General features: G+C 34.5%; 9 protein-coding genes and 2 pseudogenes across 12 annotated transcripts in view; 4 read left to right on the forward strand and 7 right to left on the reverse strand.

Moving 5' to 3' along the window:
* The first annotated feature begins 7696 nt into the window (after nt 1-7696).
* LOC143625426 (UDP-galactose/UDP-glucose transporter 4-like) lies at nt 7697-15486 on the forward strand. The gene is made up of 7 exons (XM_077095753.1): nt 7697-7962; nt 12723-12751; nt 12841-13042; nt 13868-14110; nt 14219-14320; nt 14857-14964; nt 15057-15486. The coding sequence occupies exons 1-7, from the start codon at nt 7834-7836 to the stop codon at nt 15282-15284; spliced, it is 1041 nt and encodes a 346-aa protein (XP_076951868.1). The 5' UTR covers nt 7697-7833; the 3' UTR covers nt 15285-15486.
* Nucleotides 15487-17046: 1560 nt separating this feature from the next.
* LOC143625427 (uncharacterized) lies at nt 17047-20162 on the reverse strand (annotated as a pseudogene). The gene is made up of 2 exons (XR_013152273.1): nt 17455-20162; nt 17047-17375 (listed from the first exon to the last, which is right to left on the reverse strand). The product of XR_013152273.1 is annotated as an uncharacterized LOC143625427 (transcript).
* Nucleotides 20163-26721: 6559 nt separating this feature from the next.
* Nucleotides 26722-28166, forward strand: LOC143625507 (uncharacterized; annotated as a pseudogene).
* On the reverse strand, nt 28058-31315 carry LOC143625508 (kihadalactone A synthase LFS-like). Its single transcript, XM_077095825.1, has 12 exons — nt 31203-31315; nt 30500-30692; nt 30332-30406; nt 30216-30267; nt 30033-30154; nt 29864-29964; nt 29712-29770; nt 29405-29461; nt 29262-29307; nt 28998-29077; nt 28699-28921; nt 28058-28168 (listed from the first exon to the last, which is right to left on the reverse strand). Exons 1-11 carry the CDS (start codon nt 31278-31280, stop codon nt 28849-28851), a joined length of 936 nt encoding a protein of 311 aa, XP_076951940.1. The 5' UTR covers nt 31281-31315; the 3' UTR covers nt 28058-28168; nt 28699-28848.
* Nucleotides 31316-39089: 7774 nt separating this feature from the next.
* LOC143625428 (phosphatidylglycerophosphate phosphatase PTPMT2-like) lies at nt 39090-41134 on the forward strand. The gene is made up of 6 exons (XM_077095754.1): nt 39090-39170; nt 39338-39627; nt 39728-39850; nt 40200-40293; nt 40410-40492; nt 40575-41134. The coding sequence occupies exons 2-6, from the start codon at nt 39421-39423 to the stop codon at nt 41058-41060; spliced, it is 993 nt and encodes a 330-aa protein (XP_076951869.1). The 5' UTR covers nt 39090-39170; nt 39338-39420; the 3' UTR covers nt 41061-41134.
* Nucleotides 41135-41206: 72 nt separating this feature from the next.
* On the reverse strand, nt 41207-44787 carry LOC143625429 (uncharacterized). 2 transcript variants are annotated; one of them, XM_077095756.1, is made up of 12 exons: nt 44650-44787; nt 43855-43939; nt 43458-43509; nt 43343-43363; nt 43188-43241; nt 43051-43101; nt 42883-42945; nt 42577-42642; nt 42323-42361; nt 42053-42175; nt 41753-41845; nt 41207-41622 (listed from the first exon to the last, which is right to left on the reverse strand). In XM_077095756.1, exons 2-12 carry the CDS (start codon nt 43878-43880, stop codon nt 41356-41358), a joined length of 855 nt encoding a protein of 284 aa, XP_076951871.1. In that variant the 5' UTR covers nt 43881-43939; nt 44650-44787; the 3' UTR covers nt 41207-41355. The 2 variants fall into 2 exon arrangements, with proteins under 2 accessions (XP_076951871.1, XP_076951870.1); XM_077095755.1 differs by lacking the exon at nt 44650-44787 and having other exon boundaries at nt 43855-43946.
* A 1009-nt stretch (nt 44788-45796) lies between these two features.
* Nucleotides 45797-47838, reverse strand: LOC143625431 (deSI-like protein At4g17486). Its single transcript, XM_077095759.1, has 4 exons — nt 47662-47838; nt 46395-46682; nt 46235-46315; nt 45797-46150 (listed from the first exon to the last, which is right to left on the reverse strand). The coding sequence occupies exons 1-4, from the start codon at nt 47819-47821 to the stop codon at nt 45996-45998; spliced, it is 684 nt and encodes a 227-aa protein (XP_076951874.1). The 5' UTR covers nt 47822-47838; the 3' UTR covers nt 45797-45995.
* A 1319-nt stretch (nt 47839-49157) lies between these two features.
* LOC143625430 (nudix hydrolase 8-like) lies at nt 49158-52209 on the reverse strand. 2 transcript variants are annotated; one of them, XM_077095758.1, is made up of 9 exons: nt 51999-52209; nt 51494-51798; nt 50656-50897; nt 50496-50561; nt 50275-50412; nt 50112-50189; nt 49655-49705; nt 49418-49561; nt 49158-49337 (listed from the first exon to the last, which is right to left on the reverse strand). In XM_077095758.1, exons 2-9 carry the CDS (start codon nt 51627-51629, stop codon nt 49158-49160), a joined length of 1035 nt encoding a protein of 344 aa, XP_076951873.1. In that variant the 5' UTR covers nt 51630-51798; nt 51999-52209. The 2 variants fall into 2 exon arrangements, with proteins under 2 accessions (XP_076951873.1, XP_076951872.1); XM_077095757.1 differs by having other exon boundaries at nt 50656-50927.
* A 6534-nt stretch (nt 52210-58743) lies between these two features.
* Nucleotides 58744-60592, reverse strand: LOC143625432 (large ribosomal subunit protein eL18y-like). Its single transcript, XM_077095760.1, has 4 exons — nt 60547-60592; nt 60312-60440; nt 59158-59340; nt 58744-59071 (listed from the first exon to the last, which is right to left on the reverse strand). Exons 2-4 carry the CDS (start codon nt 60372-60374, stop codon nt 58913-58915), a joined length of 405 nt encoding a protein of 134 aa, XP_076951875.1. The 5' UTR covers nt 60375-60440; nt 60547-60592; the 3' UTR covers nt 58744-58912.
* A 1327-nt stretch (nt 60593-61919) lies between these two features.
* LOC143625365 (uncharacterized protein At5g01610-like) lies at nt 61920-62366 on the forward strand. The gene has a single exon (XM_077095708.1). It carries the CDS (start codon nt 61920-61922, stop codon nt 62364-62366), a length of 447 nt encoding a protein of 148 aa, XP_076951823.1.
* A 6600-nt stretch (nt 62367-68966) lies between these two features.
* The window catches only part of LOC143625366 (cytochrome P450 76T24-like), a 1509-nt gene continuing 511 nt past the window's right edge, over nt 68967-69964 (reverse strand). The window contains exons 2-4 of the mRNA XM_077095709.1: nt 69874-69964; nt 69707-69785; nt 68967-69575 (exon numbers count right to left, since the gene is read on the reverse strand). The exon at nt 69874-69964 is cut by the window's right edge and continues 187 nt beyond it. Of these exons, the coding sequence (XP_076951824.1) occupies nt 68967-69575; nt 69707-69785; nt 69874-69964 (779 nt within the window). The remainder of the gene's footprint in view (nt 69576-69706; nt 69786-69873) is intronic.

The raw sequence follows: 69964 nt of genomic DNA on the forward strand, positions 1-69964 counted from the left end.
TTACCATAGAAAGAAAATTATGATTGGTTACTTGGATAAATAGAGCTATATTATCGAGCATTTAGGTTGGGTAGCCGGACCACGAATCCCAAACCAATCCTAAATCAACGGAAGTGTTCAAAAGTAATCTTAAGGCCCTGTTTGTTTTTGCCTCTTTTCTCTGAATAGAGGAAAACGTCTGATTCGGTCAGACGTAATCAGACGTGGGGCTGTTTGTTTTTTTCTGGCATTAAGAGGTTCAGCGTCTTAATAGCATCTGAACCAGTAAGAGCTTTAGGTGGGTCTGAAAACCTCTTAACCCAAAAAAAATATACGTTTGTCTCCGGCCTTCATTAACTTCTAACCCGGAGACTAGGCTCCATCTCCGACGACTAGAGGTTCGTCTCTAGCCTCCACCTCTTAATGATTCAGATTTCAGACATTTGAACCACCTCTTAACATTCAGATGTGGTATTCAGATTCAGACTTAAATCTCTAAAAAAACAAACGGGGCCTAAGTTTGTTTCATATTCTAATGAGATGGGTATTGCCTAGGGTAGTTCAACAAGCTCGAGGCTCAAAGCTCGGGCTCGTGGCTCGTTCGATAAAAGCTCGAATAAAACTAGCTAAGAAAACTTGATTTGAAACATCCTAAGCTGAGTCGGCTCATTTTTCTAACCGAGCCAAAAATCATGGCTCGACTTGTTGGCTCGATCTTAATTTCGTTTAACTTCAAAATCGAGCTAGAGCTTTAGTTGAGTTGCCTTGTTTAAATTTGAGCCCGAGCTCAAAACCACCCTGGCTCGACTCGGACTTGACTATTACCTATATATGGTTCGTGTTGCTATGCAAAATGAAAATCTTGAATTATAAATAAAGTCATTTTCATCCAATATTCATACAATTTTCTACCATCATCTTTAAATATTCAATATCTTATTCCATCATCTTTATTACTTATTCCTTCTATTTTTTCTTTGTTTTTAGTAATGTATATTATTTATTTCAACTTTTTTTTAGTAATGCATATTATTTATTCCTTATTTTTGTAATGTTATTCTTTTTTCTTTATAGGATATAATCTACCTGACCCAATTTTTAAAAACGTGTTTTAGAAAATTTTCACGACGCAATGGGACAGGGAGAATACCATAGCCCGACATGATCTCGTCAAAACGGAGAGACATTCGTCATGAGGTTGGAAAGTTTAACAACTACAACAAGAATTATAACAACCGATATAGTGGTACAGATAATTATAATACTTACCAAGATTCATTTGAATATATAAAACCGAGACTGATACAACATTCAATCTAAATAAAGTATAACAACCTTATTTTTTTGACTTGTTCTGACTTCTGACCCTAACTCATTTTAACCCTAATCCATTTCGACTCATGACCCGTTCGACCCAACCCAAGTACCCAACCATTTGCCACCCCAAGTAGACTGTTATTATAATGCTATACGAAATAACTCATAAAGACTTTTTAATGTTTTTTTAAATTAGTGATGGAGGCTCAAGCATTGAAGAACGTACTATGTTATATTTGAAGGCCCAAGATTGTGCTTCCAAAGGTGGCCCACGAAAATGTGCATAACTTGGCCCACGAAGCTCCATTTCAAGCCCATTACCAGTCAAATCGAAGCTTGAGACGAGGAGCACATTGTGGCCAACAGCCTACGGCGGTTTGGCCCCTGTCCGAAGCCCAAAAACGCCTCCTAAATAAAGTTTTGGGCCTTTTTATGTTTTTTTGTCAGTTTTGCATTTTTCATTTTGGGTTTGTGTTTGGCCCATGGCCTTTTCAGTGCCCATTTCGTATTTGAAAGTCTTTTTATATGATCTTGATGTAATCTGAAAAGTTATACTTGAATTTGATTAGTAATATTTTCTTTTCATTTTTCCTAGCCTTTTGGGTGAGATTTGGGGGTTTGGAAGTTCATCACAGGAATTCATATAATCAACGTGTTTTGATCTTCATTTTCATTTTACCGTTGCATCAATTAGTTATTATTAAGTTAATAATTAATAATCGTGTAAAAGAAGCAAGCAAGTGAAATGATAACTAAAATTTGTACATTTATGGTAAAGAACCTAAATTTAATAAAAAGTAGGTTTATTAAAAATGGCCGGTTGCTCTTTTCTTTAGGCTTCTATCAAACATGTGTCAACGTCTTTGTGTGAAAAATACGATTCATTGTTTGAAACTTTAGACAACTTAATAAAAATAGTTCAAATTGTATACGTTGCATGCAATATTATATATTTTTAACCTTTATTTATATGAAAAAATAACACTCAACTAGTTTTTTAAAAACGTTTCAAAAGCTTTAATTATGTCCCGATGAAAATATTGAATATATTTGTATAATTTACATTACTAAATAATATTTTTATATAATATTATATAACAAATGATCCTATATAACGTATGATGTACAATGTTCTTCAACCATGATTTAAGAAAATATGCAATTTTTGTATGTTTAAAGAGGAATATACGCAATTGCCCCAAATAACTTTTAATGTCGTTTAAAAAACTAATAAAATTTCTCACTTTATATTTTTCATTTCATTTAGTCACGCAAAATAAGCCAGCAAGACAAATTATATGATGCGTTTTTCCTGTAATTTAATTCGTACATTAATGGTAATGAACCTAAATTTAATATGATTCATGTTATGTTTGACACTTAAGATAAAAGTAGGTTTAGTAAAATGGCCGGTGTGTTAGTTTACTTTTATTTATCTTCTATTAAACAAGGACATAGTGTTATAAATATGATTCATGTTATGTTTGACACTTTAGATAGCTTATTAAAAATAGTTCAAATTGTATGAGATACAATATTGATATTTTACTTTCTATAAGAAAGAACTATATTTACTTTTAAGAAATGTTTTAAAAACTCATGTCCTGTTGAGATTTTTAAGCTTTTAGGGCATTGAATATTTTGGTTTAAAAAAGAAATCACTTTGTTGAAAATCATGTTTTGGTTTAAATTAGTGGTGTTCACGGTTCGGTGTGAAACCGTGAAATCGTTCAAACCGGTCATCGGTTTAGTTTCATGGTTGGTTTTTTTCATAACTATCGGTCGGTCGGTTTCAAAAGATTCAAACTGTAGCGAACGGTTTGGTTTATGGTTTACAACAAAAACCAACCGTGTATTAATTTATTTATATTTACCCAAACCATGAAACCAAACCAACGGTTCGGTTTAAGAGTCATACAGTTCGGTTTTGGTTTACAAAAATAAAAACCGTTACCAACGGTTTGGTTCATGGTTTGACTCAAAAACTGTGAAAACCGAACCGTGGACACCCCTAGTTTAAATAGCAAATCATTGTTTAGAGAAAATCATGATATTTATTTCTATAGTTGTTTTGCACAGTTGTATATGAGTGTATCTATTTTACTAGTTTGAGGCCCGTGTATTACACGGGAAATTGATGAAACTTTTAATATATAAATATTAAGCAAAATACAATCAATAACACAATTATTATCATGTATTGTTAATATGATTACAATTTACATTAAAATTACAGAAATTAAAAAAAAAACATTACACATGCACTACATTTGTTGTTGTATTAGTTAATATAACTTGTTTATTAAGAATCAAAATCTCTAGTTCATGCCGACTTGGAACTCTTGACAATGCAAAGTATAATTGTCCATGTGAGGTCTTTCATGTACAAACCAACCCTAGATAATGATTGACCTTGTCTTTTCTTTATGATCATCATGAAACATACTGCAATGAGAAACTGTCATCTTTGAATACTAACCCGTATGATTAGTTAATATCTTAGAAAGTTGTTACAATATATATGATATATTAGTAATTATTGAAATTGAGACAACTAATAAACCGCTATTGTAGCTTTCCAAATAAATAAATCATTTGGATTTATAGTTAATCGAATTTTGATATAAACTTCTGAACTATTGCCATAATAGCTAAATTGACTTATTGATCAGGACTTCAAATTTTGAATATTTAGATACATGTGATTATTATATATTTTGTGAATATTGGTAAATTTTAAAAAGATTGAGATAGGTGAGCATATCTTCAATTAATTTAAATAAATTGAAATTATGTGCTAATTTAACATGTTTAAAATATTTAATAATATACAAATTAGGTGTTAAATTATATATGCGTTAGCTAAAAAACTTCATGATTCGAGCTTTCAAAAATAAACAAAAAGAACAAATTAAATTGTTAGTATGTTGATTTATGGTAATGTAGTCAATATATATAATGAAAATTTTTAAGAAAGAAAGTATTTTAATTGACTTTTATTTTATATCTCTAAAAATACAACAAAAACTAAAATAAAGCAACGTTCCCACCACTTCAATCCCATTTCACATGTCTTCTTCCGTAGCTAAATTGTTTCATATTACTACATAAGGATAAACATAAAGTTAAAATATAAAAAGAAAAGCGAAGATATAATAAGCATTAAGACATTCCATGTATTAGACCAGAACCGATGCTTAAGACTCTGTTTTTTCCTTTTAGGCTTCTTAAAACATCTTGAATAAATCAAGATGTTTAAGAACGCCATAACAATAGAAAATACATGAACTTGCATTATGATAAGGAAGTCACATGTCTCCTACAAAATGTAACATAAACTAAAAGCTACATATTTCAAACAATTATAAAAACTAATAACTTCGATCATATACAACGAAAACTCACCATTTCAAAGTCATAGCTTCCATCAATGAACAACGGTGCAAGATCACCATATTTAGCTGCACCAATCATCCCATTAATATCTTTCTCCCACTCAACAAACTGCAGTCAAATTTGCTTGCCTAATGTGAAACAACAAAAGTTGTGTCTCAAACTTTATGAGTATTGTAAGGAAAAACTAAATACATTAAATTTGTAGCACGCTAGGTGTAATGCTTAATAAGTGACTTTATAAGCAGAGACTTTCAAACCTAACATACATATCTTACAGCTCAAGTTAATCATAGCCTAAAATTCATTACAACATTATTTTATTAATACTTCATCTACATTTTTGGTGCTTAAAGGTTTTGTTGATTGTTTGGCATATGAGAATTATCATCACTGTTTTGACTTTCTATGAAAGATAACACTAATCAACCTACGAATTAAGATAGTAATTTGCAAACATGATGTACCAATGAATTAATTTGCAAATTTAACTTTTACAATGAAGATGTTGAATTAATTTTGCTTTCAAATGTTGTGTTCTTCCTCAATATTAAAATATATAATAAGTGAGTTAGCAGGTGTTACAAATAAAAATTAGTTGATGCCTTATAATCATATAAGCAATGAACACGTCCTACAAATCCATGTGAATACACGATTTATTGAATATTGCATAATTAGTTATTTGATTTGTTGGCAAAGTCTAACAAAACTATGATAATTTCTTCCTCATTCACAATTAAGATCATTTTAAAACTAATAACACAATGCTAACATAGAAGCTTCTAGTACGGATGAGCGGAGTGTGTGTGTTAGACAATGTATAAGACTCAACATCGAAATAAAATCGATCTCAACTTATAAACCAAAGTACAAACCCTAATTTTTGTTTTAGGAAGAACGAACATACGCTGTGGAGGGAGTGAAGGGGCTACGGTAGACGGTGGGAGGAGCTGCGGTAGCGTTAGTGGCAGTGGTCCGATGGCGGAATGGTGTCATGGCGTTTGGGAGTTGGATCTACATCGGCAGTGACGAGGAGTTGGATCTAAATCTACAGTGGTGTTTGGGATATGGGGTTCTAAACTGAAAGAGATCTGACCTGTTGGGTCGGATAATAACCCATGTGGTATCCAATAAATCCAAGAAACAAACCATATATGAAAACGGGTTTAAAAAAGGTAGAAGAGCCGAGAGAGTGACAAGTGGCAAAAGTGGGTATTCTTTTATTATAGTAGTAGATTTTAATATTACTTTTATTACAAAAATACTAAATAAACCATGAGTTACATGATTATAAAAAGTAGATACTACGTATGACGATTTTTAAGGCAAAAGAAAAGACAATTTTGGAGATTCATGAGTACAAAAAGATGTATACTAGTCACTAGAACCATATTAACGTATTTATTTATTACTAGCATTAAATATATACTATTTTAGAGACATGCGAGTAAAAAAACCAGATAGTCAAATTCGATTTGCGTTTTATTATGAGTTGGCAAATATTTCATAAAGGATACACGTCTTTAAAAGATCTTGCTCGAATATAATTCACGTATCATTTATTGTTGGTGGAATAAACATATTTAGGACGTCTTAGTTAGTACAACAATCAAATACTATAACTAAACTCGTGTATCACTTAGATCATTCATTATGTTAGTCGTGAAAACTTTTATTACTTACAATATATAAAAAAATGTGACAGAAAATAAAAAAAAATCATTATTACTGCAAATTTATAATAAACAATCCTAGACATAACCTACTAGAATTAATCATAATCACACGTGCAAAACTTTTGTATGTACTCAATCAAATTCTTACAAGGGTTGTTTTGTGTTTCGTTGTCGTGTGTGTTTGATGATGAACTAGTTTCTATGCAACGTTGATCACGACAAAAGTCGTTGTACGTCACCTTCATACCTTTGACAAATCGATTTCCCTTTGTTCCCCAAGATCATATTATGTAAGATTAAGCAAACGTACATTACATTCCTTATGTTTTCTTTCGACTGCATTCGTTATTGATTGATGATAACCCACATTTTTCCTTTTATTTTTTTCTAGAACATTGAATTCTCATACAATATATTTTATTAACGATTCTTAGGATTTTTTTGAATAAAATTCTTTTATCCTCAAGTTAGCTTAAACACTCTCACGACAGTTGCGTAGTCTATATAAATATCATCAGAAATCCAAATGAATCCAAATGCTTGTTCAATATATTTTGAAATTTCAATGGTGGAGGGTGACTAGAGTGGTGAAAATGACATTTTACTCTAAATATAAAAAAAATATTATTTTAGTTTACTTTTTTTAACACAAAGCATCCCGACAACTTGACAAATAGATCATATTTTCGCCCGAAGAATAAAATACGGTGACCCAGCATGTCGGAAAACCCTTTAGCTTAATTAATAAAAGTAACAAAATTACAACTAGTCAACTAACAAATGTTAATAAGTAGTATTATTTTGTTTTTTTTTTTAAAATAAATAAATAATAATAATAAGATAAAAAATAAAATAATAAGTGGTAATACTTTTCTTGAGTAGCTGGTGAAAGAGTAATAAAGAAAGACTAATATTTCATGTGATTCGGGTTTGAATTATGTTTTCTCATAATATAATTTTAGCTGCATCAGGTGATGATGAGAGTCTAAGTAAGTATGTAACATTCATTAGTTAGATTCTTGAAATAAAAAAATATTATCTCACCGCACTGTCACGTTTTCAAGCGAGTATCATAAACGTCAGCCTTAGGTGAGGATTATCCCAGATCAAAAAACAAGCGTATTCAATTACGATAAATTTAACAAGTAGCCCGTTTAAAAATTGCTTTAAAGAAAAAGCAAAACCCCTAATATAATAATGATTAACTTTTACACCTCCTCTCTCCTTGTTCATGAGTTGGCGGCTTCTCACAAAACCAGACTCTGTATTTGCAAACTCCATCTCAACCTCTCTCCAAATTAAATGTTGTGTTCTCAACAACAACAACGTGATTGAACCGATACGCTCCCTCTAATCAATTCTTTTATTATCAATCTCTACATGCACAAATCTCACTTGATGATCAATTAATATATATATATATATACACACACACAACAAAAGTTATTAGCTTTTTACAGCAAGAATGAAGAACAACGAAGAACAAACTCGGTCTCTGTTTGGTATCTCTCTTTCTGATCGACCCAAATGGCAACAGTTTCTCATTTGCTCTTCTGGGTTCTTCTTTGGGTACCTTGTTAATGGCGTCTGTGAGGTAATTTTGGTCTAAAGTTTGTGTTTTTAGTGAAGATTTTTAGGGTTTTTGAGGGTTTGTTTTTCAAGATTTTTGAAACCTTGTTTGGTTTGATGAGTTTTTTTTTTTTAAAAAAAACCCAATTTTGATATGAAATTGGTTTGATTTATTTGAGGTAATTTTGTTTTAAAGCTTGTGTTTTTAGTAAAGATTTTAGGGTTTTTGAGGGTTTTTTTTCAAGATTTTTATAACCCTTGTTTAATTTGATGATGTTTTTAGGAATTGGGTTTTATTTATTTAAAAATTTAATTTTGATATGAAAGATTGGTTTGAAAACTCATGCTTGATTTTATGAGGTTTTTCAGGATTTGGGTTTAAAAATCCAATTTTGATCTGAAAGACTGTTCAAGAATCTTGATTTCTTTAAAACCCTTGTTTGATTTTTGAGGTTTTTCAAGATTTTTGGTGTTCTTTAAAACCCATGTTTGGTTTTCTGAGTTTTTTTCAAGGAATTGAGTGTTTTTTAAAAAAACTAATTTTGATTTGAAAGATTGTTCAAGAATGAAAAATATTGTTTTTTTCAAAACTCATGTTTGATTTTTGAGGGTTTTCAAGATTTTGTTGTTCTTCAAAACCCATGCTTGATTTTTGATGTTTTTTTTATTATTATTTTTTTTCAGGAATTGGGTGTTCTTTAAAAAACAATTTTGATCTGAAAGATTGTTTAAGAATGAAAAATCTTGTTTTTTGTTTGGTGGGATTCAGGAAACTCAGGCTCGAGATGATCGAGCATGAACTTCCTGACAACATACCGGTACTGATCGCCGGGCAGAGCACACTGGCACTCACCAGCAGTACCCCTGTCGTCAGCTATAGCTTCAGCATCACGAGAGGACATTTTTGCAGAAAGAAGAGTGATTTCGGGAAAATGCTTGCCTGAAAAAGGGGAGTATTTGCCGGAAATCACTAAGAAGAAGAAGAAGAGTGAAAAGTGTGAATTGCAAATAACCCTCTCCCCCTTTATATAGTAATCGCAATTAATGCGGTGAATTTAATGCGGAGGAGAGAGAAATCAAAGGTGCAATGAAACTATGACACGTGGCAAAAAGCAAGCTGGTGGGATCGTACACGGTCTGGTGGGATTCAGGAAACTCAGGCTCGAGATGATCGAGCATGAACTTCCTGACAACATACCGGTACTGATCGCCGGGCAGAGCACACTGGCACTCACCAGCAGTACCCCTGTCGTCAGCTATAGCTTCAGCATCACGAGAGGACATTTTTGCAGAAAGAAGAGTGATTTCGGGAAAATGCTTGCCTGAAAAAGGGGAGTATTTGCCGGAAATCACTAAGAAGAAGAAGAAGAGTGAAAAGTGTGAATTGCAAATAACCCTCTCCCCCTTTATATAGTAATCACAATTAATGCGGTGAATTTAATGCGGAGGAGAGAGAAATCAAAGGTGCAATGAAACTATGACACGTGGCAAAAAGCAAGCTGGCAACAGCTGCTGAAAGGACGTGTGCCAGTAATTTCGCGGCCACGCGCCCGAAAAATCATGCCCACGCGCCTGAAAAAGCGACTGGAATGACCATGTTCTGTCAAGTCACCATAACTTCCTGCACGTCCTGACACAGTCAAAAGAAACCGTCACGCGACGTTTCAGATGTTTGGACTGTTCTTATCCTCACCAACCTTTCGAATTTCAAAATTCAAAATTCAAAAAGATTCAAAGGTAAGCGGGAAAATACCCCTTACCTTGGCAACCAAGTAACCATAAGACGGATGCGGGTACAGCGTTAAGGCAAAACCTTCCACATACCTAGCACCCGCAGGTAATTGAAGCCAAGAATACCCCGGCAACAAAGTAACTATAAGACGGGTGCGGATACAGTGTTAAGGCAACACCCTTCACGTATCTAGCACCCGCAGGGAATTGACGCCAGGAGTACCTTGAAAGTAAAGTAACCGTAAGACGAGCGCGGGTACAGTGTTAAGGCAAAACCCTTCACATACCTAGCGCCCGGCAGGGAATTGAAACCAGGAAGGATCTTCTGGGCAATGCTTGTGGAAACGGAAATAACATCCCCGCATAGCGGGAACGTCGAGAAATACATTGTTTGAGGCTCCAGGATGGAATTGGTGGTTTAAACATAATTGATCATTATGTTCAAAACCACTAAAACCTCAAGGAGAATCCACACAAGTGAGACTCAACGCTCCTGACTTGCGAGAAGGTTACATACCTACCCGCATCATACCCAAAGATCAAGCAAAAAAAATCAGGAATTTTTGCAAGTGACATTAGGAAACCCGCGGGAAGAATCCCCACGGAGAACCTTAAAACTAGAAACCCCTTTTCAAAACCCCTTGCTCAAAGTCCAAAAGTTCACCTCACTTTATTAAACATTCATGAGAAGAACATTGGACTGGGGGGACTTGAAGAGGTAGGTCCCAGCAGAGATCAGTTGGTCCCGCAAGACTCACCTTGAACAGGGACGTCTGCGCAAAGGCCATCTGCTCCCGCAGGACCCACCATGCTCATAGGATCTTACGCGCAGTACACAAGCTGAACACGCAGGGAAAGCCTCCCAATGGTGAAGTACCCCGCCTGTTCCCGCAGTTGCGGATACAAGCCATCAGGGAAGGCTACCCGCAGACAGCAGGGCTACACGCACAAGACACTAGCTACTTCAGTAGTCACATGAAGGAATAAGCAAGGCGGGAACAATCCCGCCTAAATGAGCCAGTCTGATTCTGAAAGATCTTTTGTACCATACCTACCAAGGTATGGAAAGGACAGACGATCTGACCAGAACAGCCCATGAGCCAATCACAGGGTGACAGCTCATCGACAACAGGGCGAGGAGGAGCACCCTCTAGTACTGTTTGTCACTATTAGCCGCTGCCTACTCACCAACCCTTACTGAGGAGCATGCGCGGCCTACAGTTGGTGGAATAGTGTTACTGTTGGCCGTAACCTATTCACCAACCAGCATGGCCTGCGTACAATCCACAGTAAGTAGGACGTGCATAATCTACAGTTGGTGGAATAGTGCAGCCGACTTTGTTACTGTTGGCCGTAACCTACCCACCAACCAGTATGGCCTGTGCATAGTCCACTGTTGGTTGAACAGGAATACTATTCAGCCGGCTGTACCTTCTAGGAAACCTACCTTCAGCTATAAATACTCCAATATCTTGGAATGGTAAGATCATCTGCTATCAAGTTATCTAGCAATCTCTTAATATACACTTATATTCAGAGCAACCTAGTCTGATTCTCACGCCGGAGGGTGGTCACAAGGAGGAACCCCCCCCTTCTCAGTGACGAGCTTACGGTGTTTGTTTTGCAGGTCTCCTGAAGAACAGCCTTCTCAGCTAGACCTCATCCGTGGGAAACATTACTTAACCCCCAGATTATCTATAATCTGTACCGGGTCACTTAGTGTTTCTTCAAATGAAAAATCTTGTTTTTTGTTTTTGTTTTTGTAAGGTTTCTTGAGAATTGGGGTTTTCTGTTGGAGAATCTACAATGCAATGTTTTCAATAAATTTATTAATTTTATATTAATATAATATGGGGTTGGATTGATCTTGAATTCTTGATGAGGTTTATGGCTTGCATGCAGCACTTTGTGTAAATTGCCTGCATACTTTTGGTTAATTTAGGCTTTATTGAGTCTTTCTTAATCTTAACTCTTAATCAAGTACTCAATATCTTTAATAAAAAAATACTGACAAAAAGCACACATATGTAAAGGTAAAGTAATTGTAGTTTTGGTGAATCCTAAATGGGTCCTACACAACTTATAAAAAAATTATTTTCTCAATTTAGTACCAAGGAATAATGCAAAGGTTTGTTTGTTTGAAGTTTTGGATGATATCTCATATCATTGTCTTTCTTTGAGTTTGAAATTAACTTAATAGTTTTTTTTATTCCCAAAAACTAATTACTTAGGAACATAAGTTAATATTTAATTTTTGAATAATTTGTTTTTGGTATAGAAAACCTGTTAAATTAGTTTCAAACTCAAAGAAAGATGATGATGTAATCTAAAATTTTAAACAAACAAACCTTTGGAAAGATTATTCCTTGACACTAGATTGAGAAAAGAACTATTTATATAATTTGGGTAGGTCCCTTTTAGGTTGCACCAAAACTACAAGGAAGTAATCAAATGCTCAACATCTTTAATAAAAAAATAGAGACTAAAAGCATACATATGAAAAGAAAAAGTAAAATGAGTAAGATTAAGAAAGAGCCAATAAAGCTTAGAATTAACCAAAAATATGCAGGCAATTAGTAATTAGCACAAAGTTGAATATGTTACTTTTCTAAAATGAAACTTCTTTGGGTGGTTTCTAGTATTATTTGTTTTCAATAAATTATTCAAATTTTTTAATGATCACTTTGTTTAATTCTACACTTCTCTTTTTTAGGGACTTGAAATCTAAACCTGTTTTATTGTTTGTGTTGAATTTGACAAAATAAATAAATAAATAAAATTCATTTGTTAGTTTAAAGATTTAAAGGCTAAAACTTGGTTCTATCAAAAATCAATTTTTACATTATATATTTAGTAGTGTGATCTTTAAATTGTGTTTCTTTAATTTTTTATTTATTTATTTGATTAGAATAATGTGCTGTCATGTTTAATGTTATAAATATATCCTATGACCATCAAAAGTCAACTATGGACTTTTGTTTTATAAGTAATGCAGCATTAGTTTCCTTTTATGTTAATTAAAGCTAATGAATACATTCATGTATTTTTTTTCAGGAATATGTATATAATCGTCTTAAATTCAGGTCGGTCATCTACACTAAATCTTGTTAATCTTGAATTTAACCATCGTTAAAAATGTTAATTTTTTTCATGAAAATTTTATTTTGTATAGTTATGGCTGGTATTTTACATTCGTTCAAGGATGGGTTTACATTGTTTTGATTTATTTGCAAGGGTTCACCACCAAGCAAATGGTGAACCCGTGGAAGACCTATGTCAAACTCTCGGCTGTACTCATGGGTTCTCATGGACTCACCAAAGGGTCTTTGGCTTTCCTAAATTACCCTGCTCAACTCATGTTTAAATCCACCAAGGTGAATACTTTATTTCTGTATATGTCATAAAGTTTAGATCTTAATTTGCTTCGGGCAATGTTTGCTCGTTGTACATTACCACCCTATAAGTGTATCTCATGTTAAAGAACGCTAGGGGTGTAAACAAGATGAGACAAACCTTGAGCTCGTTTGAGCTCGAGCTCGGCTTGTTTCAAGCTCCTTTTCTAAACTTCGAGCTCGGCTTGGGCTCGACTCGTTTATAATTGTTATATAAGATATATACATTTTTAATAATTTTAATGTGTTTATTAATTGCAATTTTTATATATAACATAACATATATTATTTAGTTATTTTTAGTATAATTTAATAATAGTAATTAATTAATATATAAATATATATAATTTACATAATTTATAAATAAAAGTATATAAATTATAAATATATAATTTACATAATTTACATAATTTAGTATAATTTAATAATAGTAATTAATTAATATATAAATATATATAATTTACATAATTTATAAATAAAAGTATATAAATTATAGGCTTGTTTAGTCTAGTTATGCTCGGGCTTGTCACTCGAGCTCATGCCCGTTTAAGCCCGGCTTAAATCAAGCTTTTAACGAGCCGATCTCGAGTAGCTCACGAGCCGGCTTGGTTTGTTTACACCCCTAAAGAATCCCATATCTTGTGCGTTTTTAACGCATGGCACTAATAATAAATTTAGGATCCTGTTTTAACCATGCAATGTTTGGTTGTGTAAAAGACTAGTGTCATGAGTTTGGTGTCTTTTTATGACATATTATTTGTGATCACAATATATCATTTTGGTTGAACCTTTTGAACTTAAATTTAGGTTCTACCAGTGATGATTATGGGAGCGTTTATTCCCGGGTTAAGACGAAAATACCCTCCACACGAATATGTTTCCGCGTTACTTTTGGTTGCGGGATTGATACTATTTACTCTCGCGGATGCAAATACGTCACCAAATTTTAGCATTCTTGGTGTTGTGATGGTTTCCGGTGCTTTGATCATGGATTCGTTTCTTGGGAATTTTCAAGAAGCTATATTTACCATGAATCCCGATACCACTCAGGTGATTTTCATGTGACTTGATCTGTTTTTGTGTTTTTGGGCGTGTGAATATATCAACGGGTCAAAAAGTTGACCTTTTTTGGTTGGGAATGATCGGTTTCTTGTGCAGACGGAGATGCTGTTTTGCTCAACTGTTGTCGGTTTGCCTTTTTTGATTCCTCCAATGCTTTTGACAGGAGAGTTATTTAAAGCTTGGAGTTCTTGCTCTCAGGTGAAGTTTCTATTTTTATTTAGTCGATTTTAGTGCTTTGAAAGTTAGATATTGGTATGAATTTTGTTATGAAAAAATGTATATATATATATATATATATATATATATATATATATATATATTGGTTAATGTTTACATTTTCAATGTCATTATCAAGTTTTTGCAATTTTTGTCAAGTTTTAATGTTTGACAAAGAAAGTCAACATCATAGTTTGACTTAAAAGGTCAACCCTCTTGAAAATTTCAAGGTTGACTTCCACTAAAAATCCTATAAGTTTGACCTAAGCCAGTCAAACTTGTTGATATCTGAATTCAAGATTGACACGAATGGCCACATACTCGAAGCGCTTTGCTAACGTGTTCTGACAACCTATTCTTGTTTATTGTGTCGGTTAAACAAAACTTGAAACTTTCAAGTTTTTCATGCCAAGTTATATCTTGTAACGGTGTAGGTTGACCCAAAAGTCAAAACTGAACCATGTTCAAAAAAGTAGTGACCTTTACATACTTCTGATAATCTTTGTATTTGGGTGCAGCATCCTTATGTATACGGTGTCTTAATCTTCGAAGCAATGGCAACGTTTATCGGTCAAGTCTCGGTTCTTTCCTTAATTGCCATATTCGGTGCGGCCACCACTGCAATGGTACATTTTCCTTCAATACCAATATTGTTATTATCACCATCACATTTATAGTTTTTTAGTACATGCTTCTGAACTTGTATTTAACGACATAGATAACAACGGCTAGAAAGGCGGTTACTTTGCTGCTATCGTACTTGATCTTCACAAAGCCGTTAACCGAGCAACATGGGACGGGTTTGATTCTAATATCCATGGGAATCGTGTTGAAGATGTTACCCGAGAACAAACCGACTCCAAGAATGGTCTTGAAGACGAAAGAATCGGTTAAAGACGAGAATTCGATACACGAAGAGGATGAAGAAAAGAGACCTTTGGTTTGATTATAGTATATTATTATTATTAATTATTTTTATTTACTTGGTTTTTGTGTTTTAAAAAAGTGTAGGGAATTTTATTCAGTTTGCTGCCTTTAATATTTGAAGGTGGTTTGTGGGCATGAATAATAATTAAAGGGTTTGTTAAGTAAATTAATTACAAGACCACAGAAATAAAAATATTTGGAAATGATAAATCCAGCTGCATTACATATTGAGATAGAACATAGTTTCTTTGACCAGCCTAATCGTCAGTGTTGCGAAAATCCCGACTGGATACTGATTAATTCCTGATGAGTCACTAGTTAATGAGCTAATTAATCGGTCAAAGAAAACATATATAAAAATTAATTACAAAACCACAGAAATAAAAATATTTGAAAATGATGAATCAAGCTGCATTAGATATTGAGAGAGAGCATAGTTTCTATGACCAGTCTAATTGTCGGTGTTGTGAAAATCCTGACTAGGCAGTGATTAATTCTTGATGAATCGCTAGTCCTCACTTCACTGATTGATTTTGGTCTAGTCAGCTAATTAATCGGTCAACGGTCAAATCCGGCCAAAATCGGCAATTTCTGGCGAGATTCCGACCAAACTCAGCGGTTTCTGGCGAGATTTCAACAAAAACCAGCGGTCTTCAGTGGGATTTCAGCCAATTTCCGGCCAAAATATGTATGCGTATGTATAAAACTATAAATTACATCTAAAAATGTGTCCGTGTATATATAAAACTGAAAAATATATATTAAAGTCTGATATGATTAATCCCGATTAATTTTCATTAATCCGGTTTAATCGCTAGTCTACTTCTCACCGCCCGACTACCGACTAACGATTTTTACAACAATGCTAATTATAAGAATCAACAAAAGTATATATAAATCATAATATAGTACAATGGTAGTTATATACTTATATATATAGGCAGAACATAGGTTGTTTGATCCTTAAGCTTCTACTAGAAGTTGTTTATCTTACCAGACTGAATTTAATATTTCTAATAGTTTAAAAATTATGTTCATCATGTTTAAGACTGGTTAAACATGTTAAGACGTGCTTAATTTAATAATTTAGCATGTGATTCATGTTTATTTTAATAATCTAGCAAGTGATAAGTGAATGAATGCTGGTGTAACTTACTAAAACTAGTTAAGAACGACCTAAAGTTAGTTTTTGAGCACATGATGCTTGAAAACATAAGATTATTTTTAATTAATAACACTATTTAAATGCTTTAAAATATCAATTTAAGGTGTTGAATTAGCCAACTATAAAAGAACTGAAAAGCTAAAGGGAGAAAGAGGCAATTGATTTTGTACAAAGTACATTTCAATAGTGTGGAATCAATGTTTTGGCATGCGCGGTGTTAAACCATAGTGTAGTAAACATTATAGCAAACGAGTCATTTCGGTTAGAAACACTTCACTGATAAGTTGACCATGTTAAGGAGGTACGTGAGGTGACAGACTGACAGTGACACGAATTGTTAAGGTTACCTTGAAATACATTACACATCACAAAAAAGTACACGAAGATTGTAAAAAATGAATCATTAAAGTGGAAAACAAAAAAGTACACGAAGATTGTAAAAAATGAATCATTAAAGTGGAAAACATAAAATGAAATTTGACCTTAGAAGTCAACATGTACTCCTACATAATTAATAAGTGCTTGTGAAGGTACACATGTATACATTTAAAGGCACAAAGAAACATTATAACAAGATCACATACTACCTTTTTCAGAGGTTGCAAAACTTTATCCGTGGGCGTTTAACAAATCAAGAACTTGAGAAAAGCTCGTGAACAACGGTCTCAATATCCATTCGATTTTGTGGAGACTCGGAAGAGCATTGCACTCCAATTTTCACTAAAGAAATCAAAGTCTTTTCATCAACGTCCTCACTTAAAAGTACTGGATCTAGAATCTGAAGGAGAGAACCATCAGCCAAGGCGTTCCTAGCATATGAATGCAAAGTTAGACCTTCTTCAAACATCGGGTCAACTGGTTTCTTCCCAGTCATCACTTCTAGCAAAAGGATTCCATAGCTATATATGTCCCCAATGGTTGAGACTTCACTTCCAAGTCCATATTCTGCAACTTATGTAAAGTTAATAGTATAGTATAATGTAGACTAGAAGACATTTAAATGGACTAGTGATCATTAGCTTACCTGGAGGTGCATACCCAACGGTTCCTCTAAAAATACTTGAGCTATAGTTGTAGATACTCCTTCAAGGGAAAGAATTTTCGCGAGCCCCAAATCTCCAACATGAGCAACCATATCAGCGTCCAATAAAATGTTGCTCGGCTTCAAATCACAATGAACAACTACATTTCCGCAGTGACAATGTAGATAATCAAGAGCACAAGCCACATCCTTGATAATGTTTACTCTTTGAGCAAGATCTAGCATGTGTTGTATTGAATGCAGCCAACTTTCCAAACTCCCATTTGGCATGAAATCATAAACTAAAGCTTTAAAATCATTGCCTTGGAAATCGACACTTGAACAAGAAGTTATAAGCTTCACCATGTTGCGATGGCGAATATTTCTCAAGGCATTACACTCAGCCATAAAACTCCTAAAACCTCCTCGAAAGTTAAGGTTCAAAACTTTGATTGCCACAGTGAAGCCGCTTTCATCAAGAACTCCTTTGTAAACTGAAGCAAAGCTGCCCTTACCGATCAAATTATCTGGATAGAACCCTTCGGTTGCTTTGAAAAGTCTTCCATATGAAATCCTCTCAAAAGATTCAGTCGAGATTGTTTCTAATGATTTACGTGTCCTCCTTTTTATACAAAAATAAAACAAGAAAAATGACACCAAAGCTAAACCTACAAGAGTGGAAGATAGTGTAATTGCTACAACAATCCAAACCGAAAGCTTTTTAGTAGTCTTCTTAGAGGCACTAGTTGCGCATTTGGGTAGGTGAAGCTCAGGTAGGCCAGCGCAAAGTCTACGGTTCCCAGTGATTGATATCATACTTGGCAAAAACACCTTTATCAGGTACCTCACCTCTCCCTCGAAGTTGTTATATGAAAGATCTAGATAGCTCAAATCCATTTCTTGTAAATATGATGGAATAGGACCAGAAAAGTTATTCCGTGATAAGCTAACATATTCGAGCCCTTTCATAAAACTCAATGCCTTCGGCATCGATCCATCGAAGAAATTTATGGAAAGATTTAGCGTTTGAAGGCTGATGCAATTGCTAAAGCTACTTGGAAGTTCACCGGATAAATGATTATCAGAGAAATCAAGATATCCTAAGGATTTCAAGTTGCCAATCTCTTGCGGAAGAACACCAGACAAATTGTTTTGACTCAGATCTAGACCAATTGTAAGAGAAGATAGTTGGAATATTTCGTTGGGTACACTTCCGGTGAGGTTATTTACATAAAGGACTAGTAATAACAACTTTTTGCAATTGCTAAAAGAGGATGGTATACTACCTTCCAATTTGTTTACACCCAACGCTACTTCGATTAGAAATGACAGGTTTCCTATAGACGGTGGAATAATTCCAGAGAAAGCATTGTTGTTAAGATATAGTCTTTCCAAGTTTCGAAGCTTTCCTATGCTTTCAGGAATCATGCCTTTGAAGTTGTTTAGTTCAAGATTAATTTCAGTCAGGCCAAATAGATTGCCTATAGATGAAGGGAGACTGGCTGAGATATAATTCCTTGAAAGCTCTAGATGATGCAGATTGGATGAGTAGTTGCCAATTGAATTCGGTAACACCCCTATTAAATGGCTTTCGGCAAGTTCTAAAGTCTCTAAGTTGCTACAGTTGGACAAAGAATCAAAAAGAGTCTTGCAATCAACAATGTTGCTTTCAAATTTATTGGTACCAAGACCCAAATACTTAAGTTTTTCAAGTTTTCCAAAGTCAATATTAAGTCTACCCTTAAAATCATTTACGGAAACATCAAAAATTTCCAACTCTGAACAATTTGATATCGAGGGTGGAAGGAATCCATTGAAGTGATTGAAATCTATTGCTAGCATCCAGAGATGAGGTTGGATTAAACATAAGTTTACTGGTAGATTGCCATGAAGTTGGTTTTGTGGGATGCATAAAAGTTCTAACTTTGAAAGGTTAAAGAAAAACAATTGAAACTCTCCGACAAGACCGTTATCTCCAAGACCCAATTCTCTCAAATCTTTTAACTGATTGAGAGAATTGGGAATACTCCCTCCTAACGCGTTCCTAGCTAGAAAGAGGCCTCTTAGATTTGTGAGATTGCCAATGAATGGCGGAATCCCACCCGTGAAGTTATTATTGCTTAAACTTAATATATTCATCATCCGCAAAGAACTAAAAGTACTTGGAATTTTGCCTGACAATTTATTTGAATATAAGCTAACTAACCTTAGTTTTGAGCAACTTGATAAGTTGGCCGGGATTTCTCGTGTAAAAGAATTGACGTGAAGGGATCGGAAAGCTCTTGTAATCGTGACAAATGGCCTATTTCATGTGGGATACTTCCATAAAACCGGTTGTCATCTAAGACAAGTGACCTAAGGAAGCTGAGGTTTCCAAGAAAAGGAGATAAAGAACCTTCTAAAGCTTTGCTAGTTAGATTCAAGCTTGTAACTCTTTGGTGTCGACGACCGCATGTCACCCCTTGCCACATGCAAAAAGGAAGAGAATCGTTCCACGATTTGAAGACACCATGAGGGTCGTTTGTAATCATGGATTTGATTCTCAATAATGCAACATGATCCGTAGGAAGATTCGAATCAGATCCAACAACATTCATTTGCATAAGAACAGCAAGAAGCATGACTGCTTTTAAGAAGAACGAAGAGCACATAGTTACCGGTTTAAATTCCCTTATTGCATATCAACTAGGGATTGGAAAACAAAGTCGATATTGAATCGTGTATTTGTCCGAATATAATCAAACTAACTGTTATTCAAAAGATTTATAGTTTGATGACAAGTCATTAGGACTTTTCGACTTTGCATTATTGTAGTCTTAAAAGCTTGAGAGGTAAGAGTCAGTCTTAAGGGTCCAAATTGCAGACTTTTGTGAGTATATTTCTTAGAGTTGAGTGATTGGATTAAGAAAATTATGATAGGAACTTGGAAAGATATTTTTAGTGAGGTTAGCATTGTGCACTAATGAATGTTGAATGTACACCACAAATTGATTGGACAAGTGAAAACTTTCAAAGAGTTTTCTTGAGGGAAAATAACTATAATAGCCATTTTGACAAATTGATTTCTAATAATAGTCATCACTTTCACAAAATTATAAAATAGCGGAAGTCAAGAAGTAATTGACATAGAGGCGGAAACTTTTACCAATGGATTCAGTATATTTCGGTTCTTGGGTTTATTAATATATGGCAATAAATTTTCCGGCGCATGTAAACATTATAAATATGCAATAACATTATAAATGTGAGAAAAAATCAAATAAGAAGTTTGATTTTCCTAAGAAGGCTAGGAAAGAGTGTATTTTTGTCTAATACCTTAATATTGAAAACCCACTTAATTTAATTTTAAAAACCCACTTAAATTTTAACTTATCTCCTACAACCACCACCGCCCACCGCCACCACCTTGCTGGAAAAGGTCTTCGAAAATTTCGCTAGAAAATAAAACACTATGAAAAAGACACAATGTAAAAAACACTATGAAAATAAAAACAAAATGACAAAAACACAATGAAAACACAATTAAATAACACAATGTAAAAAACACAATACAAAAAACACTATGAAAAAATAAAACACAATTGTATAACACCATTTTGTAAAACACAATTATAGTAAAACACAATTTGTAAAACCCACGAATTTTTTTTATTCTTATAAAGCAATATGGTAATCATATAAAAGATAAAAAAAAACACTCGTTTTTATGGTGAAATTGTTTTGAAAAAAAATGTCATATAAAAAAGTTATGGACGTTTTAAAATGACGGGGGAATTTGACATGCGCCTTGCATGTGGAAAGATAAAGTCAGCAAATGTGTTATCCCTATTCTGCCCTTACCCTTGTTTTACACTTGATGATCTCTCTAATCTAATCTCAACCATTCAATTTTAAAATGAACGGACAAGATTATTTCCTATCATTCCTAGGAAAACTAATCTTCTTATTATAACTCAACCCTTATAAATGTACTAATAAAAGAAAATAATGAGGATGATGTGGCAATCCCACATCTATTCTAGGCCTAATCTCTCTTCTCATTCATCCTACATATCCATGGGTTATGAAGCAAAAACCATATTAACAAATGGGTTATAATTTCCTTTCTAATTCTCTAATTTATCATCTCATTCATTTTAACTATCCATTGATCATGGGCCAAAATAATTTTGGCAAATGAGTTATAATTTCATTTTCAATTCTCTAATTTCTCATCTTATTTATCGTACATATCTATGGGTCATGAGACAAAACAGTTTTGAAAAATGGGTTATAATTTCTCTTTTAATTCTCTAATCTCTCATCTCATTTATCATAGTTATTCACGGGTAATTGGTCAAAACAATTTTTGCAAATATTGTATATAAAAAAATCAAATTTGTAAATTTGATATTTTAGACTTCTTATTGTTTATACTATATATATAATCTTCTTTTTACCTATAATTATGTTCATTTCTTTTAGATAATGGATCTTTTTATTTTTATTATTTGACAAATCCCGTGTAATACACGGGTTCAAAAGCTAGTTCAATAATATACTAAATCATTTAAAACTAAAAAAAAAGGAAATACATATTATACTTGGGGGAAGGTTAACATACAAATGAAATTAACGTGCTAAACGTGAGAATCAAGTAGAGTAATTATATATACAAGTAGAGTAATTATATAATTACATCATAGAGTAATTATCATAGAGTAATTACATAATTACTCTACTTTTATATATAATTACTCTACTTGATTCTCAAGTTTAGCACATTAATATCATTTGTATTTGATCCAAACCCTGTTACCTATGGTTTTTATGTCTTGAAAACGATTCACATCTTGTAAATGGTCTTATGTTTGGTTTTTAATATCTAAATAAATTATACATTTTAAGAATGTTGGTGTTGAAAATAAATGTTTTCGGAAACACAACATAAATAAAAATGATATTGAAATGTACTACTACCGAACTTCAATTATGTACGAGAGAGTAAACACGTAGTTGACATGTCTCCATAGATATTTCAAAACGCATAGTTGGATGAAAGACAACTAACGTAGCATAATATCATTTAACACATCGTTCCAACTTTCACGTCGGTTTTAAATATCACTACTTTCTATGGACAAACACCAGCACTAACAATTTGTTATCGCGGGTTACAAATTTAATAAAAGAATTGGAATTATTTCATTTGTTTGTTCTAAACATTAAGAAGATCAATTGATAACTCGTCTAACAAGTGATTAAGCATCATTTTCTCGATCTCAATCACAATGTCTTCTCGATCATCTTCAAAATCATTCCAATTCGTTCTTCTATCCATTTCTCGAACGCATACTTCTCTTCTACCTTCCATCTCCCACTCCAAACATCCATCATCTTCCCCTTTAACCCAGCATTTTGCAACATTTAAAACCCTAGATTCTAATCTACCATTGTTCTTCACATCCTTACTAGTGATCAACTCATCCCAAAAGTAATCTAATAACAAACAATCCAAGCGTAACTCCCGCTCGTCAATAGAGCTTGTTGTTTTCACATGATCCATTAACTGGATCGATTGTTCTTCAATTATAAATGATTCGGTGTCGACTGACTCAACACGTTTGTTTAGAGAAGGTATATTCTTCATCTCCATATCTTCAAGGATTTGATGAAATGGAGTTAAGGCTTGTTCATGTTCATGTTCATGTGTGAAATCAAGGACTGAAATAGGACTAAGTTGTTCCTCTTCTCCTTCAACAATTCTTCGATCCTGTATTACAAATTAGACATGGTTAGAAACCTTAATTTTAGGTCAAATCACAATTCACAACCAGGGTTGCAATTGAACCGAGTTGCTTGCAAACTAGTTAAGATTGTCTCGTGAAAAAGCTCGATTGAGCCAAACTTCAATGAGCTCGAGCCTAAAGATAAGTTTTTATTTAATAAACGAGCCCGAACCTCCTGAGCCATAGCTTCGTTTATCGAGCTCGAGCCAGCTCGTTTTATCATTTATATAAATTTAATAATATATATATACACACACATTATGTTTTTATATATATATATATATATTATTAAATTTATATATGATTAATTAATTAATTAATATAATGTTATGAAAAAACAACTAAATAATATATATTATGTTATATAGATCCTTGAACTGAATAAGTTTTATCTTAATGCGCACTGTCGTGCCTTCAGGCAAGGTTTCCTCCGTATCGAAAGACGAGTGTATCCTGAAATGATGAATTCACCCAGTAACCCATTTGAAAAATTCGTCTACGGTTACAAAAATATATATATGTTATATATAAAACTATAAATAATAAAATTTAAAAAAAAAAATAATATAAAAATAGTTCTAAATAATAAAAAAAACATTAATAAACAGTAAACTAGAGGTCAGGCTCAGACTCGGCTCGTTTGCACCCTAATTGAATCACAGTTATTACCTTTAGATCTCTGGTGTTCCGATCGCGACCGACGATATTAATGTGAAATATCTTCTTATCAGTCACCTCCGATTCACGTAAACCTACCGGCGAGTCATCATCATCATCATCACCGACGGTGAAATCACTATCGCACCAGCTACTCCTCGGCGTACCAGCAGACGTTGTGGTGGCGTTTGTAACCGTACATCGAGGTGACTCCGGCGTGACGTCATTCTCCACCAGATCTACCAAATCACGAAACGACTTCCACCGGAGAATATCCTTCACCGTAACCGACGTCGTTCTGGTCATCGTAGGCTCATGTACACGTGGCACTGACCTAATTCTGTTCGAAAACCGGCGGGAGATGGTTTTGCGTAGAACTGACGGCGATTTGACGGCGGCGTGGAGGATGACGGAGATGGTCGATTTGCGATGGCGTGGGAACGGGAGGTTTTGGTCTTGAAGGAAGTCTTTGAGCATGCGAGGTTGAATAACTGCCATTGTTGTGAAGAAGAAGAAGATGATGACGTGGCAGGTTAGCTGGAATGTAAATAATAATAATATTATTAATGAGTAAGAGGTAAGTGTGTATATATATATATATATATGGTTTATGGAGACGAAGGTATACGGAGAAGAAGGTGACACGACTTGAAGCTTCTAATGAAACGACAAAATTATTTAATTTACTACCAAATATTTCCACTCGTTATGGGATGTTGTACTATTTTTGTTTTTGTTTATTGTTTTAGTCAAATTTTGTTCAAATAATATTTTAATGAAATTAAAAACTAAATACATGATATCTATTACAAACCAAAGAAAGTATTAAGAAAACCTTTTCTTTTCCTTTTATATCATTGTTTAAAGGGTTAGACTTGACTTTTTTACCTAATATTTTACTCAGACTTTTTATCCTTTTAAGAATAAACGGAGACTCGAGATCCTACCCTCTAATCAATTAAAGGGTCGGGTATAAATAAGGGTTTCAAGGGTCCAACCCTTTACCCTCCAAGACAATAATCACATCTAATTTTCTGCATTTACAAGTTGCATATCTCACATATAACTTTAATATATGAATCGTTAAACAATTATACTTTCATTTAATAACATAGTTAAGTCTAACTTCGAAAGTTTATCAACCATTTGAACCGATACAAATAATATTCACATTCACAAATTGCATGTAGAGATCGAACAATTCAGTGATTCCTTTATATATGTTTCCAGTTAGTATTATGGCCCTTTATTTTTATTTTTCTTAGTAGTTGAAAATTTTCGGATGAATCATATATGAAATACAAAGCTCTCCTACATTTCAGATTAATTGCGAATCTGATATATATCTATCTAGAAACTAGTAAACGGGTCAACGGTTTGAAAAAAGGTCAGACCCTTAAAACCCTTTTACCCTTTAAGGTAAAATTTAAATACCCTTTACCCGACCCATATTATATATTCGGGTCTAATTAAGGGTTTTGCGAGTCGGGTAACCGGGTTTCAAGGTTCCGACCCTTATCTTGCCCACCCCTATTTATATCATACATTATCTTTTTTTATTTTAAAGGATAATCAAAACAGGTCTTATGAAAACATTCTAGCATAGCACACAAGCCGTTACAATATCATACTATCCATTGTAATACACTCGGGATAATGATCTTGCGCACCATGTAGATATCGGTTCTCAATAGATCTTCTCGCACCATCATTGTGTAACCATTGTTTAAGAACTTATGGCATGGTAAAATTAGAATCTTACAATTTATAGGTATGACAATCATCTTACATATTGATTATATAGCGTCATAGCATGTTCAATCATTTAGATTATTTGGCATGACAATCATCTTTAACCTAGCTGTAAAATTAGAATCTTGATATCACTCTATAAACGATAACTATAAACATAAAACCAGAAGATGAACAACATTAGATATCGCTATTAATAGAAATTTTGTATGATTAAAGTGTAAACAGACCCTCTCAGAATACCTCTCTAGTTACGCGATACAATCTATAAAACGACAAACTAAATAAACCCGAATCAATCTATTCAAATGACTGATATCTTGATGCCATACAAAATCTGGGTTTTGGATTAATAAATTTAGAAGGTGTTAATATAAACGGGGACATGAGTAGAAGTGGAAGATAGAAGGTAACTTCGTTCCCATCAACTTCCAGCTCATTTTCACGTGTAACAAAGCCAACTGTATATTTAATATTTAACTATTAACATACATAAAAGCCAAATCAGACACAAGATTTTGACGACTGAGTGTATAGATATAGGTGAAAACGTGTACCCAATATTTTTATATATTTACTTATAACATCCAAACACACAATAATTTATGTTTGGTTTCAGATCAGATTCGTACGCCCTGCTTGCGGTGCGCACATATAATGTATATATGTGTGAACCCTTGGGTGGGCAAAAGTAAAATTGCACTAATTTTGACGTTATTTTACTAATCTCGTGAAAATAACGTTAAAAGTGGCGGAAGGTTAATCAGGCATCATGTGGTGGCGTTGATAGCCGAAAGACAACGGTACATGTACCAATCAGCCGGTGTCCCGATGATTGTGTCTTATGTATCTTATGTCCAAGGCTTGATGCAAAACTACTATCGAGCCGGGGGTCTCACCGGAAGCAGCCTCTCTATCCCTATGGGGTTGAGGTAAGGTTGTCTACATCTTACCCTCCTCAGACCCTACCATAGCTTTGCTATTGGTGGGATATACTGAGTAGATAATGATGATGATGATTCAGATCAGATTCGTTTTAGATTCCAATAATTTATGTTTGCAAGTACTCACTACTGTATTATCAACTCTTCATCTTCTCCATCCAAGCTCCCACCATGGTCAATCCAATCTGGTCAATCCTCATCCTCATCATATTACCAGCTATCTCATTCTCATCAACACCACCAGCAGACCCCATCAGTCACTTCCAACTATACCTTCAAATCAACACAGCCCACCCAAACCCCAACTACCAAACAGCAGTTGACTTCCTTAAAACCTTAACCACTTCCATCCCAAACCTTGTTACCAAAACCTTGTACTTAACAACCCCCAACAAACCCTTACTCCTTGTCACTCTCCCTGGCTCCAACCCTAACCTTAAATCCATTCTCTTTAACTCCCACTTGGACTCGGTCCCCGCCGAGCCCGCCAAGTGGTCACACCCCCCGTTTTCGGCTTTTAAAGCCGAAGACGGGCGGATATTCGCCCGTGGCGCACAGGATGATAAATGCATTGCTATACAATATTTAGAAGCTATTAGGAACATAATTGTTAAGGACCCCGGGTTTAAACCGGTTAGGAATGTGCATATATGTTATGTACCCGATGAGGAAATAGGCGGGTTGGATGGGATGGCGAAGTTTGTCGAGTCGGACGAGTTTAAAAAATTGAATGTGGGGTTTTTTCTAGACGAGGGGCAGGCGTCGACGAATGGGGTGTATCGGGTGTTTTATGCTGATCGGTCGCCTTGGAATGTTGTGATCAAGGCGACGGGGCAGCCCGGGCACGGGTCTAGGATGTTTGATAATAGTGCTATGGAGAATTTGATGAAGAGTGGTGAAGTTGTGGCTAGGTTTAGGGAGCAACAGTTTGATTTGGTTAAAGCGGGTGTGTTGGCGAACTCGGAGGTCGTGTCGGCGAATCCGGTTTATTTGAAAGCGGGGATTCCGGTTCCGGGGAGTGAGGGGAAGTTTGTGATGAATATGCAGCCGTCTGAGGCGGAGGCGGGGTATGACGTTCGGTTGCCACCGACTGTTGATCCGGAGTTGTTGAAGAAACGGATAGCGGAAGAGTGGGCGCCAGCGGTGAGGAATATGAGTTTTCATATCGTTGAGAAGGGACCGTTGAGGGATTTTATGGGTCGGCCGTTGATGACTGCTACGAATGAGTCGAATCCGTGGTGGATGGTGTTTAAACAGGCTGTTGAAGCAAGCGGTGGGAAGCTTTCGAAACCGGAGATATTGTCGTCGACTACGGATGCTAGGTATATGCGGGTGCGTGGTATTCCGTCACTTGGTTTTTCTCCTATGAAGAATACGCCGATTTTGTTGCATGATCATAATGAGTTTTTGAAGGATGAAGTGTTTTTGGAGGGGATTAAGGTGTATGAATATATTATTAAGGCATTGAGTTCATATGAAGGAGAAACACCTTAATAAGTACAAGTACTAAAGATTGAATAATAAATGTCAATTTCCTAGAATTTGGTTTCAACCTTTGTTTGTAATTCATGTCTCATTGTTGTATAATGTAGCACACTTTGTTTGTAAACAAGTTGGTTTATGCTTTTCGGCTTGTTTTGTTACTCATCGCTAAGGCTACACTGTCTCTTTTGCCTTGACATATTGCATTGTTTGATGAAATATTTGTGGGCGTGGCTAGCGACTTGGGTTGGTGTTCTTGAAATGACATAGTTTTTAGATATCACTCGCCAATCGCCTTTCTCGAGCTTAGTGTTCTTCCTCTGCTCAAAGGAACACCTGTGGATTATATTTTCTTTTACTCCTAAAAGAGTTTTTTGCTTAATCTTGCAGCATTTTCATTTGATAAAACCTTTTTATCAAAAACTTGGGAAACGACATAGATGTGTCGTCTGAAGTCATGTAGCATGCTACATGACTTCATTTCGAAGTATAGTATTAAATGAGTGCACGACTATGCAAGTATCATTACAGGCCTACAACCGTGTTGTTTATGTAAAAACATCGGTTTAAAGACATCACATGGCACAACTATATAATCACCCACACATAGATTATTGTAGTTTTAATAAGGATATTTCAACTACAACAATATTATATTTGGTATTTTGTAATTACAAAAGGTTTAAAAGTACCACTACTAAAATAAAGATAATCCTTAAGAACAACCATAAAGGGTGGAAATTAACTACTAAATACATAAAAGAAAATACTCATAAATGTTGGAATTATCTTAATTATACACCCTTTGAGGAATATGCAGCATTGACACGCTCCCTGATGTGGTCGCCACTGCGAATAGGAGGAAACCTGCAAACCAACAAAACCTTTATGTTTCAAGAAATTGATATTAGCACATAAAAAATAACACACCCCACGTATGTACCGTGGAGGATTCGAGTCACTGCAGCAGCTTTTCAAGCACTCCACGACAGCATCCGGGTCAGGTTCAAAAAAGAACGCTATCTGCATATCATATAATGAGTTCGTTTAAAGTTACCAAAAAAAAAGCCCGTCTGTTACTTATGTTCTGTAAAAACATTTGGTTACATAAGCAGATGTAAATAAGGTGTAATTGGTTGATTAGGAAGCAATTACAGGCTGTTCTGAAAAAAATATATATGCATAAATAAAAAATGGAAGTAATTACAGAATATCGTTCTTTCCCAGATAGCATAACTCGGTGTAACGTTGATCTGCATAAGATAGACAGAAAAACTTATACTTCATTTTGTTTAATATGGGAATGTTACATGACTACACATCCATAAATACTTAAATAGAGTATTTCACCTAAACAAACAATTAGTCCATCTCTCCATTAGGTCCCCGAGATTAATAATAAAGGCCCTGCACCACCACAATATAATGAAATACTTTAACCACGCACGAGACTAAAATTTAATGCTGGATTATTAGTCAAATAATCTTAACTCCCCTTATTTGTATAAAACAGATGGAACTTATGTAATAGATATTTCAGCTCTTTAAGAGTTTTCGAGCCAAGCCTAGCCGAGTTGGCTCGTTTAACTTCAAGCCTAAGCTCAAGCTGAAGCTGGCTCAACTCGCTCGTTATGCAGCCCTGGGTACAGAAACTCACCCCTTCACGTAACTAACATCCTCCCATATCCGTGGCTGCTGATTCTTTTCCCTGCAGACCTGTAAATCCATAATGTATATATATATATATAAATTAAATCAGAAATAGAACAAACACGGCTTATAATGATCAATAAAGTTATGTTAAATTGCCTGGAGACCAGGAACAGAATCTGTTGCCAGAAGAGTGATCATTCCGAAATCAGAGTGTGCAGAAGCGCCGTATACAACCTCATCAGAAGCTCCCATTTCACCTGAATCTGATTTAATCTTGTGCCTAAATATTAATAAACAGATTATTAAAAAAAGATGGAGAAATTACCTGGATAGTGCAATAGTCGTAGAACAGCAAATGGTTTATCTAAGCCGCCTTCTTTCTCAAAGAAGTCATCCTCCAAATTCAAAGCCGTTGCAATCAAAGAGCTCAACCGCTTCCCAACCGACCTGTTGTTCAGCATAAGTATTCAAGCAAACACATAACTAACTAAAAACAAGCAACACTTACAACATTTTTCGGTAGTAGTCCTCCATTATTAATCTCCAAGAAGGTAACATTTCTGCAATCCCGCGAAGATAATATGATATGCAGATAGCCATAATAATAAGCAATGGTAATATTACCTTTTGAAGGCCATTTATTTACATGGTCCTCGTGGCCTTCCACCGGGCCGATATGAAACGTTTCTTTTAAATCACCTGTTATTGAATTTGACAACAATATGCTCATTATGCCATTGCTAAATGCTAACAAGTTACATTTTCGATGTTTCGTGCATAACCAATGGTCACCTTTGGAAATGGTGGAAGAATCAAGGTTTTCAGCATAAACTGGAGAAAAGCCGACGTGATCATTGCGGTCCAGTTTCATCTTCTCTTCGAGTGGAAGCGAAAAAAACTTTTTACTTTCGTTAAACACATTTTGTAAGAGTTGTTCCTCTACTCCATGATTGATGAGGTAAAAGAAGCCATAGTCTATGCAGGCCTATGGACATTAAGAAAATACCAAAATAAGCGTATTTAACGGGCTATGCATAGTAATGTTACGACTCCAAAATGTATTTAGTGGCGCAGCTTATTGCCTGCTTGACTTCTGTTTCGATGCAAATTAAATAAGTGATATTGGAATAAGATATCTTTTATTTTTAAATCATATTTTACTATTTTAGGATCCCATTTTTTTACTCGGCCTCGGATTTTTAAGGATTCTGAGAGACGGAGCTAGATAGTTATTATAAGTGGAAAGTGATGAGTGAAAACTGAATTGTTACTGCTCAGAGTTACCACTACTACAAGTTAGTAGCAACTTACCATATCACTGATGAGTTGTAACTTACTAATGATATCAAATTTTATAAATAAACCTACTACTAGAGTATGATTGATGGACGCTTGCCAATTGAATAATCAGATAATGAATATATGCAGATAGTTAAAGGTCAAAATAATAATAATAATAATAATAATAATAATAATAATAATAATAAGACCAGACCTGGCGGATAGAATTAGCGGTGGAGATGCGATCTGGTGATGAAAGATCTATCACCGGAAGTGTCAAACATTCAGCCATTTTTATGAGGATGGATATTATTTGGACTCAAGAATATGTATTTTTTTTTATTTTAAAGTTTAATTTGTGTTCAAGGGGGTTTATTATACTGGCTGAATCAAACGTCTAGTGAACCGTTGGACGGAAAGTTCGTTTAATGAAAGAACAAAATGAACATGAAATTTCGTTTGATTAGTTAAGCGAACAAACATGAACACAACCCTGTCCGATCGATTGTGTTCGTAAACATTATTCATGTTTGTTTGTGTATGTTGTTTCTGAAAGTTTTTTTTTTTTAACATTTATTCATGTTATTTAAGCATTTTATATTTTTTAATTTATTACCTTAACGTTCTAATTTTAATTTTGATAGCTTTCGATGGCGATTTATTTGATTCTTTGGTTATGTGCTTGGCTCTAGTTAGCAAATATATAGTTTTGACTTTTGAGCAAAGTGTAAGTGGCAAGTAGGTTGCTTGTTTAGTGATGCCAACGTTAGCTTTTGTATCTATAAATGAAAAAAGTAAATTAATTAATTAATTAAACGAGCTTACAACTTTGGTCATTGGGTGGGTATACTTTTCTTCACACTTGACACATCCTCTTTATTCCAGTTATCATCCATCTACTCCTCACATCTTTCTAGGCAATTCCAATGTTGAATAATCTCTTTTTGTTATGATATTAGCACTAATTATAACAATATTTTCGAAGTAATAACTGAACTAAGAAATATGCTGAGTAAACAATATGATATCTTTGTTACTTCTGGATATCAACCTTCGTTCAAATCATTCTATTTATAATGCAAAAACTACTGTGCAAAAGTACTATTTAAGGAGACAAACGAAATATAATTGGTGCATATAAAAATATAGTTGGTGAAGTCATGGTGTCATACAAATAATAGTGTCGGTGTCGGTAATTCATAACACTCCCCATTGGATGACACCATTTCAAAACGTCGGGGTCTTGAAGTACTGCCTCATTAAAAACCTTGCTAAAGGAAAACCCAATGGGAAAAAAACTTTAGCTAAGGGAAAAAGAGTGCAGTATATAGCTTCCCCTCAAATTGCAGGTCGTTACATTGTTCGTACATGGCGCATGCCAATATCACGAACATGTTTCCTGAATGTTGCTGTGGGAAGTGCTTTTGTGAAAAGATCAGCTGAGTTGTTGCTGGACTGGACATATCTCATTTCAACCTGATTGTCTTTAATAAGGTCTTGAGTATACTCAAAGTATCTTGGTGGTATATGCTTTGTTCTGTCACTTTTGATATATCCTTCCTTCATTTGCGAGACACAAGCTGCATTATCTTCATAGATAGGAGTTGGAATTCGATCTTTCTCTAGTCCACAAGAAATCAATATGTGTCGTGACATAGATCTTAACCATACACATTCTCTTGAAGCTTCATGCAATGCAATGACTTCAGCATGATTTGAAGATGTTGCAATGAGTGTTTGTTTCTGAGAACGCCATGAAATCGCAGTTCCTCCATTCTTAAATACATATCCAGTTTGAGATTTTGCTTTATGGGGATCAGATAAATAACCTGCATCTGCATAACCAACTAACCCTTCTTTTGAATCGTTAGGATAAAATAAACCTAAATCAACAGTTCCTTTTAAATACCGAAAAATATGTTTAATGCCATTCCAATGTCTTTTAGTAGGGGATGAACTGAATCTTGCCAATAAATTAACTGCAAAAGAAATGTCAGGTCTTGTACAGTTAGTAAGATACATAAGTGCTCCAATTGCACTGAGGTATGGTACTTCGGGACCAAGAATCTCTTCATTATCTTCGCAAGGACGAAATTGATCATTGTCAACATTGAGTGATCTAACAACCATCGGTGTGCTTAAAGGATTTGCTTTGTCCATATTGAAACGTTTTAAGAGTTTCTCAGTATAAGTTGACTGATGCACAAGTATCCCATTATGCATATGCTCAATTTGTAAACCAAGACAATATTTGGTTTTTCCAAGATCTTTCATTTCGAATTCTTTCTTTAAAAGAGCAATTGCTTCATTAATTTCTTTTTGTGTCCCAATTAAATTTAGATCGTCAACATACACAGCTATGATCACATATCCTGATGTTGTCTTCTTGATGAAGACACATGGACAAATAAGATTATTTGTGTATCCTTTGCCTATCAAATAATCACTCAAACGATTGTACCACATCCTTCCAGATTGTTTCAGTCCATACAAGGATCTTTGTAATTTGATGGAATACATTTCCTTAGGCTTTGAGCTTATTGCATCGGGGAGTTTAAATCCTTCGGGAATTTTCATATAGATGTCACTATCTAGTGATCCATACAAGTAAGCTGTGACAACATCCATAAGGCGCATCTCTAAATTTTTAGAGACTGCTAAGCTGATTAAATATCTAAACGTAATAGCATCCATGACAGGAGAATACGTTTCTTCATAGTCAATTCCTGGCCTCTGAGAAAAACCTTGAGCTACAAGTCTTGCTTTATATCTTGTAACTTCATTTTTCTCATTTCGTTTTCTCACAAAAACCCATTTATATCCTACAGGTTTCATTGACTTTGGTGTAATGACAATAGGTCCAAAAACCTTTCGATTGTTTAGTGAGTTTAATTCAGCTTGCATAGCATCTTTCCATTTGTTCCAATCTTGTCGATTTTTACAATCATCTACAGATTTTGGTTCAGGGTCATCATTTTCTTCCATGATATCACTTGCCACAGAATAAGAAAATATATCATCAATATTTTCCATTTCATCTCGATCCCACATTATATGTGATTTACCATAGTTTATTGACAATTCTTTATTGGAATTATTTATTTCTTCCTGAGGAAATATTATATCATTTATTCTTTCCTGAGGGAAGGTTTTGTCAATCATTCCTTCCTTAGGGTCAGTATCCTTCTCAGAACCCTTTCTTTTTCGAGGATTTTTATCTTTTGAACCGATTGGCCTTCCACGTTTTAAACGTTTTTGAGATTCATGAGGTGCATTATTATGGTTTTGCTTGCTTGGAATCTCAACTCGAGCTGGAGCATTAGCAGCTGGTATATGAGATTTAGTGACCCTGTTTATATCAGTAAATGCATCAGGTAACTGATTTGCAATTTCTTGTAGATGTATTATTTTTTGAACCTCTGTCTCACTTTGTTTTGATCTTGGGTCTAGGTGTAACAATGATGACACACACCATGATATATCTCTTTCTTGCTTTTTCATTTCTCCCCCTAATGTCGGGAACATTGTCTCGTTAAAATGACAATCAGCAAAACGTGCTGTAAATACATCATCTGTTAAAGGTTCAAGGTATCTTATGATGGAAGATGTTTCATATCTAACATATATTCCCAACCTTCTTTGGGGACCCATTTTTGTGCGTTGTGGTGGTGCAATAGGAACATACACAGCACAACCAAAAATTCTAAGATGAGAGATATTTGGCTCATTTCCATAAACAAGTTGTGTGGGAGAGTATTTATGATTTGCACTTGGTCTTACGCGGATTAATGATCCAGCATGCATAATTGCATGACCCCAAATAGAAACATGGAGTTTTGTCCTCATTATTAATGGTCTAGCTATTAGCTGTAGGCATTTGATCAATGACTCGGCTAAGCCATTTTGTGTGTGTACATGAGCAACAGGGTGTTCTACAACAATCCCCACAGACATGCAATAATCATCAAAAGCATGTGATGTAAATTCTCCCGCATTATCAAGCCTTACTCTTTTAATGGTATAATCCGGAAAATGTGCACGTAATTTGATAATTTGAGCAAGAAATTTTGCAAAAACAACATTATGAGTCGATAATAAAGAGATATTAGACCATCTGCTGGATGCGTCTATTAAGACCATGAAGTATCTAAATGGTCCACATGGTGGATGAATTGGTCCACATATGTCACCTTGAATTCTTTCAAGAAACATTGGTGTTTCTTTATCGACTTTTAATGGCGAAGGCCTTGTAATTAATTTTCCAAGAGAACAAGATGTACATTGAGGCATTTTATCTATTTTGTGGATCTTTTGACCTTTCAGTGGATGCCCATGTGTATTTTCAATGATCCTTTTCATCATTGTGGATCCTGGATGGCCTAATCTGTCATGCCATAAGTTTATGATACCAGAATCGCAACAATTTTCTTTGACTGCCATATGTGCTTGAGGCACATTTATATATGTATAATGCAAACCAGAATGGAGCATTGGCAATTTTTCCAATATTTGATCTTTGCTTATGATATGCAAATATTTTTCATTACTAACAGTCCTTGACTGAGTATCATATCCATTATGATATATGTTTCTGAAACTCAACAAATTTCTTGTTGATTTTGGGGAAAATAAAGCATTTTCTATTTTGAGCTTTGTACCATTTGGTAATGCTAAATTAGCTTTTCCCACTCCTTCTATCAAGTTTGTAGGACCTGATATTGTATTGATGATCCCTTTTGTTGGTTTCAGTTTATAAAAATATTTTTTAGATCTAAGTATAGTATGCGTGGCTCCACTATCCGCTATACATATATCTTCTTCATTTGTTTGATCTTGTGCTCCGGTGATTTTCATTTTAAATCTTGAAAAATATTAAGAAAAAAAATAAGTGTATAACGAAGACATATGATATTTTAATAAGAACTTTATTTAATTGAAACACAAGTAGTACATGAAAGAGGAACTACATAATTAAAGATAATGAGAACACACTTAATAACTGCATCTAATTATAGTAGTCAAGCAACTTTGTTTCAAAGTTCTACCCCAAAGTCTTCAACGCTCAGCTCAGCATTGATATTATTAAAGTTATCAACATGGTTCACTTCTTTCTCTTTTCCTTTTAGAGAGGCTTGGTACAGTTCACACAGATGTGGAGCTGTGCGACAAGCCTTTGCCCAGTGGTTTGTACTTCCACATCTAAAACATGAAGTGCCATTGTTTTCGGACCTACCAGCTTCATTCCATTTATTTTGGTAGTTGGAATTGGTATTGTGTGGGACATGATAATTATTGGCTCTCTGGTTACGACCACGACCGTAAGAGTTATTGTTCCATTTGAATGGATGCTTACGATCATTAAAATGCCTTTTGTCAAAATGACCACGTCCACGTCCACGGCCTCGTCCTCGACTTTGTTCCCATTTATGATCAGAATTTTTATGAGAACTTTTGTGAGCAACATGTGCTTCTGGTATTGCTAATAAACCCGTGGGACGAGATTGATGATTTTTCATCAATAATTCATTATTTTTCTCTGCTACAAGGAGTAATGCATTTAGATAAGAGTATCTCTTAAAATTCTGCAAACGATAATGTGTTTGCAAGTTTATATTTGATGCATGAAACGTGGAGAAAGTTTTCTCTAACTTTTCTTCCTCTGTTACGGGATACCCACAAAATTCTAGCTTTGAACAAATTCGGTATAAAGCAGAGGTGTAATCATTTACCCTCTTAAAATCTTGGAACCTAAGACTGTTCCATTCATCTCTAGAAGTAGGAAGTAAAACTTCATTTAGATGACCGAATCTGCTTTTCAAATCTTCCCATATCATATATGGGTTATCATAATTAAAATACTCATGCTGTAGTAATTCATCAATATGTTTATGGATGAAAACATCAGCTCTTGCTTTATCCTGGTCAGAGCAATCATTGTATTCTTGGATTGCGTCTAACACATCCGTAGATTTTAAATGTCTTTTGACATTTGCTGTCCAAGACATATAATTTTCTCCAGAAATGTTGAGTGCAGGGAATTCGAGTTTTGCTATATTTGACATTTTGTTGCTAAACATAATAAGATAAATATTAGAATCCATATATATCAATCAACAATGAGATACAATACATTGGTAGAGCTATAAACATATAAAAGAAAAAGAAAATGCCGAAATCTTCAGATGGGAGATTAAAAATTAGAATGAGAAGTAGTATAAGCATTATAGTGACCAACAGTAAAACCGGGTGAATCATTTTGAGAACTTTATCTTGGATAAATTTAATAAGAAGAATGTTTGTTGTAAATGAAATGGGGTTAATGATTGGTTATTTATAGTGAAAATTTATAACCTTTTACAACGGTTATATTACCGTTTATAACGGTAACATTACCGTTTGTGTGTATATATATAATATATAATATTAATTATTTTAAAGTAAGATAATAAATAAGATATTAAATACAGTTTATTTTATAAAATATATATAATTAGTATGCACAATAATAAGAATAGAATTGTTAGTGTAAATAAATCTAACTTCTAAATGAGATATTAGTGTGCATATATAAATAAAAGTTAGAATAGTTATCAAATTTTAATAATAATGTTTATACACATTATTGCTATTACTCAGTATATTAGTTAGTATATGTATATGCATAGATATATATCTAATGTACATAATTAAAGAAGTGTTTATGATGCTTATGTAGATACCTTTGTGTCTATTACCTTTCTTGGTTAGGATATAAGTGGCTCGTGCTGATAACGTGTTATGATATTAGCCCTAATTATAACAATATTTTCGAAGTAATAACTGAACTAAGAAATATGCTGAGTAAACAATATGATATATTTGTTACTTCTGGATATCAACCTTCGTTCAAATCATACTATTTATAATGCAAAAACTACTGTGCAAAAGTACTATTTAAGGAGACAAACGAAATATAATTGGTGCATATAAAAATATAGTTGGTGAAGTCATGGTGTCATACAAATAATAGTGTCGGTGTCGGTAATTCATAACACTTTTATATTATTTCTAGCATTTCAAAAATTATTATCGTTATTTTTTTTTAAGACTAGCATTCTTTTTAAATCAATTATATGATATACTTTTATTTGTTAAGTTAGTTCCAACATATCATATAACATTATAACAATTTCAACCTTTAATCTATATCCTTATAATTTTCACAAACATCTATAATTAATTTTCACAAACATCTATAATATGTTGAACATTATGGTTAAGCCATTACGGTTTAGTGCACCTGTCCATATAAATACATCATCCTTGACACATATCTAACTTATAATTTTAACTAAGATAAGAATCTTGATTGATTCGATCGATCTGCTGATCGCGACACGGAAATGTTGCTTGTCTAGTAAAAAACTTACAGCTTACAACATGTCACTTAGATATAGATATCATGAGTTGTGATGTATGGAATGATGTGGACAATATAATACAAAATAGCATTAAACTTGTGTAATAAGAGAAGAAACAGTAAGTTATTGTAATCACATGTCGTATAATTTGAAGAGCAAGAAATAAGATATTCTTCATATTTAACTTGAAAGAAGTGACGTTTAAATATTACAACTTTCTCGTTCTAAGCGTTATTATTTATTTGTTTTTATGTTTGTATCGTTTTTTCTTCAAGCTTATTGCTTGGTTTTAATGCAATTACTATTAAAAAAAAGGTAAATTAGTATATTATTCAAAAATCTTTGTAATTGAGTTGTATTTATTATAAATGTCTAAGTCAAACTCTGAAACCAGTTAAGACAGCATAATTTGATCGGAATGAGTTAATGAGACTATTTAAATTAGAGATTGTTGCGGTAAAATACAAGAAATTCGTTATTCCGTAAAAAAATAATAATATTAATATTATATATTACTTCACATGGTATTAATATTATATATTACTTCACATGGTTTCTTAAAGAGGGGTAAAGGAAGCGAGTGGTATTCGAAACCTTGAAATTAGGGCTTCAATCCATCAACTCTCTCTCTCAATTCAATTTCACCAATAAATAATCACTCATACGTTTTTAATATCGTTCAAATTTCGTCTTGTTTAAGCGTTTGAGCCTAATTATCTGATTGCTAATCGCAAGTTGACCTAATTCTCGCGGCAAAACTCAATCGATCGTCAAAATTAAAGGTATAGTTCTGATTTTAACCGTTTTAATTTCAAATTTATTACATAGTTTCCGATTTACAAGTGATTTGATGTGATTGCGTACGTATTAATACTGTTTTGAGGTGAATTATTATTAGTTATTATGTATAATATGTTGAATGTGTTAATTTGGATTTTAATTGGTACAGTTTCAGATTTAGAAGTTGCTGTATGCAATGAATTGAAGGCTGGCTAGTGGATGTTGTGATTTTGTGTGAAATAGTGAATTATTATGTATATTGAAGATTTTAATGGTGTTGGTGAGTCGACGGTGGGGGGAGGTGAGGAGAGTTTGTCGGGTGGTGTGATCGGTTTATCGGAATCTAAGAGAGTTCTGGTAGGAGCAGGTGCTCGTGCGTTGTTTTACCCTACGCTTTTGTATAATGTTGTGAGGAACAGGTTTCAGGCTGAGTTTAGGTGGTGGGATCAGATTGAGGAGGTATCGTTTTTATTCTTATATTTTATATTTGTTAGCACATGTGATTTGCTGTGACTTATATATTGTGTTGATGTTTTGTGTGTGTGTGTGTTGTTTACAGTTTCTTCTGCTAGGTGCGGTTCCGTTTCCCTCGGATGTCAAACGGCTAAAGGATCTTGGTGTTGGTGGAGTGGTTACACTCAATGAGCCGTATGAGACTTTGGTTCCTACATCTTTATTCAGAGTAATCTCTTTTTGTTTCTCTTATTGGCTTATTGTTATTCTTTTGCTTTATTTGTGATTGCTGTGAGTTATGATGTGTGCTTTTTACATCCATACAACATACCTACGACTACGCGTATATGCATACATTCGGGCATAATTCACAAACAGGCATGTATTGTGTGTACAAACAAACCTGAACTATTTCTAGCAGCTGAAGTGTTTTTGCTGTAACAAATTCTTTATGTTTGTGGATCCCTAAATATCTGCTTTGTTTTGATATTGTTTGGCTTACCTTTTTTGTGGGTTTTTAAGCTCTCATTCATCATTAACCATCTTTTCTGATATAAATTGTCTGTTGATTTGCGTAGGATTATGATATTGATCATTTAGTGCTTCCAACAAGGGACTATCTATTTGCTCCATCACTCGATGACATATCTGAAGCTGTAAATTTCATCCATGGTAAGTAAATATGATCTTTAAATTGAATTCTCTCTATTTATTTTCACCTTCTGTTTGTTGATTAAACGAGACTAGTCTATAGTTTTAAACTGTTTAAACCTTATTCTCTTATGTAGGGAAAACGCTTCTCAAGCAGTCTACATATGTTCACTGTAAAGCCGGTCGTGGACGCAGCACAACCATTGTAATATGTTATCTGGTGAGTATCTGTTGATGTGTGTGTGTGTGTGTGTGTACGCATGTGCATGCCTCATTATTAAATCTTTTTTTTTGTTTATTAGATTCAGCATAGGCATATGCACCCGGATGCTGCCTATGCGTATGTGAGGTCGATCCGACCGCGGGTTCTTTTGGCATCAGCTCAGCGTCAGGCGGTAGAGGAATATTACTATCTGAAAGTGAAGAAAATGCATTTTCCAGGCAATTTTTGGTCAGGCAACAGCAGCCAAAGTTGCAGTACGATTTATAGATCTCCAAGGTTCTATCCAGCAACAGCAGATGTGTTCACATTTGATGATGGCTCGGTAGTGGTGATAGCCAAAGCTGATCTTGATGGATATGAATATGATGATGAAAGGTGTGGTGGCGGTGGACAAATCTGGTCAGGTGTGAGTTTAGTTTGTCGCGTTGGAGTTGCAACTTTGGCGAAGTTTTCCAGCTTGTTGCACAGCAGCAACAAGATGTCAAGTGTGAGCCTTGTAACCATGGGGGACAAATATCCTTCAAAAACCTCTCATGATGTCAGCATAAACATCCATCTCTACTAGAAAAAAGATCACTGGTTTGTGTAAATATTCCTGCTGGCATGTACTTAAGAAAACATACTGATGTTTTTTTTTCTTTTTTTATAAATTTGTAATTATACGATATCATGTGTATAAGTTTGACACAGAATATGTATCGTCTATTCGTCTGTTTGAATGTTTCGATTACATTTGCAACCAAAGTGTGGCCTTAGGTTCACAGCATAACATATTTCCAGTATAAATATTTGTAAACTTACACGTGGCACACTGCCACAATGGCGATTCATATTTTCAAGTCAACATCAAATATCAAATACTAGTATACGTCTGTAAGCCCAAGAAAATCGCTGAAGAAACTTTTAACTGATGGTGGCCATGTATAAGACGAATCATATCCTTGCAGAGCCGTCATAGGGGTCTCATCATCAACTTTAACATCTTCATCTTTCAAGTAAGGGATAACATATTTTTTCATGTCGCTGTCAGAAATCCCGAGATGATTTCCTGTCACGTTGATGAACTTCACTTTTCCGGCTTCATCCAATTTCCTCAGACCAATCCAGTCTTCGATATAAAGTTGGGTCTGTGTTAAAAAGAAACAAAAGAGACTTATTAGTTATTATCTTGAGACAACAGTCACTTTGAAAGCAAACGCCAGGTGCGCACGTGGTTTAAATTGTAGTATTAAGTGAATGTTGGGAAGACCAACTAACCTCCTGTGGAGCCAAAACCGGGCTGAACTTTCCATCTGGATAGTATCCAAACCAAGCAGTTTCTTTAGGTATCAAAACCGTGTCCTGCTCAAACTGTTGCAGCAGACAGGGCATAATAAGCATTCGCATATAAACAGAGGGAGGTTCAAATAATAAGACCCATAAATAGGTAGCCTTTTGATCATATTTTAAGAGATGGTAGAATCATGATCGTTTCCACCTTTTGTTCGGTCAATAATCAAATGCTAAAAGTGGCTCCTTTAGTTCCTAATTGATTGAAAGTTGGTTGTTAGTATGTACCATGATAAGCACCAGATTTTTTATGCTGCTAAATCTCTTCTTGTAAGTGGAGTTTCTCGTTTCTGGAATTTCATTGTTAAGCTTCGGGAGAAATCGGCAGTGCTGTAAATAGCCATCAATATTCTGGAACCAAATACTAATCATAAGCAACCACCATCTCGAAGGAAACAATATACAAATACCAGATCCTTTGAAACTTTTTTGCTATTATGTTGTTAACAAACATGCAATGAAGCTGATAATATGGCGAGTTAAGTAGAGCAGGCTTACATTTGGTAATTTCAGATAGCCACTAGGAGCCAAGTGTTCCTGTGCATTTACAAGTAAAATATTGTTAGCAAAATTAACATGTTGGTCAAGACATCATACCTCAGGTTTCATGTAATCGGGTAGGTATCATCTAATACCATACCCACCCTAACTCCATAAATTTTTCTATAATTAATCCCACACCTGATCACATACCCGCCCCGAATGTTTCGGTTTTCTAGTCGGGTTCAGGTTTTTCGGTCATCCCTACATACCTGTATATAATCAGTATAGATCTCTGACTTGATAAGTATATTTGCTAGCCTGCAGAAAATGCCAGTCTGCAAAACCAGTTTACATTTCAGATTAAACACTAGATCTATTCAGCCAGGAAAACTTTCCTTCCCCTATGTTTGATGAAAGTTGAATGTTTTAAATTTTGTGGCAACTCATGAATATATACTAAACACATTAAAATCATACAAAAAGGCTCGCGACTTCAATTTCTAACAAGTGTGATCTCAGCCACTAACAAATGAATTCCTTTTAACTTCCATATATAATCAGAAGGGAGCACTTACACCACAAAGTGGCACTGAGGCGGTACCAGCATGAGGTCCTCCCAGTGATATCAAATTATTAACCTGTCTTGGACAAAAAGCATCATTAGATAAAACAAAACATATCAACTGTACTTTGAGCATGCACGATGCAAAGACCAGTAAACTAGGGGAGACAGCTGTACTTGCCTGAGGCCCGCCATCACAAAATTCTTCAACACCTCGGCCGATTACATTGCCCTGTATGCATAGGAGCAGTTAGATAAGCAATGCGTTGCAGAAAGACAATATGAATATCAGAAGAAACAGCGGATCTTGATAGTCACCTGTGAGAGTCCAACTATGTTGTAACCATTACTGAGTTCCTTCATTTTCTTCACCTGAAGCAGCCATTTACATTTACTGGTAAGCCAAAGAAATTGTATCAAAGGGAGATTGAAAAAGAAAATCATTTATCTTTCTTCCACAGAGATGTCTTCACCTTCTCACAAACAAGTTCAGACTGTGAACATACAAAAATAAAATGATTTCAGCAGGTAGCTTATATAAATAGTTAAATACACGATACTTGATAGTGAAAATAATCTCAAATCCACCTGTTCTAGCAGGGGCATAAACCAGGAATCCCATGCTCCATTTCCAATTTCACTACAGCATTGCATGAATAACATGAAACCATGAGAATCAATTATTTAATAAGTTGAAAATGAACTAAAATAATAACCAAAACATAGGGTGCAAAAAATATTGGTTAAGCAAAACAATAACTTTTAAAATCATAACACGGGGAGCACCAGTAAGAAAGCCCAAATCAAGCAATACTATACTGAGTACATGGAAAGCAACTTCAAAAGATTTTGTGGTCAAATATTTATTTGAAAGAAATAAAGGTTCAAGTCCTTAATAACAGCATGACATGTATGATATAGTGACTATTGACATTATCAGATGTAGATGAGAAAAATCAAGCCGTAAAAAATAAACGAGGCATACATGCAAAATCCTTCAGACTTGGACATGTCGCTGAGTTCTTGGGTGAACTGTGTCAATCCTTTATTTGAACATTGATCACCAATACCTGTCATGGAACCACATAAGATCATCTGTGAAAAGTTCAATATAGAGATAGCAGTTTACGAGTATTCAGGAATATCTGCAACTACGTTACATCCAATTTTTTTTCCAGGATTTTTTGATTTTATCCTCGAACGTATTAGTTTCTTTTTTCAAAGAAGGGCAACCCACACACTCTCTAACTCTACTTTACTTACTCTTATATTACATTTTCACTTCACTTCATTTGCAGCCGCTAACAGAAAGTCATGACAAACATGAGATCACGATAGACAGATTTCAAAAAATATAACAAAAAAAATTATCAAAAATTTTCTATTCTGTTGACTTAAAAAATGCATAACAAAAAGTCGCTCTCGAAGACGCTTGCAAAGATTGTACACTCCCTACCTTCCATTTTTAGAAACTAGAATTAATGCCATTTGGCCTAAATATATCCAAGTCATGAAACCTTATCGGTATACAATCAATTAATCAATCAATGAATCGTGTGCATGTGCTTTCGTAGTTTCATCTTTCCTCCTAAAAACCAGGTGAAAACTAAGTAACCAACAAACTATTGATTAAAGTGTGTGTAATACAAATTGTGCTACCTATTCATTGAATACCTGTTTTGAAATCAGTTATGAATTTGATATATCGCAGTTGAATTGTGAAAAAAAACCCTAATTTAGTGATTACAAATATATATACATACATAGATAATTGGATTACCGTGAAGTACAATGAAAGGAAGAGAGAAAGATGAAATAGGAAATCAGAGGAAGAGGATGATGATGATTGGCAATGGTGATGGTGATGAATCCATGGTTATCGTCTTCTTCTTCTTCTTCTTCATCATCATCATATTAATCAATGGTGATGAATCCATGGTTATCGTCTTCTTCTTCTTCTTCTTCTTCTTCATCATCATCATATTAATCAATCACTGTGGTGTGTTGTGGTGTTTGTTGGGGATTCTATTCTCTCTGTAACAGCTTTCATTTTCTTACTATTATTATAATCTCCCATATTTCTATAAATTCTATTATTATTATTATTATTATTATTATTATTATTATTATTATTATTATTATTATCATTATTATTATTATTATATCGGTATGTATTCGTACCTGTTAGAGGTGCACAAAATAACCGGTTTCGGACCTGCCCGGAATTGGTTTCTACCTTGACCTGCGGATACAACCTGGTATTGGGTTTCTCCCCAGACCTGTACCCGGACCCGCCAGAACCATTTCCAATTTTACCGGGTCAAAACCCAAAAAAATAACCTGAAAAACCCGGTCAAGTATCCGACTATACCCGGAATCGGTTTCTACAAGATACCCGGTTTATGCAATTATAGTACTAGTCATATAAGATCATACAAGCCTATAACTATGTATAGTTGATCACACGAGTCATATCATGTATTAGAGCACACGGAGTGGTCCCTCTCATTTGGGGTGGTGTTCCCAGGGGTGATGTATAGTTGTGGTCCGGGTTGGCCCCGTTTTTTTGCTCAATAGTGTAAATTTTAACGCTTTCGTCCGGAAATTTTGAGCCCCCCACCTTCGCGTTTTCGTCCAAGCTTTGCCACAAATATTGCCACATTTTCCAGGATGAAAAACCCATGAATTTATCCTAGACTTCCCCCATTTTGTTCTTAATTTGCCTTATATTTCGTGGGTTAGCTACTTTAGCGGCCTGGCATGTTACTCGGAATTCTCGATTATTTCATTTCTTGATGTTAGCAATGTACAATGATCATTACAGTGAAAATGCCTTTGGATAATCCTATCAAAGTGTAGTCTGTGTAAAAATAACCTATATCAGTTTAAAGAGAAGCTAGTGAATAACCTATATTCTGCTTAATCAACAAATTTCCTTCAAGAAATATACAATCAACAAACAAAAACTTTCATAAAAGAAAATTGGTCATAAATTTATAAATAACCTATTCACCACTCTCTATTCTAACAGTATTCATAACCTATACCATAAATAACACACATATGCACAACCACCACTTAACAATAAATACAATTCAAGACTGTTTGTCTAAGCAGCAACCAGTTTCACTGGTTATCCTGCAGAAATGCAACATCCATGTTCGGTGCAGACCGTACAGTCAGCAGATGATCATGATCATGACCATGACGATCGTTGTCCTCCTCCTCATCGTCACTCAGCATTGTTAAAGATGAATATCCAGATTCTGATCCTTGGTCACCTGATAAATAAATAAATAACAGCTTCATTTAACGGTTTCTCATTTCAGCCACACGCGCACACACATCATTATGGCATTACTAACCAGAATATGTTGCATGCTCGGTTATGCGTCCAACAGCACCAACTTGAATCTTTTCTGACAGTAGACAGTTGCATAACGAACCTGCTTGTCAAAAACATCAATACATCAATATTAATTTATTCTTACAAAAAAAAGAGAAAACGAAATGGTCACTTGTTACCTAGTTTAGCCAAACGATTGACCCATCGTGGGATGGGATTTCCAGTGAGACGGTAAGAGACTTCATCGGTAAAATGATTACAGTTTTTTGCAATCAAATGATAAGTGTCACCATGATATTTGTTAGACAGATGCTCCATAAATGAACGAAACTCTGTAGACGACATATCCGTGCTGCCCAGACGAATAGATCGTCTGAACACGAAACCCGGGCAACTTCTCGGTTCCACCTCAAAAATCCCACTGCTTGAGTACTCATGGGCTCCAAATGCATATTCCATACCATGTGCTGTTTGTCATATCATATATTATTCTGATGAAAAATAGGTCATATATATATAACAATAATATCTAGGATAAATACCATAAAAACCAATGTACTTTCTGTTTATTCTCGTATAATTCCCCAACAATTTTTACACATAAAAAACCAACATACTTTATATTCTTCTCCTGTAAAAGTCCCTTAACATTATTTTTTTAATATAAAAGTCCCTTAACATGTTTATATTTGAAAAAAAAAAACCTCTTCATTATGACTCGATGCATAACGAAGACATTATTTTACAAAATACATTAGTTTATAACAATAAAAATTATTTGTTTATAACTTTTTATGGAACCGAGCATGTGCCAAGCTTAAGCTTGAAAATACGACTCAAGAGCTGAGCTCAAGCTTTAGAAAAAAAAACTTGAAACGAGCCAAGCTCGAGCTTAGAAAAATAGTTCGAAACGAGCCAAGCTCAAAGCTTTAGAAAAATAGCTCAAAACAAGCCAAGCTCAAAGCTTTAGAAAAATAGCTCGAAACGAACAAAGTTCAAAGCTTTAGAAAAATAGCTCGAAACGAGCCAAGCTCAAGCTTGAAACGAGCTGAGCTCAAGCTCTCGTAAATCAAAACGAACAGAGCTCAAGCCTAGTTGAGATCGGTTTCGGCCCGTTTACACCTCTACAAGAAAAACAGAAAGTATGTTGGTTTTTTATGTGCAAAAAAACTGTTAAGTGACTTTTACAATAAAATCTAATTTAAAAAACATGAGTTGGGTTTTGTGGTATTTGCCCTAATATCTAATTTTTTTGCTAATTTAAAAAAAAAATACTAAAATGGATAATCTTTTTATATGCACTAATCATTGCACTAAAAGCTTTTACTTTTAACAATTAACAGACTCAATTATACAGTTTTTGACCTTGAATATTAAGAGTAAATCTTATTATCCTAAAAGATGAAAATAATAAATAAATAAATAAATAGCAGAAGAATTGTGTACCTTCAATACCAGAATGAAAAATCCCCAATCCAAACCAGTACATGTAGTTATTAACAGGAGTGAGATCATAAACATTTAGATACATCAAAGCATGGTTACTTGCTGTATTATTATTATTATTATTATTATTATTCTGCTTTTTCCAAGGAATTAACCACATTATCACACCCACTTTAATTCTATCCTAATCAATTCACAACAAAATAGTTAACTTAATAATAATAATAATATTAGAAATAAATGATTGAGACAGAACAGAACAGAACAGAACAGAACAGAACAGACTTACTTACATGGATCAAGAAAGAAGAAGGCAGGTTTAAGGTTCAAGACTTACAAAACAAAACAATTAAGTTAAGTTGAAGACGTGCGTAGGTGTGAAGTAACAAAAAGTAAGTTGATTATTATCAATGATGGGATTTGATGTATTTGACCTTTTCAATATTATTGTAAAAGGGACAAAACTATTATTATCATTATTATTAAGGTCGTTAAATTCATATCGGGTCGGGTCGGGTCGGGTCGGGTCAGTATGTAGGCTCGGTGTGAACTGTACATGAGACCAAGAAAACCGATACAAAATCGGAAAACTAGACGGGAATAACCAAACTGATACAAAAACTAACGGTTTGACTTATGTTTTTGTAAAAATCAATCTCTCGGTTTTGCGTGCAATTAAACAAAAAAACTAATCCAAACTATAGATTTTTAATTTTAATTATTGAATTAATTTTAATAGCTTAATGAATAGTTTAACTCAAATATTTTTAACTCCAAACATATAATACTCAATTGATTATTTACTAAAAAATTATATATGTCCAAACTTATTATTTTTTTGCAACATTTTCTAATTATAAAAAATGGTTATTAGAATATTCTTGTAAGGTTATACAATTTATAATTGGACTTCTCACACATATATAGAAGTGTTTGGCAAATAGCTAATTAAATAGTCCTCTTACCAAACTATTGAATAGTCCTCTGCCTAACAATCTTTTTAATGAAACCTTTTTATTCTTTTAAAACTAACCAGCATAATAATATACTAGTTTATGTCCAGCCAACATAATAAGATCCTCGCTGTCTGTCGATATGTAGATACAAGTAGTCTTCGCAACGAACCCAACACATGTCGATATCCTTTTGATCATATTGCGACTTTACTTTTTGGATTTTATTTTCCCGTTGCTATAGAATATTGTTTTGTTATTAGATTGTTTACAAGAATTTGAGAAATTCAGTCTGCAAGATATCTAGGGCTATAGTATAGCTAGATATAAATCTGTAATGTATTAAACAACTATACATTTATGACTGAATATACATGTCACAAACTCTTTTCTAGTATACACATATAGATGCAACCTGTATGCATCTTCTTCATAATAAATACATTGAAGACATCAGTTAGGACTTAGGATAATTATGTTGAGGTTTATGAAGTGGAACAAGAATCATTGGAAGAACATCCAAGCCTTTGATCATCAACAACATTATAGTACAACATTATAGTACAATGAAGATAACCGGTTGTCAAACTTAGAGACGACTTTATGCACAGATAATCCACAGTAACGCTTCCCGATCCTAGCAATGCACATGTCGATTATTTTCTTGAACATGTTGTCTCCTTTGATTAATGGTTGCTCAACAAACTCCCTCAATGCCATCCACTGCATATGCAACCGTTCAAATGTCAAATATCGAGCCATGATATATAAAAAGATGACAAGATATTTAGCCTTTTTTTTACCTTGGCTGCTTGAACTTCAAGATCATCAATCTTGATCTCACTTGAAACTGGTCTCAGCATGCATATGAAGAACAAATCGGATTTTTCGAAAGCCACATTATGCGCGTGCCTGAAAGCTATAACTTCCAAAAACTCGGTATCAATCTGAAAAATGAAATGAAGCAAAAAAAACCTTAGATTTCAGTTGAGAAACTAAAAAAAGTTACCATTTTTATTTTTATTTTTATGGATTCTTACCCCTGTTTCCTCTTTCACTTCTCTCACAGCTCCACTAAATATCTCCTCTGACTAGTCAACATCGAAAGGAAAACAAATCAAAAAAGGCCATAGTTATACAAACACCACTGATGTGCTATCCAGATAACAATGACGTGTCATATGGTATAGCTATGCTACACGGGACGTATGGTATGAGGGAAACTGATGGTCATACTTGTCCGTATGATAAGGCGATAAAGGTCATACGGATCATAAGAGGGCCAAATCATATGGTCCGTATGATTTTTTTGACTAACAAAGAAATGACTTATGTGAGCACAAACAAAAGCCATACATGCCATATGATCTTTTTCGTTTTATTACAGTCCAGATGACATCATATGGCCTTTATGATAGAGCAAAAAAGTCATACGAACCATATGATGTGACAAGCAAGCTAGCATACACTTTTAAGATAAATTGTAACAATGCAAACCTCAAGAATGAATCCTGTTGGTAATTTCCAAAGCCCATCAAACTCCGGTGCACAATGTTTCTCTTGAACTACAAGAACCTGCATAAAACAACTTCTTCCTAAACATGTGCAAATTCATAACTAACATGTCAAATTACATTAATGAAACATGTGACATGCATACCTCATTCTTGTCATTCATCACGAACCCCCCGACTCCAACTTGATGAGAAGCATTAGCAGGTAACATACACGGTTCATCAGGAATCCAATATGTCATCATAACGTATCCTCTTTCCGCGTGATGGTACTGAAATCCTTCCTATAATATAAAAAGCCAGAATCTTTAATTATTTCACTTTAATCTTGCATATTTTTTTTAAATCATCAAGATGAGTAACATACCCTTACTGCTATAGGTACAAGATCACATTTTTCTACAGGCAACTTTAGCCAAATTCCCTTTTTACCCTGCAATTATGATAAACAAACACATTGTAATTGTCAATGACACAAGGGTATATTTTGGGAATATGTTTATATCATATTATGAATTTTGTTTTACCTTTTTCCTCCAAAGTGAAATAGATGATCGAATGATAGAGGCGAAAACATTAACATCGGACGGTAGTTTCTCCGGATTCACAACAATGCCACCATACTCATCATCAAATGCATCAAGAACTCGATTTTGCCTAAACATAATACTGTCACCGAGGCTTGCGCTTGAGTCATCATATCGATATGTATACGTCTCCACAGCATATGGTTCTTTCCCAACCAAACCAATAGCATCTTGTGAAGTATCTTTACAACAAGCAGCCTCATGTGAATTACCTTTAAAACAAGGGAAGTGTTTCAATAAAAGGAGTGTGCATATAACCGAAAAAACCGAAACAAAGCAATATTTATTTTCTAATTTTTTGAAAAAACCAATATTTTCAGTACTGTATACTTATAACCGAAATAACCGAACCGAAGCATATAATCAATGCCCAATACAATTTTCCAGCATTAAAACAGCTTTAGTTCATAACCTTCCATAAATCTTGAAAAAGTAATCATCTTGATCAATATTTTTATTCAAAGACTGCTAATTCTTGTAAAAAGAAAGAGAAAATGTATCAATGCATAAAACCAAATTAACCGGACCAAAGCAATTCTTTTTTTATTTTTTGAAAAACCGATATTTGCAGTTCGGGTGCGGTTAACCATATATTTATAACCGAAATAACCGAACTGAAGTGTATAAGCAATGCCCAATGCAACTTTCCATCTTAAAAACAGCTGTAGTTTATAACCATCCATAAATCTTGAAAAAGAAATGCAAAAAGTAACCAACTTGATCAACATTTTTATTCAAAGACTGTTAATTATTATAAAAAAACAGAGCAAAATAATACCTTTATAAGAGCAGAGTAATGGTGAGACCTTAAGAGAGCCAGCCTTCAAATTAAAAGTGGATAAAGACAACATTCCCTTTGGACCAATCAAATTTGACACAAAAACTGATTTCATATCAAATACTTTCAAATCCATTGCTTAAATCTAAACCACAAAATGACCCCCCAAATCTTATTAATACCCACAGATATATCAGTAATCACTTATTAAATTATATAATCTTAACAAGTCAACTATGGGAATCTTGATTATAACAAGGGGGATTCTTGGAGATTATCAATGGTGAAAAAAACTAAACTTTATGCTAAAAAACCATGTGGGTGTTAATCTTTTAGTGATGAAACATGGATTAAATGTATAAAAATAAGATCTTTTGAAAAAAAAACTAAACTTTATGCTAAAAAACCAAGTGGGTGTTAATCTTTTAGTGATGAAACATGGATTAAGTGTATAAAAATAAAAATAAGATCTTTTGAAAAAAACTAAACTTTAAGCTAAAAAGACCAGGTGGGTGTTAATCTTTAGTGATGAAACATGGATTAAATGTATAAAAATAATATCTTTTTTTTATGGGTTGAAAAAAAACTAAACTTTAAGCTAAAAGACCAACTGGGTGTTAATCTTTTAGTGATTAAAAATGGATTTAAGAGTATAAAAATAAGATCTTTTGAAAAAAAAACTAAACTTTATGCTAAAAAACCAAGTGGGTGTTAATCTTTAGTGATGAAACATGGATTAAGTGTATAAAAATAAGATCTTTTTTTGTGGGTCAATAAGGAGAAAGTGCAGCAGGTTAGCAAGGATCAAGATTGATATGAAGATGATTAGATGAAATCAAGAAATTGTGTGGTGGAGGGAAATATGTTGAATGGTTGTGTGTTGGCTTTTAAAACATAGCTTGTGGAGATATAATCCTTTTATATTACACATATACAATACATTAGACTATTAAAGATATTATTTTTTGTTCAATATATGTGTCACGCTCAATGAGTGAAAGCGTGTCTGCATACAAAACACATGGCTAATTTTCTAGATCGACCAATCAATCAATCATACCCAGTAAAGTCCTACAAATAGCATGTAAGTTTTTTCTAGATAATAAACAAATATATGTATGATGTACATGTAGGTTTTTTATTTTAATATGTAAATATATCACGTTTTTTCGACCGGCTTCTGAGTTTTTAAGTGTACTTAAAGAAAACATGTATACATGTTGCATTTGAAAAAACAAAGTAAAAGGTAAGAAAACTGAGTTTCCATGGTCATATTTACCTAACATGACAAGCTCAAATAGTCGAACCAAACATTAAGATGTTGAGTTGACAGTGACCATGGTCGAAAAAGTTTTTAGCTTCACTACTAAGAGGATGGACGTTTTTGTGTAAAAGCATCTAATTACGGGTTAACGATTGAAGGAAGGAAAGATGAGAGGGGGTCTTTTTAGCTAGTTTTGATCGCCATGAAAAAGGCTTATGCAACCATGTTACTTAGACGTACTATTTTGTAGCTATTACTACTAGGCGAAGAGAAGGACATAATTGTCCAATGCAAGAAAAGAGAAAGAAAGAAATATAATGAGGTAAGTGGTTTGTTACATATTTGACATATATCGCATTTAAAACAAATTCTGCATGTGTTAACGTGATTCATTTAAATTGTTGCATTTGAAAATGAGAGGGGGTTTTTTTAGCTAGTTTTGATCGCCATGAAAAAGGCTTATGCAACCATGTTACTTAGACGTACTATTTTGTAGCTATTACTACTAGGCGAAGAGAAGGACATAATTGTCCAATGCAAGAAAAGAGAAAGAAAGAAATATAATGAGGTAAGTGGTTTGTTACATATTTGCCATATATCGCATTTAAAACAAATTCTGCATGTGTTAACGTGATTCATTTAAATTGTTGCATTTGAAAATGAGAAGGGGTTTTTTTAGCTAGTTTTGATCGCCATGAAAAAGGCTTATGCAACCATGTTACTTAGACGTACTATTTTGTAGCTATTACTACTAGGCGAAGAGAAGGACATAATTGTCCAATGCAAGAAAAGAGAAAGAAAGAAATATAATGAGGTAAGTGGTTTGTTACATATTTGCCATATATCGCATTTAAAACAAATTCTGCATGTGTTAACATGATTCATTTAAATTGTTTTTGAAGAATAGTTTATTAAATAAAATTTTGTAACTTACATGTATAAATGAGTAAAAGACAAGTTATTCTAGAATAATTATTGTAAATCATAATAAAGAAATAAAAAACATTCACGTGTTTATATTCCATCTTGAAAGTTTATTGTGTATTGTTAATATAATAATAGATACATTTCTGACAAGTTGTAAATATATAAAGTTTGCCTTTTAAAAAATGTGTTATGGTACCAACTTTTATATTTTTTTAACTCTTAAATCCTACAAAGATGAGGATAAGGTATTTACATGGCAAACGTTATTTATATGCTAGGTTGTCCTTGTTATAAAATAGTTATATTGTTAGGTACAATTGATTGATTATATAATGTTAAGGGTATTTTTTACGAAGATATCAAATGTGGGAGTGGAGCCCCTCCACATCAGCATTAAGGGCCTGAACAACGTTAGACCGTGTTGCGGTTAGGATTTGGGGCGCCATCCATGTCCACCTGACAACACAAGCTAGATGATGTGAGCCGGGGCGTTACACATTACACCCAAATTAATTGGCGCGCAACCCCCACCCCACCATAGTCAATCTACTAATGCTCAACATCATAATCATTATAATTTTTGAATGTTTTTTATTGGTTCAACCATCACCATGATTAATATCTTATTAATTAACCACCCTTCACTACACGTTTAATAGGTTAGCTAGTTAATGCTTCGTTACCTACGTTGTAGTGACGTGACATCACTTTTGATTAACTAGCCATCATCCACAACATATAGTCTTATAGAAGATGTTATGAGACGTGAAAAGTTGGAGTTGGTCGTGGGCATGACATGTATTTGATTTCTTTTTCTTTTTTTAATCATAGCCAACAATTTATCTTTACCTCATCACATGTCAAAATTCACCACACCACAATATATTTTATTTAATGTGAAATGCGAAATCACTATGGCCTATGTGACACTTTTTTTTCCACATATCCTCTTACCACAATGGTTGGTCTAAGGACGAAGGTAATGAAAAATTCGCAAACAACAGTTGGTGATTCCTTTGGCCTAGTTTTTGTCACTTATGTGTGTCTTGTGCTGCAAATTTGCAAGTCGCGTAATAGCAAAATTTACAAGTCATGTAATAAACGAAGGATAGCTAAATGGGGAAGGAAAAAAGGAGAAGGTAAGTGCTGAAACATATTAGTGTGTGTGTGTGTGTGACATACACGCTTTATAATCATCAGCATATCCTGGGAAGGTACATACATACACACACGCACGCATGCATACACACACACCCATAACCAAACAAACACACACACACACACATATTAAAATCGCTCAAGACAGGGAGATGGGTAGATGAACACACACGCTTCATAATCATCCGCATATTCTCTCATATCTCGTTCCACCCTCCTATGTATCAATCATGGTTTTTGTTAGGATCATTGAAGGCTTTATATTTGGACTCAAACTTTTTGATCAGCAACATGGAGCAATGTATGCCAATTTCATGGGTCTATTTTGTTTCTTGTTAACTAAGTTTCCTAAGTTAGATACATCTCCATTTAAACCTTCCATATAATTGTAATTCTCTGCTTGAACTAATAAAAAAAGGAAACAATAGTCGCAATCATGAACATAGGTTACCTTGACCAAACCATGTTAATCTCTTATGTTCATCATTGAGTGTTGGTTTTCAGCTACATTTTTTTTCATTCCAGTTGCATTTTCATTCATTTTGATGGGCCTTTGACTGGGCTACAAGTTGGCCCATAAGTGTTAGCAACTGGGCTAACCCCTTCATAACATATAATTTCCAGTTTTCCAAAAATCAATAACACTCGGGCTCTTAGCTCACTCGATAATAGCTCAAAAAAATTAGCTAAAAAACCTTATTTAAAACAATCTAAACTGAGTTGACTCATATTTGTAACCGAGTCAAAATCGACCACAGCTAGGCTCGAGACATGGCTCGATCTTAAGCCCGTTTAACTTCAAAATCAAGCTCAAACCTAACTAAGCTGTCTCATTTAATTTCGAGCTCGAGTTTAAAACCACCTGGACTCAACTCGAGCTCACCAAATTATGTCAAATTTTAAAATGAAATCATCTGACCGTGAAAGCTCAGACAGAGGGATTGAAGAAGCAGCAGTATAGTATAATAATATTGCATAAAGTTTGTATCTTGAAGTTAAATCAGCCTTAAATCAAGATTCTTGAAGTGGGTTTCTTTATAATTATAAAAAATATGGAAAGTAATAGCAGCAGCAGCAGCAGCAGTATAATGTCAAAAGGTATTCAGAATCCGTTTACTTTGAAAGTGGGTCAAGTATTTACCGGATTTGGCGTGGGTTGTGGTCTTGGTATCGGTGTTGGCAGGCCTTTAAATCTTGGTAACCAACTCTTACTATTTATTATTATTATTATTATTTGTTTGAAGAAGAAGAAGATGAAATTTGGGGGTGTTTTTAAACCTAAAGAACAGAAATCCCATGATGCATGTATGTTGTTTTTTAATTCATCTTATTATGCATTTTTACTAATAATTTGGGTTTGTTTTGTTATTTGATTTTGATTGTAAAATGTAGCTATGCTCCTTGAGGTTATAGATTTCATAGTATTAATGAGATATAGGTGAAATGTTAGTGATTTTGATTAAACTTATTTCTAGGATTGCATTATTTTTCGATCGGTTGTGTTAAGAGATAATGTGCAGAGGATGAATGACAATAATACTTAAAAACATTAAATTTTCATTTTTAGCAGCTGCAAATGCATATGCACTAATATTATCATCTTGTCTAAATAGATAGGTGACTTGACTTGCCTTCTAGTTCACTATCTGTCTGATAACTGGTAGGTGAATTCATTATCCGAATTGGACTCGAATAACCCAAAATTCAAACCGAACGCAATTCAAATTTCGGTTTATCTGTCTAATAACTTGTAGGGGTGCTTTCATTTAGGTATATCGAACCGAACCAATTGGTGTCATGGGCATTGGTGGTGGAGTCATGGTCATTGGTGGCGTTGTTACCGGTGATGGTGCCATGGGCATCATCATTGGTGACATTGATGGAGCTTGAGCCGCGGAAAAGGTAACCATGTATGTGAAAGATAAGAGGAGGATGTGACTTGAGACAGCCATATTGAATTTAGTAGTGAGGGAGGAAAAATGGTTTAAGCCAGATATATATAGAGCAAGGTAGCTAGTTGTATACGTATACGCGTATATACGTATGTGTATGTATGAATGCCTGGAGAATATAATGATATTAAAGTTGCATGAATCTATGCTTTTAAATGTGAGGATAGCAATGCACAAAGTCATGGGGTAAATGACCCCTTTCATGTTTGGAGATAAGAGTCCCAAACCTCTCCAAAACCATATATTTTTATATTTTGTTCTTTTTGGTATTAGTTATCAAAAACTGCAAATTATCACTACACCAAATCTAACTATAAAAACAAAATTAAAATATCATCATCACTTATGTTTTTACCAAATTTTTCATGTCTTTCAAAGATTCTTTTTCTTAATAATTGAAATCTAAGTTTGAATATCTTGACAATTATATGAACATTGTACACAGACGAGGTTGTTAAAGTAATGATAAATACTACATAGTTGAGTTTTTGACTAGACATTTCGTTCATTATATAAAGGTTTTGAACTTTGTAGCATAAAGCTAAAAGTAACTTTATTTATAAAAGTAAAAATGACTAGATGATGAAACTTTACTTTCAAATGGGCTCACTTTATAAAGAGAAATGAAGTTAACATGGAAGTTAGATTATACGTGTCAAATACGCGTAAAATGAACATTTTATAAATGGCAGTATGGCACACGCATGGAATATTTATACACGAATCAAAGTCGCATACCATGTCCTGTGAATATAATACACATTGATCATCAATGTGTATTATCAATGTGTATTATATTCACAGGACATGCTATGCGACTTTGATTCGTGTATAAATATTCCATGCGTGTGCCATACTGCCATTTATAAAATGTTCATTTTACGCGTATTAAAACGACGGACTTTGTTTTTTATGTTTTAGTTGTTATGTTTAGTATCGTTTATGTTTTAATAATGTTTGTAATAGTTAGTTTTTAAATATAGGAAACAAGTTATATATAGGTTTGTAATAGTTAGTTTTTAATGGAAACAAGTTATATATAGGTTTGGGCATCAAAAACCGGTGCCAACGGCTATATTACCGTTGGAACCGGTTCCAACGGATCTATTGTCTCAAAAACCGGTTCCAACGGCTATATTACCGTTGGAACCGGTTCCAACGGCTAATTGGTGTCTAAAAAACCGGTTCCAACGGCTATATTACCGTTGGAACCGGTTCCAACGGCTAGTTTGACTTTTGTTTGACCCTTCAAAAAAAACCCGTCGGAACCGGTTTTTCCGGGTACGAACCGAACTGGTTCCAATTAAGAACCGGGTAGGAACCGGGTTGGAACTGGTACTGACATACAAATAGGAGAACCGGGTACGATTTTCGGGTACAAAAATACCCAAACCGGGTATTGTTCCAACCGGGTTGGAACTGGAACCGGTTCCGGTTCGGTTCCACCAGCTAGGTTCCGGAACCGGTTTTTTTGTGCACGTCTACATTGATGGCTTGCAAGCCAGAGAACAGATTCGGAGTTTGTTGTAATGGACACTTTGCAGGTAATATATGATATTATCGGAAATAAAATATTGTTAGAGAGAGAAATAAAATAGTTATATAACTATACCAACAGAAAATTAGTTTCATAATGAATTAACTGTTATAAAATGCAAGTAAATATAGAAAAATAAGAACTCGTTTAAACTGACTTTAGTGTTAGGTATATTGCTAAAACATTTTTAATCTCAATATAACCGGTCAAACGTTTGATAACATAACTACTTGATAATATACTAAAGTGCGTGTACATAAGGTGACATAAATTGTGTGCGCCCGGTTGTGACATAAAGGTATGTTCAAGACATTGTTGCATCTAAAATAACATAAATTCCAAATCATACAAAAATAACATCACACGCACACGCAAGCTATCGGTTCAAGATTAAGCTTAAATCCCAACCAACATTGTGCTCAATACATGTCCAACACTCAAAACATTTAACAATACCAAAAAGTGCCTAAACAACAAAAATTTAATCATAACAAGCACATTCGTCACCTTAACAGGTGATAAAATTTAAAGATAATCGTATAAAACATGACATGGATTCAAGAAGTACCATTGAAGATAACTTAGTTTCTAAATCCTCTGCTGTTTCTTCTTCCTCTCGCCTTCTCAAACTTCCTTCCCTTGGACCGCAGGTACGGTTTGGTGTGACTGTGTGGAACACCTGGCGCTTTTCCAAAGTGCTTAACTGCTTCACGAGAGTTCTTAGGACCTCTTAGCAGAACCTGCAATTACCGGTGTTTAAGAATTAAAAACCATCAAATGTTTTCATGTGTCAAAGCATTCAAAATAGCAAGCAGTTGCAGCATACCGTGTTCTGTCCAAGTGGAGCTTTGAGAGCCAGCTGGTCAAAGGTCAAGCATTCACCGCCAGCTTTCTCAATCCTTGCCCTGGCGGTTTCTGTAAACCGGAGAGCAGTAACCTTCATGCAGGGGATCTCATGAACCCTAACATCATCTGTAACTGTACCCACAACCACAGCAATCTTGTCTTCCTGTTTATAGAAACCAATGGTTACAATTCAATGCAGCAAATCAAATAACAATAACACACCAAGACCAAATGGCAAGAAAAACAAGCAAGCATTCATAAGGATGGAAGAAAATCAATATAAAAATAACAATTTCACAATTTAATGAATTTATAACGCTAAATCATATAAACTAATATAAAACATGGAACACATATATATTGTGAATAGTGATTTTGGAGCATATATAAAACAACAAAGCAACGATATCACATAAATACATGTCACAATAAAACACAAGAATCCATGTATAGCGATAAAAATTGATAAATTATAGAGGAATTTCACACTTTGAAATGCTAAAAATATAAATTAAGGAAAATTTTAGAATGAGTATATCTACAAATAAAACTTGAAAATAGGGTTTTGGAGCACATACAACAATTCACATTTTTAAAGTAAATATATCAAGTAATATGAAATTTGAAACAAATACAAAATAAGCATCCATAAATATGGATACAACATGTTACATTTCCACACCTTATATGCTGAAACATATGAACTAATGTGAAGTTCAGAGCGAACAAAAAAAATAAAATTAATACATTAAAAACAAGTCACAACTAAAGCAAACAGGCATCCGTAAACACTAATCAACAAAATATATATAACACTTCCGTACTATATAAAGCTAAAACATACGAAATGATGTGAAAATGGAGCAAATGTATAATAACAATAACACATTAACAGCTTATTATCTGTTATTACAAGAAAGACAAACAAGCGTCCATATCGATTGACAAAAATCAATATAATATAGTACAATTTAAGTTTATAAAGCTAAAACATATGAACTAATGTGTAATTTAAAGCAAATATATCTACACAAAACACCTAAATAATACTGATTTTGGCAATTAAACCAGTAAACACCTATCAATGCAACGATCAATCTAACACGTATATAATCGAATGAAAACTAATCATACCTTGCCAGATATGTAACGTATCAACCGAGACAAAGAAATCGGAGGCTTATTAACTTTGCTCATAAACAGCCTCTTCAAAATCACCGCATTGAAGTTGCTTCCAGTTCTCCTAACTAAAAACCGATATAGCTAACCAAAACAAAAACAAACTGTTAGCTACCGGTACTTACAAAATGTATGTATGTATGTATGTATGTATGTATGTATGTATGTATGTTAATAATAATACCAATACCTTGACGAGAAGCTTGAGGTAAACATCATCAGATCTAGGGGCAGTGCACCTGCAACCAGATCTATACCCTACACAGGATGATCAACAATAACAACAGAATCAGTTAGCTGTAACAATAAGTTGTTACAAAAAGAAAGAAATGGTATGTATGTATATATGTTTTAATGTTGATTGTCAGATGTGGGCTGGGTTTTGGGTTGTAAACAGGCCCATTTTTGAATATTGGGGATCGAGTATGTTGTAAGGCCTGCAAGTTTTTCTTATCCAATGGGCCATTAGTTTTGGTGGTTAACGGTTATACATTTCAAGTCTTTTTTTTTTCTTATTCTTTTTTTATGTATATGAAAGAGTTGATTGCAATTTGCACCCCTTTGATCAGCACGGTTTTGCTGGATGTGATCCTTGTCTTTGATTTTTGGCATCCGACACCTTGACATATGCGGGGTGTGGCAAATTGAACAACGTCGTCAGACAACCGTTTGAAATTTGATGAAATAATTATTATAACACCTCCTTCCAACACTTTCTATCCTTGTGGTATTTAAAAAATATAAAGTTTGAACACTCGTTTATATTTTCCTTCAAATATGAATAATCAATGCTTTGACTATACCTAACATTAACCTAATACTAAAATAAGGGTTGCATTTTGTAATGTGTGACCGTATATACAACAATCTTTTCTGTGTTTGACATTGTGTTTGACTTTTTTTGAACACTTTGTGTTTGAGTTTGTTTAAATGGAAACTAAAAGACTTAAATAGAAGCCAAAATGCATAAATGGAGCCAAAAGGTATAAATGGAAGCCTAAAATGCATAAATGGAGTCGAAAGGTATGAATGGAATCAAAATGCATAAATGAAAGACTAAAATGCATAAATGGAAGTCAAAATGCATGAATGAAAGCCAATAGACATAAATGGTAGCCCTATTGGTTTTAAACAACTATGCGCTATTGGAAATGTTAGCTGCCAACGCTTTCTATCCTTGTGGTATTTAAAAAATATAAAGTTTGAACACCTTCAAATATGAATAATCAATGCTTTGACTATACCTAACAACGGTCCGCAGCTAACATATCCCAAACGTCGTTAGTTGCAAGTCGTTAGAAAAATGTTGTCAACTTGGTTTTTATATATTTTATTATTTTATACGCAACCTTTGTTGTTAATGATGTCCAAACGCTTACCAAACTAATACAAGACAAGGTAGGTTACTGTTGTTTTATTAATACTTAAAATAGAAAGCATTGCATTTACTTTGAAAAATACGTTTATCAATTATATCAATAAACATGTACAACTATATATGTCATTGTTTGTGGTTGGAGTACAAAACCAGAATCACCACATGCACCATCTTCAAACTCTAAAATGTCTTCTCCGGTGATCACACTAATTCTTCTAACCCTCCTATATTTCACATATGCCGCGGTGTCAAAGACACTGACGGCATATGAAGTACTAGAAGTTTATGGTCTTCCAGTAGGTCTGCTTCCATCAGGTGTAACATCCTATACCTTGAACACAAACACCGGAGAGTTCAATGTTAACCTCGGTGACACATGTAAGTTATCGATTGAGGGGCGTGATCTTAAATACACGTCTACGATTAGTGGAGTGATCAGTACAAACAAGCTGACAAAGTTAAAGGGTGTAAGCATAAAACTAATGTTGTTTTGGGTGGATATCGCGGAGGTTACTCGCAATGGCGATGAGCTAGATTTTTTGGTGGGAAATATATTGGCCGGGTTCAACATAGATAATTTTGAGGAGTCGCCGCAATGCTCGAGCACTAGGATGTCATGTCACATGAAATGAGTTGAGTAATGTTATTCATATATTCATGGAGGAAATGTCCTAAATGTATGTATTGATATTATTTCAGAATAAATGTAAATGTTTAATTCATTTGCCTCATGTAGCTTATGTTGTTTTGGTTGCAAAATGGATAATTTGGTATGTAATTATGTAACACTAAATGTTTAATGGTCTTCATGTATTATGGTAAAGATTCTAAACCGCTAAGACGAAGCCAACATTTGCTAAGCAACGCTACTACAACTTGGACACTAAGCAATCAAATCTGACTCCATCTTCATTCATCATACATAATGTTTATTTCAGGCTTTAATTACGTCGATTAACTTTGTTAAGAGACCTAAACTATATAATAAAATTGTTACTTTTTATCCCATGCGAAATGATGAATCACCAACATCTTATTTTTCGGTTTTTTGGTTTTCGATTTAATCAATTTCAAACCAAAATTTATATGGATTTATAATTTGCATATTGATATGACTTTTAATTTTCCTGTCTTTTAAGTTTTTTAATAAAAAGAATTAAGAAAATGAATTATTTCATATGAATTCAACAATACACGAAGGAGTAGTGAAGGAGGACTTTGCCTTAGAGACCAATGAAATGAGACCAAGAAGCTTTATTACACAAAAGTTCTTTGAAGACCTTTTGCTTCTGCTTCACTGCTTACTATTGCTATCACCTCAACTGCTTTGACCTGCTCACTTAGAGTGAAGATCAATAATGGGCGGAAAGGAGTTTACACGAGACCACAGAGCGAGAGAGAGAGAGCCTTCACTTACTTGTTTAACCGTGCCCTCCTATCACACCTAGCTCCCTTTTCCTTCAGTCACAACCAGTCTCAGTTCTACTTCCAACTACCGATGGGGGAGAGCTTGGACGTATAGCAAGATTGAATAAGAGATATGGCATACGGGAATAGTATATGAAATCACAAAGGCGACTGGAGATGAGCGTGGTTAATACTTCATAAAGCACCTTAGCAATTACTAGTAATGCCCCTATCGACCTCAGTCTTGTTTTTTGCTAGCTTTAGTCTAGAACTATACCACTTGTTTTTTTTCCTTTGTAAGTTGTACTATTTTGATACTTAAAACATCTCCAACAACAAACCTTCACAAACCGCCACCTCAATGTCACATAAATTTCAAACATTTTTTAAAAAACCTTATTTTTTCCTATAACAACAAACCTCTACAAACCTCCACCTCAAACTTCACATCATCACATACTTTTACAATTAATACAATTCAACTACTATATAAATTTTATAAATCTCTATTTTTGTATTTATTAAAATCAGAGTATTAAATAATACAAAAATACTAAATATCATATCAAAACCATCGGTGAACATACCCCATTGGCAATACTGGCAAAATTTCAAACGGGCCCCGAGGTGGCGTCAGTGCATAATTATTGATCCGATTCTTTTGTATGTGTATAAAATATGGTATGGAATTCTCCAAGACCGAAATTCTGATCCGATTATGTGGTTCGACCCATACTCAGTTTTTTCTTCGGCTCGGTAAACATACCCCTTTGGCAATACTAGCAAAATTCCGAACGGGCCGCGGGGTGGCGTCGGGGCATAATTATTGATCCGATTATTTCGTATGTGTATAAAATATTGTATGCAAGTCTCCAAGACCAAATTTCTGATCCGATTCAGTGGTTCGACCCATATTTATCTCCGGCTCGGTGAACATACCCAATTGGCAATACAGGCAAAATTTTGAAAGGGCCCCGGGGTGGCGTCAGGGCATAATTATTGATCCGATTCTTTCTCATGTGTATAAAATAGTGTATGGAAGTCTCCAAGACCAAATTTCTGATCCGATTCGGTGGTTAGACCCATACTCAGTTTTTTCTCCGGCTCAGTGAACATACCCCTCTTGTAATACGGGCAAAATTTCGAACGGGCCGCAGGGTGGCGTCAGGGCATAATTATTGATCTGATTCTTTCGTATGTGTATAAAATAGTGTATGGAAGTCTTTAAGACCGAATTTTTGATCAGATTCAGTGGTTCGACCCATACTCAGTTTATTCTCCGGCTCGGTGAACATACCCCTTTGGCAATATGGGCGAAATTTCGAATTAGCCGCGGGGTGGCGTCAGGGCATAAGTATTGATCCGATTCTTTCGTATGTGTATAAATTTGTGTATGTAAGTCTCCAAGACCGAATTTCTTATCCGATTCAGTGGTTCGTCCCTTACTCAGGTTTTTCTCCGGCTCGGTGAACATACCCCTTTGGCAATAATGGCAAAATTTCGAACGGGCCCTAGGGTGGCGTCAGGGCAAAAGTATTGATTCGATTCTTACGTATGTGTATAAAATATTGTATGGAAGTCTCCAAAACTGAATTTCTGATCCGATTCAGTGGTTCGTTCCATACTCAGGCTTTTCTCCGGCTCGGTGAACATTCCCCTTTGTCAATAATGTCAAAATTTCGAACGGGCCCCTGGGTGGCGTCATGGCATTATTATTGATTCGATTCTTTCGAATGTGTATAAAATATTGTATGAAAGTCTTCAAAACCGAATTTCTGATCCGATTCAGTGGTTCGACCCATACTCGGTTTTTTCTCCGGCTCGGTGAACATTCCCCTTTCGCAATAATGGCAAAATTTTGAACGGTCTCGGGGGTGGCGTCAGGGCATAATTATTGAATCAATTCTTTCTTATGTGTACAAAATATTGTATGGAAGACTCGAAGACCGAATTTCTGATCCGATTCAGTGGTTCGACCCAAACTCAGTTTTTTCTCCGGCTCGGTGAACACACTCCTTTGGCAATACTGGAAAAATTTCGAATGGGCCTCGGGGTGGCGTCAGGGCATAATTATTGATCTGATTCTTTCGTATGTGTATAAAATATTGTATGGAAGTTTCCAATATCGAATTTCTGATCCGATTTAGTGGCTCGACCCATACTCAGTTTTTATCTTTAGCTCGGTGAACATACCCTTTTGGCAATACTGACAAAATTTCGAAAGGGTCCCGGGGTGGCGTCAGGGCATAATTATTGATCCGATTCTTTATTATGTGTATGAAATATTGTATGGAAGTCTCCAAGACCGAATTTCTAATCCGATTCAGTGGTTCGACCCATACTCAGTTTTTTCTCCGGCTCGGTGAACATACCCCTTTGGCAATAATGGGAAAATTGCGAACGGGTTGCGGGGTGTTATTAGGGCATAAATATTGATCCGATTCTATCTTATGTTTATAAAATATTGTATGGAAGTCTCCAAGACCGAATTCCTGATCCGATTCAGTGATTCGACCCATACTTAGTTTTTTCTCCTACTCGGTGAACTTACCCTTTGGCAATACTGGCAAAAATCCGAACGGGCCGCGTGGTGGCGTTAGGGCATAATTATTGATCCGATTCTTTCATATTTTATAAAATATTGTGTGGAAGTCTCCAAGACCGAATTTCTGATCCGATTCAGTGTTCGACCCATTCTTAGTTTTTTCTCCGGCTCGGTGAACATACCCCTTTGGCAATAATGGCAAAAATTCGAACCGACCGCGTGGTGGCGTTAGGGCATAATTATTGATCCGATTCTTTCATATTTGTATAAAATATTGTATGTAAGTCTCCAAGACCGAATTTCTCATCCGATTCAGTGGTTCGACCCATACTCAGTTTTTTCTCCGGCTCGGTGAACATACCCCTTTGGCAATACTAGCAAAATTTCGAACTAGCCGCGGGGTGGGATCAGGGCATAATTATTGATCTGATTCTTTCGTATGTGTATAAAATATTGTATGGAAGTCTTTAAGACCGAATTTCTGATCTGATTCAGTGGTTCGACCAATACTCAGTTTTTCTCCAGCTCGGTGAACATACCCATTTGGCATTAATGGCAAAATTTTGAACGGCCCCTGGGGTGGTGTCAGGGCATAATTATTGATTCGATTCTTTTCTTATGTGTATAAAATATTGTATGGAAGTCTCCAAGACCGAATTTCTGATCCAATTCAGTGGTTCGATCCATACTCAGTTTTTTCTCCGGCTCGGTGAACATACCCCTTTGACAATAATGGCAAAATTTCTAACGGGCCCCGGGGTGACGTCAGGGCATAATTATTGATTCGATTCTGTCGTATAATTATAAAATATTGTAGGGAAGTCTCCAAGACCGAATTACTGATCCGATTCAGTGGTTCGACCCATACTCAGTTTTTTCTCCGGCTCGATGAACATACCCCCTTGGCAATACTGACAAAATTTCAAATGGGCCCTGGGGTGGCGTCAGGGCATAATTATTGATTCGGTTCTTTCTTATGTGTATAAAATATTGTATGGAAGTCTCCAAGACCGAATTTCTGATCCGATTCAGTGGTTCGACCCATACTCAGTTCTTTCTCCGTCTCGGTGAACATACCCATTTGGCAATAATGGCAAAATTTCGGACGGGTTTCTTAATTACAACACGTTTCCTAATTGTTATGTAATTATAATTAATAATGTCTTCGTTAGTAAGTTAGGTTAGTCTGTATAAACTAAGTCATGGTTAGACATTATAAAACAAATGTGAGATTCAATCGAGTTATGGTTAATCAAAGAGAACACATGAGATGCAACGGTGTTAGGGTTTATCAAGAGTTAAACCGAGTTAGGGTTTAAGAGAATTGTAATCGGTTTTTTGAGTTAGATTTTCAGATTTATATAAACGAGAAATTCATTTACTTCGTGTTTGATTATCGGTCGAGACTTGATATATACACAATTGGCTTTTTGGTGGTGAATGCAATGTATGGACCTTCGACCAAACAAATTAACCGCATAAAGTACGACCGCAAACTTGAAATAAACAGAGTTTGTAATATTTTTTATTTAAAAAGGACATTACATAATATATCTTGAAAATGTGTTAAATTTAGCGTACTAACAAAGTGGAAAAAAGGTACATAATAATGAATAGGCATGTGATGAATCAAACAAGAAACTGGAGCAAAAATTGACAACTGCACACATGTATCACTCACTCATGACTCAATGCAATATCAGACATACCCACATCAAGAACCCAAGTCCGAGGTAGGAGGTTAGACTCTTAATGGTCATTAAGAGACTATCTTAAATGGTTCATAACATTTTAATAGTTAAGAGGTAGCTTTAAGTCTTAGTGGTTAAAAGGTAACTATTAAGCGGTAGTCTCTTAACCATTTAGATATCAAGTTACCTCTTAACCAGGAAGCTATGAACCATTAAAAGGTTACTAAACAGCACCTTAAATTTTGTTTTACAAACTCAGATTCTTCACTGCATTTATAAAAGAATAGACATATGAACAATCGTGTTAACGTGTATGTAAATTGTAAAAACTGAAAACATTTGATGAGTGATTACCTTCTTTTTATTGTTTACATCCTCATCTTTTTCATTATCATCTTCATCACAATAAATTAATGCTACAATAAAAGAGAAGCCTAAGCTTTAAAAAAGTGATGATGCTTAAAAACTTCTCTCTCCTATGCAATCATTTTCTTTAGAGATTTCATATCCTTTTCTTGTCTATTTCTACAAAAATTAACTAAAATAAGATAACTATTGGCATCATATAAACCAGTTACAAATCATGGTATAAATGAAACAATTTAATTATAAAAAAGTGACTTACTGTTCTTATGACTCAACAGTTGATTTCGGCATCATCTAAATCATTCCTCTTCCCTTCACTTCATGTTGTTAGTTTAGTTAAAATTGATCATTTATGCAAACAAAAGAATCAAAGTAAGTTGAAATTAAAATCACCTTAAACACTCGTACGTAGGAACAAAATCTAGTTGAATGAAGCCCCTACTAGTTACTTTGTTTGATTCAAAAGGCGAACGCCCCCCCCCCCCCCCAAGTCGTATGGGGTGGGGTGCTTGTGATAGAGCTTCTATATACACTCGAACACCAAAAAATATATCTTGGTGACCCCATTCTCGATCTGAAAACAAAAAACCTGGCAACCAGCTTGACACAAAAATCTTATTAACGACATAATTGAAAATGTTTCTCGCCCGGCCTACCACTCAACTAAATGCATACAACGGAATTAACTAATGATATGGGAGCCTGAACTTGTGGTGACAATAACTTAATTCACCACAAATGAAGAAAATATTGCACTTCTGGTGATCTTGCACTGTTACATGCCGACTTGTGTATTCATGCATGCTAACTCCCAAAAATGGTGTTATAGTGATCCGTCATCCTATATTCCTATTTGACAGATTATTAGTTCGGTTTCATATACAGATTATTAGTTCGGTTTCATATATACACCAGTGTTGGAATTGTTATGTAATTTGTAGGATGTAACCGTGTTGAACTCTGATATATATTAAAAAATAGTGTCAGAAATTGATGTTCGTTTTTTTTTCTTAATCATTCACATTTGATAATTTGTTCCTAACAAAAAAATTTAATTCTGGACAACCTAATTACTGGATGAGTATGTTTTAAACAAACACTATCCAGCAATGTTAATAGCATTTAGTAAAAAAACAAGCACATGTTTTAACTCAAGTACATTAAAAAAAAACTATTTTACAAATAAAAAAATAGAAGATACAAGTACAATGATTCAAAGACGGTCATATTTTAACCGGAATGGCCACGAGTGGTATATTTCTTGGCAATGCGAGCCCGAACTTCTCTTCCATATCTAAGTCTTCTGCTCTCATGTTTCCTTCGAGCTTCCAATCAAAGTTGCAAACCAAAGAAGCCAATATCGTGTGTAACTCTCTATGAGCAATATTCAATCCTGGACAGCTCCTCCTCCCCGCACCAAATGGTATAAGTTCGAAATCTTGACCTCTATAGTCAATTTTAACTTCCAAAAACCTCTCCGGCATGAACACATTGGGGTTGGACCAAACTTTTGGGTCTCGTCCAATCGCCCAAACGTTACAGAGGATTTGGGCATTTTTAGGGACTATGAAGCCTTTGACTTCTACGTCATGTATGGCTTGGCGGGGTACAAGAAAAGGAGTGGGAAGATGTAGTCGAAGAGTTTCTTTTATAACAGCTTGTAGGTAAGGTAGATGAATGATATCATGTTCATTGAAAGTTTTGTCATCATTATGCTTGTGTTTCATAAGCTCTAAGCGGGCTATCTCCATTTTATTTGGGTTATGAATAAGCTCAGTCATCGCCCATTCCACTGTGGCTGATATCGTATCAGTTCCCCCAATAATTAAATCCTACATTAATTTAGGAAATGATTAAATACATAAGGATGACTAATTTAGTGATTTTGACAACATTCTACACAAGTACCATTTTATCTTGCGGAAAAGTTGTTACCGCACTAGCTTGTTAAGTATCTACTTACCATGAACAAATGTTTCATGTCATTTATACTCATTTGGACCCATCTGTCAAGTGGATATCTAGCAGCAAGTCCAAAACATCTTTTTGTGTTGATAAATCATTGTCATACAAGAATTCGCTCTTATTTGCAATCTTTGATCAATGATGCTATCGAAAATAGCAAACAACCTGTCAACATAAGCAACTGCATTTGATGCTAACCCTTGTGGGTCGAGGGGTCTTAGTATCGGAAAAAAGTCTACTAGATTCGGTTTCCCGC

This window comes from Bidens hawaiensis, unplaced genomic scaffold (genome assembly GCF_021521415.1).
Source record: "Bidens hawaiensis isolate Kalapana, Puna unplaced genomic scaffold, B.hawaiensis_p1.1 tig00004105_1, whole genome shotgun sequence".
Taxonomy (NCBI): Eukaryota; Viridiplantae; Streptophyta; class Magnoliopsida; order Asterales; family Asteraceae; genus Bidens; species Bidens hawaiensis.

Excerpts from the sequence above, each read along its gene's own strand:
- LOC143625430 (XM_077095757.1), bottom strand. The coding sequence starts at position 51,629 with ATGGATTTGAAAGTATTTGATATGAAATCAGTTTTTGTGTCAAATTTG. Across the intron at positions 50,562-50,655 it reads TTTCACTTTGGAGGAAAAAG|GGTAAAAAGGGAATTTGGCT; the intron begins GTAAAACAAAAT and ends TCATAATTGCAG. Across the intron at positions 49,562-49,654 it reads AAGTGAAAGAGGAAACAGGG|ATTGATACCGAGTTTTTGGA; the intron begins GTAAGAATCCAT and ends TTCATTTTTCAG.
- LOC143625429 (XM_077095755.1), bottom strand. The coding sequence starts at position 43,946 with ATGACAGGTATTGGTGATCAATGTTCAAATAAAGGATTGACACAGTTC. Across the intron at positions 43,364-43,457 it reads TTATGCCCCTGCTAGAACAG|TCTGAACTTGTTTGTGAGAA; the intron begins GTGGATTTGAGA and ends GTATGTTCACAG. Across the intron at positions 42,362-42,576 it reads TCTATACTGATTATATACAG|GAACACTTGGCTCCTAGTGG; the intron begins GTATGTAGGGAT and ends GTAAATGCACAG.
- LOC143625508 (XM_077095825.1), bottom strand. The coding sequence starts at position 31,280 with ATGGCTGAATGTTTGACACTTCCGGTGATAGATCTTTCATCACCAGAT. Across the intron at positions 30,268-30,331 it reads AAATAAATGGCCTTCAAAAG|AAATGTTACCTTCTTGGAGA; the intron begins GTAATATTACCA and ends GCGGGATTGCAG. Across the intron at positions 29,771-29,863 it reads ATTCTGTTCCTGGTCTCCAG|GTCTGCAGGGAAAAGAATCA; the intron begins GCAATTTAACAT and ends ATGGATTTACAG.
- LOC143625365 (XM_077095708.1), top strand. The coding sequence starts at position 61,920 with ATGTCTTCTCCGGTGATCACACTAATTCTTCTAACCCTCCTATATTTC.
- LOC143625426 (XM_077095753.1), top strand. The coding sequence starts at position 7,834 with ATGAAGAACAACGAAGAACAAACTCGGTCTCTGTTTGGTATCTCTCTT. Across the intron at positions 7,963-12,722 it reads TTGTTAATGGCGTCTGTGAG|GAATATGTATATAATCGTCT; the intron begins GTAATTTTGGTC and ends ATTTTTTTTCAG. Across the intron at positions 14,965-15,056 it reads GTGCGGCCACCACTGCAATG|ATAACAACGGCTAGAAAGGC; the intron begins GTACATTTTCCT and ends TTAACGACATAG.
- LOC143625428 (XM_077095754.1), top strand. The coding sequence starts at position 39,421 with ATGTATATTGAAGATTTTAATGGTGTTGGTGAGTCGACGGTGGGGGGA. Across the intron at positions 40,294-40,409 it reads AGCTGTAAATTTCATCCATG|GGAAAACGCTTCTCAAGCAG; the intron begins GTAAGTAAATAT and ends TCTCTTATGTAG. Across the intron at positions 40,493-40,574 it reads CCATTGTAATATGTTATCTG|ATTCAGCATAGGCATATGCA; the intron begins GTGAGTATCTGT and ends TTTGTTTATTAG.
- LOC143625431 (XM_077095759.1), bottom strand. The coding sequence starts at position 47,821 with ATGTGGTTAATTCCTTGGAAAAAGCAGAATAATAATAATAATAATAAT. Across the intron at positions 46,683-47,661 it reads TTTTCATTCTGGTATTGAAG|CACATGGTATGGAATATGCA; the intron begins GTACACAATTCT and ends TATGACAAACAG. Across the intron at positions 46,316-46,394 it reads CAATCGTTTGGCTAAACTAG|GTTCGTTATGCAACTGTCTA; the intron begins GTAACAAGTGAC and ends TTTGACAAGCAG.
- LOC143625432 (XM_077095760.1), bottom strand. The coding sequence starts at position 60,374 with ATGAGCAAAGTTAATAAGCCTCCGATTTCTTTGTCTCGGTTGATACGT. Across the intron at positions 59,341-60,311 it reads TACGTTACATATCTGGCAAG|GAAGACAAGATTGCTGTGGT; the intron begins GTATGATTAGTT and ends TTCTATAAACAG. Across the intron at positions 59,072-59,157 it reads CTCCACTTGGACAGAACACG|GTTCTGCTAAGAGGTCCTAA; the intron begins GTATGCTGCAAC and ends CGGTAATTGCAG.